The following is a 71,466-nucleotide window of genomic DNA, read 5'->3' on the forward strand; positions in this document are numbered from 1 at the left end:
ATAGCTTCCACATTACAGAAGTGTTGTCCACACAGGCAAAAAGATGAAGACCTATCAGAGCTCTGGTTTATAAAAGCCAAAAAAAAAAAACCGCCTGAAGAGGATGAACTGGTACTTCTTTCCAAAATAAATGTTTGCCAAGACAATGACCTGTTTTCTGCCTTCTCAGAGTGATTGGTTCCCCATCTGCCTGTCCTACCTCCCAGGCAAAGAGGAATCACCCAGCTCAGCAGGGAGAGGCCTGTGTTATATTGCATCCCAATTTGCTACGCATTTCCATGCCATTTGCTTCCCTTTCTCTTTCCTGGGCTGGAAGGCTATTCACTGCAGGAGGTTGGGCTGCCTATCAGGAGATCCAGCTTTTTTTCAGGGGGGGGGGGTGTTCCAGGTGTTTCTATGGTTACCCAAGAGGCTCAGGGAACAAGTGAGTCTCTGGACAGCTGACTGCTAGAGATTCCACTGTGAGACTTCCTTTCTTATTTTAGTCTAGATTCTGATATTCTGACTGGCAAAACAGATGCTTTAAAAGCTCGGACTGTTACCTGGCACTGACATGAATACAGCAGCCCTCTCTTCTTACAGAATACAATGTTGAGCAGCATGAAGTATGTAACATGCACTGGCATGTATTCTAACTTCAATGCAATATCCATAAAAACTTAAATATCCATAAAGACTTAAGGACCAGGCATTTAATTTAAAGATTCACCTTGTCCCACAAGGTCTACCTCAGCAGCCCTTCTCCATGTTTCACCACTATCAAAGATATAAAAGGATGTGTCCACTGTTAAGGCAAAAATGAGGCAGCGGCCTCAGATGGCAATGCTAGGCACAAAGAAGTTACAGCAAGATGTTGGAGGACAGAGCCGTGTGTGTTATGTTGCTTTCCCTCTGCCCTGCAAGACAGTCTCTCATCCTGTGCTGTAACACCCCAATCCACATACACAAGTCAAATTCCCTGGACTTTTAGAGTAGGGGTGAGATTCATGTGTCCTCCCAGGCATTGGGTTTTTTAAATGTACCTAAGGTTTTATATGAGGAAGAATAGACAGATGTTATTGAACTGCAGTCCACAGCAATTCTAGCCATCACAACCAACGGTAAAGAATACTGAGATTTGGAGTCCAGCAACATCTAGGCTGCAAGATAATTCCCATTAGTGCTTTTGATTATCTGACTTTATTACTGTTTCTTCCTGATTCAGTTGCCTTTTGTATCTTTATCGAATTTCTCCTTATTATACTGTGTGTGTGTGTGTGTGTGTGTGTGTGTGTGTGTGTGTGTGTGTGTGTGTGATGATAATAATGACAAATTCCCTGATAATCACCCTTAAGAGCAGGGAGATATGAGAACTATATAATAAATGAATGTCTAGTCCAGTAATTCTCAGCCTGGGGTCCTCAGATGTTTTTGGCCTACAACTCCCAGAAATCCCAGCCAGCTTACCAGCTGTTAGGATTTCTGGGAGTTGAAGGCCAAAAACATCTGGAGCCCCCAAGTTGAGAACCACTGGTCTAGTCAGTGACCAGGCTGCTGAAAGGCATGGATAATATCTTGCATAAGTTATAATCTGCAACCTTCCCAATTGTTTATGGCTACGTGCTTTCGTGAAATCCATAGAGTTTTCTTAGGCAAGGAAGACTCAGAGTTGCTTTGTCTCTTCCTTTCTCCGAAATATAGCCTGCAATGTCTGGTATTCATTGGCAATCTTCCATCCAGCTACTAACTAAGGATGAACCTGTTTATCATCCAAGATCAGGCAATTCTAAAGCTTTTAATGGAAATAAGTACAAAATGGAAGAAGCTAACTGTTTTAACAAGATCATCTCTAAGACCCCATCTAGACTGACCATTTAATGCAGTACGAACACTAGTTTCAAACCAGGGCCTGATGACAAACTGCCACAAAAGCTGTGTGGGTTGTGAAATTATCATCAGGGCCTCAAACTTATTCTTATGTAATAATCTGCACAGTGAAACCACTTTCTTCAATACCAGTTTGAAATTGTATCAAATGGTTAGTGCAAAATTATACATGTATATAGTTACAGTCTCCTTGTCAGTCTGGATGGAAATCCCATAAAGCTAAGTAAGACCTGCACTGAAATAGATGTCTGAATAAGATTGTTCTCTTAACTACCCAAAATTTAGTAAACAAAGTAAAATTGCACAAATTGTGCCAATTTAATCAACATATTAATTTCTAGGGGGGCAGGTTGATTGTCACACATGTGCTTCTTTTTTAACTACTTTGGTGGTCTTACTGTAATAACATTGCATTAGAATGGGGGAAGTGATTCATGGTGTTTCACAAAACGCACCACACAGAAAGCCACATAGCCTGTTTCCCAGTTTATCCTCTGACTATGGCCAAGCAGCTGGTTTACTCTCTGACTACAGGGCTTCAATAGGTAAAGAATAATTGAGAGAGATCAACTGAATCTTCCAGCTCAGCAAGAAGAATATATCTTTGCTCAGCAACGAGAGGCTTGCAGATTAAAAAAAAGAAATACTGGTTCAATTGGCAGAACAGGATTGTATAGTCTCATTCAGGTATGCCAGAAATCCTTGGAATGTGTTGTGCTATGTGCCACAAAAGCAACATGATGTGCATTATGTTTTTAAGTAATTAGGTTCCAGTTCTGCTTTACTGGAAGCAGAACAATTCTTGGACATTTAGCATGGAATGAATGATGCTTCTTAACAGGAGCATGTCATTCTGCCCCTTGGCTATCCAAGGCAAGCTTTCCCCTTTTCCATCTACTTAGCAGAATCCATATCCCTTTCCTTCCTGTTCCCTCTTGGGACCCAGAAAATGAGATGGGGCAGGTGCTGTAGATTGGCTTCCCCCCTTCAAAAGCCAAAGGGAATACATTTATGCATGGCCTCTCACAAAGCTTTGGATGCTGTCGGAAGCTCATCTTAGGGGGCCAAAATCAGTGGCTAGATCACTTCTTGCTTGTCCCTCTGCCGAGCTTTTGACATATCAGGGCAAGTAGAGATGCTCCTGTCATCCCAATTTGGCAAACAAATGGACTCCTGCATTCCATATTGATCTGCCTAAGAATCAAAATGTGTGTCAAAGCAACCCCACCTCCAAACGTGGTGCAGGTGATAAATGAAGGAAAGATATTTCAGTCACAGCACTTGTTTATGGAATAACTTCCCAGGCATCAGGTAAAGATTTTGTTTTTGTTTTTATTTACCAGGGCTTTTTTACTTGATCAGTGAATAGGTGGTTATTAAATTACTTTATTTTGTTGTTTTATTGCGTACTCTGTTAGAAACTACAACCTTCTTCAAGCATCCCCTAGTAATTTGTTTATCTACAGTCCTGTTGCTTACTTACTGTATGTATGTTCTGTATGCAGCTTTCTTCCTTGCTCTATGTTTTCCTGAGAAGTTGTGGAGGGGGGGGGGGGGGAGGCAGGCCATATGATCCGCTCTGAGGAGAGCACAGAGCACAGACCTCTTTAGACTTTGGGACTGCTGAGATCGCAGACTTGCCAACGCTTGTCTGCTGTTTATTGCAAAAGAGATGTTCTGGCCGGGTGGCAAAGAAAATTTCTCAAACATATCTGTAACTGACTGATAAGTTGTGTACCTGTGTCTGCTGAACACATGAAGGTCGTGAGTAAACCAAACTTTTTTTAACAAAGTCTACTTTATTTTGTTTCTTAAATGCATAATACAGTAGAGTCTCACTTACCCAAGCTAAATGGGCCAGCAGAACCTTGGATAAGCGAATATCTTGGATAATAAGGAGGGATTAAGGAAAAGCCTATTAAACATCAAATTAGGTTATGATTTTACAAATTAAGCACCAAAGCATCATGTTATACAACAAATTTGATAGAAAAAGTAGTTCAATACACAGTAATGTTACGTTGTAATTAATTCATGAATTTAGTACCAAAATATCACAATATATTGAAAACATTGACTACAAAAATGCATTGGATAATCCAGAACCTTGGATAAGCGATTCTTGGATAAGTGAGACTCTATTGCATAAAACAAGTTCTTTTATGGGAGAGTAGATATATTTTTGGGCACTGAAAAACACTTATGAAGAACTGCTATTTTGGCATATTCTCTGTTTCCTAACGGATCAGAGACAACAGGTTCTAACAACTGAAGCCAAATGCCTTGCATAATTACATTTGGTTGTATATCACTTGAGAAGATTCTACTCAAACGGGTTTTTGGCTGTTCTCTAAAAAGTTATGAATACAATTTTCTAAAAAGTTATGATTTCTAAAAGGTCATGCTTTTCTAAAACTATTTGTCTTTGTTTTGCTGTTGGCATTTTCAAAAAGATACTTTGTATTTCTTAATCTGTTATTTTTGTAAATGTGTTATTTCAAATATTTTGTTAAATTGCAGTTGACGGCTCTCTCTCTTCATGATCACCACTTGTGTCAGTATAACATAACAGCTTCCCAATTTGTATTCTCCACTAAGGAATCTCCACTGTAATTTCATACTAGAGATAACAACAAGTTTCCCCACCATTTACAACCCCTCTCATGAAGAACATGAGGTGCATAGGGAGGCAGTCCTCCTGACATGGGAGCGGGGCTCAAGGACATTTTTCAGATTCCTCAGAGGCTGGAGGTCCCTTCCCCTGAACTAGAGGGAGGAAAAAGTTATCACTTTGAACCCTCACTTGGCCTTCTGAGCAACTATCACCAGACTATTAGGTGTCTATCACCAGGTGTTGACTCAGGTAAGCCCACAGTGATTGTCAGGAGCTGTGGTGGCACAATGGGTTAAACCTTTGTGCCGACTGAACTGCTGACGTGAAGGTTGAGTTGACGACCTGAAGGTTGCCAGTTCGAATCTGTGAGATGGGCTGAGCTTCCATCTGTCAACTCTAGCTTGGAGGGACATGAGAGAAGCCTCCCAGCTAACACATCAAGGCATCCCCTGCGCAACGTCTCTGTAGTCAGCCAATTTTCTCACACCAGAAGCAACTTGCAGTATTTCTCAAGTTGCTTCTGACATTTTTAAAAATCGGTGATTGTCCTACTGCATCTTCTTTCCCAGGCAGACAAAGTTATCTGTTCTCGAAGGAAACTAGGCCAGCTTATGAGTCAACCTTTTCTCATCCTACAGCTTTAAAAAGTTAACCTAAAAAGAGAAGAGTCAGCTAAACAATCAAAACATAGGAACTCCTCTGCACATAGTGCACCAACACATTGCTCCCCATCCCCATCAGCAACTGGGTATGGGAGGGGGGGAGACAAATTAGGAGCCAAAAAACTTTTTATACTATTGTCATTATCTGGGGCTAAGTTGCCTTGGCTCAGTTCTGTTCCTGGCCAACAGTATATTTAGATAGCATGTTTTGCCTCCCCTTGTATTACTGAACATGGATCTTCCCCAATTTTGGGGTCACTTTTATTCCTCTCACTTCAAACATGGCTTCAGGCCTTAACATCTGGCTTCTGAGCTGTTTGGGATAGATATACCATTCTCCTTAATTTTTCAGCTTTTACCATATTTATTTAAATGTTTTGTTTATACTTTATTCTTTTCTTTTGAGGAAGCTGTGGCTTCCTTAGTTTCCTATCAATGAAAAACTATTGGTCTATTTGGACCCTTGATGGATCCTATAGCTGGAATCCAGAGAGAGGTTTTTGTTTTTACTTCTGTTTAGATCTATAGAAGCCTGTCATTTCAATCTTTGTATGAATTATTAGTTTTAACATTTTTATTGTTGTCTTTCTTATTTTGAGTTGAAGGTTATGCTGCAGGAAACTTTAAGGACTGTATCTTGCTAGTACAGAGCGGCAGGAATTTAATAAAAATAATGATACAAGCTGTTGTTAATTTTGTTTGAAGCATTCCTGCACACCATATATCTTCCATTTGATGTTTTAATAGTTTGTTTCATATTATATTTATTTGGTAAACTTTGACAAATGTATCAAAAGCATTAGAATTGTAGACTATTTTGCATGGGGGATTTTTTTCATGTAACAATAATTTTGCCTTGTGCGTCTTGACTTCAATTGTCTTTTTTCATGAAGTCATTACATGTTTCACATTTTATTTCTACATGAAGATTCTTTTGCATTGGTTGATATCCATTTTCTAGGATAGTTATAAAGTAGCATGTTTAGCTTTCATAATCATAAGGGCATTGGTTCATTATTTTGCTGCTTGAAATTTTAAATGTAAACAAATAGCCAGAAACAGCATTTTTGGTCTTTTCTCTTTCCACAGGAGCAAAAAAATAGGAATTTCATACTTGATTACATTTACAGGGCGGGAGTGGGAGGGAGAATGAGTTAAGGAGTTTAAGCTGCCTAATCCAACATTTTGTTCAGACCTGTGACCTATCAGAAAACCACAAAGGGACTTCAGCACAACTACACAACCCATCTCATGTTCTTAGATACTAATACACACAGAGACTGCCTCTGTCACTGGGAATATTATAGTAATGTAAGCATTGGCCTACAGCTCTGGAAACCAGAGTTTGAATTCCCATTCAGCCATGGAAATCTACTGGGTAAGTTACTCTTCGAGCAAATCTTGCCAAGAAAACCTAAGATGAGACCATAAATTGGATATGACTAGAACCATCACAGTAACAACACTGTCGCTCAAAGGAATATATAGCTCCTATGATGGTAAATGGAATAATTTTAACCATGTGCATGGAGAAATACTTTTTGTTACCTGTCCTGAATCTCCAATCATTCAGCTTAGTGGGGTAACTCTTCCCAAAGGACCTCAGTTTTCCTCACATAAGTATTTTCTATTACTAGAATCCTATATCACTATTTATTGTATTTCACTGTATTTTATATGTTGGAAGCCACTTTGGATCCCTTTGTAAGGGAGAAAGGCAGGATATAAATACAGATTATTTATTTTCTGTGCTATGTAACTTTATACTATACTTAGTTATCCTTTATACTTAGCAATGTAACAGAGATACTAAAAACATATTAAGTGAAGAGAAAAATGAGTAACAGGACACTGTCAAGGATCGATCTAATATATGATTCTGTATCCAATGGTGACTTGTCGTTGGCCTACCATAAGAAAGGCATGGAAGCAGGCCTGTAGTGAGGGGGGGGGGGTGTTAGGGGTTCAACCCCCCCCCCCCCGAAATTTTTCAGGTTATTAAAAAACCTGGTTTATTCATGAATTTTAACTGGTTAACCAAATCCCCATGCTAAGTCTATGAGACACAAAACATTAAGAGTCCCTCCAGGCACTATTTCAAGCAGATATTGACAGGCTTGTAGCGGGGAGGGGTGTGTGCTAGGGGTTAAACCAGTCAGAAGGGTAGGCCCCGCCCCCTTTAGGCCCCACCCACTCCATGTCATAGCAACCCCCGCAGCCACAATGGTACGGGGGATATGCAGGGTTCACTTAGGCCTCTTCCACTCTACCTATAAAATACAGATTATTTGATTTGAACTAGATTATATGGCTAGACTCAAGGCCCTTCCACACAGCTATATAACCCAGAATGCCAAGGCAGATAATCTACAGTATCTGCTTTGAACTGGATTATCTTGATTATCCACACTGCCATATAGTCCAATTCAATGTGGATTTTATATAGCTGTGTAGAAGGGGCCTCATATAATCCAGTTCAAAGCAGATAAGATTATAAATATAATATACTAGCTGTGCCCAGCCACGCGTTGCTGTGGCGAAGTATGGTGGTATGGGAAATAAAGTATTGAGGAATTGGTGGTAGTTAAGGTCAAGGGTAAAGGTTTTCCCCAGACATTAAGTCCAGTCGTGTCTTACTCTGGAGGTTGGTGCTCATCTCCATTTCTAAGCCGAAGAGCCAGCGTTGTCCGTAGACTCCTCCAAGGTCATGTGGGATGACTACATGGAGCGGCGTTACCTTCCCGCCGGAGCAGTACCTATTGATGCACTCACATTTGCATGTTTTCGAACTTCTGGGTTGGCAGAAGCTGGAGCTAACAGTGGGGGCTCGCTCCGCTCCCCCAATTCAAACCTGTGGCCTTTCAGTCCAGAAGTTCAGCAGCTCAGCGCTTTAACACGCTGCGCCATCAGGGGATATTATTTCCTAAAGGTTGTGAATATACAATATTTCTGATTGGTTTTTTTTGTTTGTTGGAGGCAAGTATGAATGCTGCAATTAGGAAAAATGATTAGGATGTAATGGCCTTGCAGCTTTAAAGCCTGGCTGTTTCCTCCCTGAGTGAATTTTTTGTTGGGAGGTGTTAGCTGGCCCTGATTGTTTCCTGTTTGGAATTCCCTTGTTTTCAGAGTGGTGTTGTTTGCGATATTTTATGTGCTTCTACTGTCTGTGGTCCTGAGAAAACAGAGGATTTTCCAGACTTTGATGATGGGAATACTTTGTTGGGAGGTGTTAGCTGGCCCTGTTTGTTTCCTGTCTGGAATACCCTTGTTTTCAGAGTGATGTTGTTTGCGATATTTTATGTGCTTCTACTGTCTGTGGCCCTGAGAAAACAGGATTTGCCAGACTTTGATGATGGGAATACTTTGTTGGGAGGTGTTAGCTGGCCCTGATTGTTTCCTGTGTGGAATTCCCCTGTTTATTTACTGTCCTGGTTTTAGAGATTATATTGTTCTGCATTATTCTATCCCAGTAATTATTTCATATTAAAGAAGAATCTCACTTATCCAACATTCCTTATACAATGTTCTGGATTATCCAACGCAGTCTGCCTTTTCATAATCAATGTTTTTGTAGTCAGTGTTTTAAATTCATTGTGATATTTTAGTGGTAAATTTGTAAATACAGTACAGTAGAGTCTCACTTATCCAACATAAACGGGCCGGCAGAACGTTGGATAAGCGAATATGTTGGATAATGAGGAATTAAGGATAACCCTATTAAACATCAAATTAAGTTATGGTTTTACAAATTAAGCACCAAAACATCATGTTAGACAACAAATTTGGCAGAAAAAGTAGTTCAATACACAGTAATGCTATATAGTAATTACTGTATTTATGAATTTAGCACCAAAATATCACGATATATTGAAAGCATTGACTACAAAAATGCGTTGGATAATCCAGAACGTTGGATAAGCGAGCGTTGGATAAGTGAGACTCTACTGTAAATACTACATAGCATTACTGCGCATGGAACTACTTTTTCTGTCAAATTTGTTGTATAATATGATGTTTTGGTGCTTAATTTGTATAACGATTACCTAATTTGATGTTTAATTGGCTTTTCCTGAATCCCTTCTTATTATCCAACATATTCACTTATCCTGCCGGCCTGTTTACGTTGGATAAGTGAGACTCTACTGTATATTTCTAATCTTATATTATCTGCTCAGAACTGGATTATCTGAGGCCCCTTCTTCACAGCTGTATAAAATGCACACTGAAGTGGATTATATGGTAGTGCGGAGTCAAGATAATCCAGTGCAAAGCAGATAATATAAGATTATAAATGGGTTATATAGCTGTGTGGAAGGGCCTTGAGTCTACACTGCCATATAATCCAGTGCAAATTAGATAATCTGTGGAAGAAGTCTAAGTGAGGCCTAAATCTGCCTGTCCCCTAACTGAAACCTGGCTGTCCCTTGGTTGCTAGGCAACCAAGTGGGCAGAGATTAGCCCTCTAAACTGGCAGCAATTGGATAAAAAAAATTATTGCTCTCCCTCTAATTAGGACTTTATTTTTCTTTTCTTTTTGTTGTATCAACCTTGAGGCGTGGATGATGGGTTGTGTCGTCAAATTTTGAGGTTGGGGGGCCTGTACTTTTGTTGTTTTGTGAATTGCCATGATGCCACCACTCTTTTATATATATAGATAATAATTACTGTGGTATAATAAAATAAAATAAAACAAAATAATGTAATCTCTAAAATCAGGACAGTAAATAAAGAACAACACTCTGAAAACAGAGGAATTCCAGACAGGAAACAATCAGGGCCAGCTAACACCTCCCAACAAAGGATTCCCCCAGGGAGGAAACAGCCAGGCTATGAAGCTACAAGGCCATTAAATGCTAATCAAGGTGACTGATTGCAGCATTCAATCTTGCCTCCAACAGACAAGAGTTCTTTCTCCCACGCTGGACATTATTCCACAGGTATATAAACCACATTTGCCTGGCTGCTTCCAACCTAGGGAACTCCAATGAAAATGAACAAAACCTGGCTCCCAGCATTAAAAAAAAACCTCTAAAACAAGGACAGTAAATAAAGAACACCACGCTAAAAACAGGGCAATATGCTACTGGAGAGGTTTGAGGTGACTGACTCATCATAATGGGAGTTCAAGTTTACTCTAAAACCAGAGACCACACTGAACCACAGCAGTGCTGCATCTAGACCAAACTTGCCCAACATAAGACTTTAAGTACTGATGGAGTACTGAGGGGTGCCTGGTGGCACATTGTGTTAAAGCGCTGAGCTGCTGAACTTGCAGACCAAAAGGTCACAGATTTGAATCCAGGGAGCAGAATGGGTGCCCGCTGTTAGCTCCAGCTTCTGCCAACCTAGCAGTTCGAAAACATGCCAATGTGAGTAGATCAATAGGTACCGCTCCGGCGGGAAGGTAACGGCACTCCATGCAGTCATGCCAGCCACTTGACCTTGGAGGTGTCTATGGACAACGCCAGCTCTTCGGCTTAGAAATGGAGATGAGCACCAACCCCCCAGAGTCAGACATGACTGGACTTAATGTCAGGGGAAACCTTTACCTTACTATATGTGTATGTTGATTTGCCAGTTTGACTGTACCTCTTTAGTGTGGAAGGAGTTATAGACATGTGATTGTACTGAGCATGTTCAAACTCAGGACTCCATTTTGTTATTCTGGTTTGCATGAGACTTCAGTGGAGGTGGGTGCATGTTGCTGTTAGGACTTCAATAGAGAAGTATACTTATGGACTTCAGTGAGTATAAGGTAAAGGTAAAGGTTTTCCCCTGACAAGTCCAGTTGTGTCTGACTCTGCAGGTTGGTGCTCATCTCCATTTCTAAGCCGAAGAGATGGTGTTGTCCGTAGACACCTCCAAGGTCATGTGGCTGGCATGACTGCATGGAGCGCTGTTACCTTCCTGCTGGAGAAGTACCTATTGATCTACTCACATAGGCTGACAGAACTGGGGCTAACAGTGGGAGCTCACCCCACTCCTCACATTCGAACCAGTGACCTTTCAGTCAGCGGGTTTAACCAGGGGCCCCTTTCAGTGAGTATATACTTAAAGACTATGGACTATTAATTAAGAATGATACCGAAGCTCGACTTCAAAACACAACATACCTCCTTTCTGTGTGTTCTGTCCAAAACGGCATTGAATGTTTGCCATGTATGTGTACTGTGATCCACTCTGAGTCCCCTTGGGGAGATAGGGCAGAATATAAATAAAGTGTTATTATTATTATATTACCCTGCATTCTGTCTATGATTGAACTTTTTTTTTTAAAAAAAAGAAATGTACATGTATGGTGAATTAATACAAGATGTTTGTGAGTAAACAAGATGTTATTTTTCAAAAACTTTGTTTTTTTACCTCTGAGTGCATATTTTAAACTAAGAGGTTTCAAGGGAGTGTATATATTTTGAGCAACCATAATCACAATCAAAACTACAAGTTCAACTTCAAAGAAACAACCATCCTCTGCTAACTAAATATATTTTGTAGTGGCATGACTTTATCCTTGGCAGTTTAAAGACATGGTTCTTCACTTTAACAGCTGAGTTACTTGTGACTATCACTTGTTCAAAGAGTTGGCTTCTAACAAGGTCATGCCTTTCCTGACTAGTGGTTTTCAAAAGGGGGTTTCCACATATTCATGGAGATTCACCTTTGCCAAACATATATGACATCATGTTTTCCTTTTCAATAAGGTTACGAATGCCATTTATTTCCAAAAGGTTATCGGCCCTGAGAGTGGGTGCTGAAATTCCCAATACAGTAGAGTCTCGCTTATCCAACGTTCTGGATTATCCAACACATTTTTGTAGTCAATGTTTTCAATACATTGTGATATTTTGGTGCTAAATTCATAAATACAGTAATTACTACATAGCATTACTGCTTATTGAACTACTTTTTCTGCCAAATTTGTTGTATAACCTGATGTTTTGGTGCTTACTTTGTAAAATCATAACCTAATGTTATGTTTAATAGGCTTTTCCTGAAAGCCTCCTTATTATCCAAAATATTTGCTTATCCAACGTTCTGCCGGCCCGTTTAGCTTGGATAAGTGAGACTCTACTGTAGTTAACAACTGATCTCTCTCCTGCCTTCATTTTTCTGTTTCTCTAACATTTAGGGAGCCGTTCGTTGTGATCCCAGTTTTATGAGTTTCCTTTGGGCGGCCGCACAGGACAGGCGCGACACAAAGAAGCGTTTTTTCTCCAAAGCGGAACCTGCCAGAAGGGCCCCGATCCCCGGACGCAGGAAGAGGCCGCCTCGCGCCAGACAATAGTGCTCCCTTTTCTCCGGCAGCAGCTCCCAGGCCACGCCTCCCCGGCTTCCCATTGGCTCCTTGGGAATTTGGGGAGCCCCCGAGCAGGGCGCGTGAAGGCGGGGCCCGGCTGCGCGCGGCGCATTGGGCGCGTGCGTGGGCGGGCGCGCGCGCCGGCAGTCGAGCAGAGAAGAGGAGGAGGCGAGGACACGCGCGCGCTTTCTCTCTCTCTCTCTCTCCGCCTTCGCTCGGGGGGCCTTTTCTCGCCTTGAGGAGGCACAACGCTGGCTCCGCTACGAGCAAGTCGGAGGAGGAGGAGAAGGAGGAAGGCACCGAAGGCGCCATGGAGGAGCTGAGCAGCGTGGGCGAGCAGGTCTTCGCCGCCGAGTGCATCCTCAGCAAGCGGCTCCGCAAGGTGGGCGAAGAGGGAAGGAAAGAAGAGACTTCGGGGCGGGTTGGGGGGGGGGGGGCAAGAAGAGCCAGCCGTGGCCGCCTCGCCTCAGGCTAACCCCCCGCTTCCTCCCTCCCTCTCCCTCTCTTTTCCCTTCCACAGGGCAAGCTGGAGTATTTGGTGAAGTGGAGGGGCTGGTCGTCCAAGTGAGTGCGGACAATGAAGGCAGCAGCTGAGCGCCAGCCGGCCGTTGGGCTGAAGGGCTCCGGGGCGGGGCTTCTCCTCAGAGGAAGGGGAGATGCTGCGCTTGCTGTGGCTGGCCAGGCCCAAGCGGGCGCGGAGTTTCGGGAAAACAGGGCGAGGGAGGGGCGGGGAGGCGGCTGGCAGAGCCCTGGGACTGAGGGGGGAAACTCCCCCCGCCCCCCAGATGTTGTTTGCACTTCGGAGGCGCTTGGAACTTAATTTGGTTCCCGCTTGGCTGTGCGCGCGCGTTTGTTTTGTGTTGCCAAAACCCACCGGGACCGGGCTGAAGAGCCTCGGTTCCTCCCGCTGGAGTTTCTTTTGTTTACCAGGAATTGGTGGCTTCCTTCCCCTTCGCGCCGCCCCTCGCCCGCCCGCCCTTGTTTGCGGTTGCTTCTCCTGGTTCCTCGGCGCCTCCTCACCTCGGCTATTTTGCAGTTGGGGAGTCGCCAAAGGAGGCCCTCATGGCCAGAGCTCTCCTCGGTGTCTCTTGAGTTGTCTTCTGAAACCTGAGCTGCCAATTGATGCATGTTGCAGGAAAAAAGGAGGGAGGGAGGGCCTCAAAGGAGGGGCACCTCTTCTCCATTTTCCCACCACCAGCAGCTGCTCCTGCGAAGCAGACTTCTCTCTGCTTTTCTCCTTTCCCTGCTGGACGTCTCCTCTTACTCCCTGAGCCCCTTGCCACTCACACATGTGTTCTCAAGTTTATTCCTAATCCATCTGAGGTTTTCTTTCTAAGCAAGCCCTCTTCTCCCTCCCCCCAGTCTCCCCTGTCTTTTTCCATTAAGCAAATTGATTTTCCACTGTCATAGGCCACTGAATTCACATCCTGTTTTATGATCCCAGGTTCTAAAATTCCACTTCGCTAATCAATGTTTTAAATTTCCTCTGAGTAAGAAGGTGACATTCAGTTTTAAACTGCCAATGCTGCTGTCCTGTAGTCCCTTACAGCTGTTTATAGTGAAAGGATAGTTCTTTCCAGCAGTAATTTTCTGAACAGGAGCATAGGCAGCAAAACAAATACCATGGGGTGTTAACCCATCCCTATGCGACCCAAAGCGCACACATACACACACACACACACACACACACACACACACACACACACATATATATATATATATATATATATGGATGGAGTTACACCTAAAAATGTACATGTTCCAGCTTACGTACAAATTTAACTTAAGAACAAAACTACAGAAACTATCTTGGGTTGCTGTGAGTTTTCTGGACTATATGGGCATGTTCCAGAAGCATTATCTTCTGACATTTTGCCCACATCTATGGCAGGCATCCTCAGAGGTTGTGAGGTTGTTGGAAACTAGGCAAGGGAAGCCAGCTAACAGCTCCCAACAGAGGATTTCCCCATCAGGAATCAGCCAGGCCTTGAAGCTTCAAGGCTATTCAGTGCTAATCAAGGTGATGAATTGCAGCATTTGCACTTGACTCCAGCAGACAAAAGTTCTTTCTCCCAGCCTGGACCTTCCACGGATATATAAACCTCTCTTACCCAGTTTCCAATATACCTCACAACTTCTGAGGATGCCTACCATAGATGTGAGCAAGATGCCAGGATAGAAACTTCTGGAACATGGCCATACAGCCCGTAAAACTCAAAGCAGTGTTTCCGGCCATGAAAACCTTCAACAACACAGTGTGTTGTATTTTTCTGAGAATGGACCTGTTTTGCTTTAAAGTAAAGGCTTATAATAGAGTGTGGTGAACATTTAACTTCTTACTTTAAGGAAACGGGCTGTGCTTGCAGTAACCTGTTACTCTCTTATAGGCACAACAGCTGGGAACCAGAAGAGAACATTCTTGATCCCAGGCTGCTCCTGGCCTTTCAGAAAAAGTGAGTAGTTCGCAATTATTGCCAAGTGGAGGCGTGGCTGGCTGGATTATGGATGCAGGATATAGAGTAGAGTAAAGTATATTCATTGTCACCTTTTAGCCAACCTTTCTGTTGTACCTGAACATGAAGGAAATGTGCAAACCTGATAGGTGTAGCAGATACAGATATAAGACTGTATAGGATATTCTTAAATTTTCCATCTTGCTGTTCCTAGGCCTGTGTCACTTGTATTCACTGCACCATAGATGCATAGCTTAAAGTATGTTGCGCACATGACATTCACACTAATTGTGAGTGGAAAGAGCCATGTGGAAAAAACATCTGTTGAAGTGGATTATGAATAATTTGTATTTCTCAGTTGCAACATTGTTTTGTGGAATCAGTATTTTGAAAAGCGAAATTGCTGTATTGTGTTAAGTTGTTGGCTATTTCTTCCTAAATCCTTCAAAATAGCTTCTTGTAACCTGGTAAGAGTACAACATTAAGTCTTAAGAGTCAGTCATACATTTCAGTGAAATTAAATCTTCTTGGAAGGCTGCTGTGTCTGAGGACTTAAAATTATAAGATTTCTGGCTAAGTACCATCAATAATTTCTACTGACTTGAATAAAACAGTGAAAACCATTTATATTAATTTCAAAAATATCTAGTAATGCTTGTCCAAGTTGCTCAAAATATGTCTTGGTCAGACAAATAGATGTTTTTGATATTTTTGTTATGATCTGTCTTTTTATTCATGTTAGATTGACACTACTAGACTAGTTCAAAAGTCTGTCTCATACAACATCTTGTTTTCCGTAGTGGTTAGCTAGTTGCTTGTGTGTATCTCACAAGCAATAGCTATATCCATAGCTGAAAGCCTAAAATCACAGAATAAACTAAAGTATACTGCAGGCAGCTTTGTGTGACTGATTGGGTAACGGGCATGGTGAATATAAATCTAAATTAGTGTACATAGACAATTTGTCCTAACCAGCAGTAATGACCAATTAGAGTATTTGTTGAAAAAACTATAACAGACTCTTCTGTGATGTTCATTTGCATCCAAGTACTGTTGGGAACATTGTTGGCCATTGTTGGTTGTGGAAGTGGGGTGTGCCTGACTGTTTGACTCCATGGCTCCTGTGCTGTAAAAGGGTGGGTGTCTTGCTATTTGGTTCTAGGGAGTGATGAACTATAGTCTGCATTGTCCCTGATGATAAATCGAAGAGTTTCTGCTTCTTCTGTGTCATTGTGCAGTAGCTTCTGGCAATTTTGCACAACTAATAACTCAACCAGGACACTAAACAGCATTAAGATGGCCATAGCTACCCAGGAAAGATTATGGAAATGTTACCTATGAGTTCAGGATATGCACTGTGCTAGGAAATATTAGGACAGTAGCTGAAAGCTAAAGGAAGCCTGGCAAAAGTTAACCAGTCTATTTTAAGGTCTGGCATTTTTGGTGTCTTGCTGTACTATGCCAAACGTGAACAAATGGAAGTGCTTCCCCTAGATTTCTGTATAACTATTTTCACAAGCATGGGATTAAAGATCTAAGGGGAAAGTATACCTTCGTGAACATTACTACTTTTGCAATTACACTAGTGGACTCTGCTAGCTGTAGGTTATTTCTCACCACTACTTTCCTGCACATTATTTAAGAAAAGCCCTTCCATGGAGGCATGCTATCCTTTTAGCAGGGGTGCAGAAAGTATCACATAACATCACATTGTTGCTCTTAAAGCAAAGCAATGGTTTGAACCACTGCAAAACTCAATGGTATATTATCCACGAAGCCCACCACAAACCATGGAAAATGTTAGCCAAAAAATTGCTGACCAAATTCACATCCTCTTACATTAGGCATGCCAGTGTGAGAAATGACTCCCACCATTAACACAATGGCCGACACCTTTATAGTATCTATAATTGTATTGAATTGTTGCCTACTTGTAAGCCACTCTTGAGTCCCCTTCGGGGTGAGAAGGGCAGGTATAAATACAGTAAATAATAAATAAATATAAATGGCAAACCTCACATAACTATAGAGCATGTTGCCATGTGATAATGTGTGATAGTATTTGCGATTTATGTGACATTCAAAATATTTGATAAGTTCAGAGTTTGGAACCCTGTTGGTAGATATTAGCCAAAGTAACTAGATAATGAATTTGTTCTTAAGGACAGTGTATCTTTAACATGTTTTTATTAATCTTATAATAATACTTGGGTGTCCAAGTCTGTTTGGCTATGGTGGGAAAGAAGACTTAAGGTAGTCTGGTTCTCTCCACTCCAGGCAGCTATGATTTGCTGCTAGGTGGGGTACAGTATTTGAACAGTACACTTAAAGAACACATTCTACTTGAAGAATACTCCAGCAGAAAGCAGGGTTATTCAGGTCATGTTGCTGAGGGATTTCAGGATTTCGTGGAAGTTTTGATTTATGTGCATCAAAATAGTAGATTGTAGAAGATAGCATTCTGTCATGCAACACTGTCATCAGTTTATAAACCCTGTACAGGGAAACAATATTTTAATGTGTTGTATAACAGTGGACTGGATGTTCCTGGCCTTGCGCTGTGTGCATTTAGATTACGAAAATGCAACAAGAGGAGAAATGTAGGAAAGAGTCCTTTGAGAGCAAACTCTTAGCACAGAACAACCTGTCCTCACAAAATATATTTGAATGTGAGTACATTGCTCATACATTTTTATCTAACACATTTGTGTTGTCAGATTCTGGATATAAACCCTAAACTCTTGGTTCTAGACAACCAGAGGTAATAGGACATAGCATTCCCCAATAGGTGAGCTAGGGGATGATGAAATGCTGTCTTGCATTTGTAGGATCTGTTTCAGCCCATGCTGTTAAATAAAGGTATTAGAATTTCCATATGTACTGGTTTGTTTGGTTTTTGTTGTTTTGGTGATAGTATGTGGAGATTCCTTTTCCATCTTGTTGTGATCCGGCTTCAGCCAGCCTTGGGGTGGGAGAAGAAGTTTGCTTGGGCTGTGTGATGATAGTGCTTTCCTCTTTTCACGCACTGTACTTCCAAGGCAGAAGTCTTTGTGAGTGCTGCCCAGCAGGGCTGGCCTTTCAGGCAGCAGAGTGGAGGCGTGGAAGGCTTGATTGGTCCTTCTAGGGCACTAGGGTTTTTTATTCAGACTGCCTAATTGGCTCAAATGTTTCATGGCAGCTTTCCATCCCCCAGTTGCAGCCTGAATTTTTCATGATAAGTTGTGGCCTAGATTTGAATTAAATTTACTGGTTTGTAAATCTACGCCTAGGCATTAACTGGTATATCCAGCTAGAACTCCTCCTACTCCATCTAGGCTTCCTATTCATGTGGAATGGGGAGAAGCACATGCCCTCTGATTCATTGGTTTGGTGTGTGCCTTTACTTTTCCCTAAATAGCAAGGTTTTTATTATTTGTGTCTATAGTTTTGTACAGGTTGAACTAAAAAAGAATGCTTGGACTTTGTAGATCTTTTGGCAAGTTATTGTTTGTTGTCTGCTTGCCTTCCTGCTCAGTTTTGGAGCTTATTGCAGCTCTGTGTCCCACATGAGAGAAACAGAATGGTTGATATTTCAGTACCACCCAACATTTAGGTAGCTATCAACAACAGTGATCTATCACTGATTGAGTGAAGAAAATTACTAGTCTTAATATGTTATTTTAAAGGAATTTGTCTTTTGTGCCTTTTTTCTGTGTTTTAAGCTATTTATATACTTTGAAAGAGATAAATATTTGCATTTTAAGGTGTGTTAAATGTTATTGCAGCTTCCATTATATGCCACACTTTTGTAGTCAGATAATCCAGTTTTTGAAATTACATGATTGTGTACATTTTTGAGGGTATTTATCTGATTTAGCATCACTTATATGTTTACAATATACAGTATACCTATTTTTAGTTCTTATATTTTAGAAGATGTTTATCCTTCACAGACTCTGTTCAGGATTTGACTTGAGACAGTTACAATTTAAAATTCTCGTCCTTTACTTGTAAAGACTAATGCAGACATTTAAAAAAACAGATTTTTGTCATGGAAACAACTCCAGAGTTGGCACTGAGCTTATAAAATGGTAAAATATATGTTTTAAAAGGCAAAAATAGAGGGAAGCATCTGCTTCTGTACACATGGACTAGGTAATAGTAGGAAAATGTGGCAAAATGCACCAAGGAGTAAATCGAAGTAGCATATCCACTGCATAGCAACAGAGCAAGCCAGAAGACTAGGGTGGAGAGAGAGAGGTCAGGGAATACTACAGAATGAGAGATGACTCTGTAGTTCAGTGTAATCCCATTCACTAAAGAAATAAGCAAGCTTCCTACATTTATTTTGGTAAATTGATTTATCTCAATTTACATACTACTAGCATATGTACCCAGAATTGCCTGGATTTACATTTTGTTTGTGACTCTTTATTTTCTTCCTCCCTTTCCCTCAATAATAATAATAATAAAGTTTATTTATATCCCGTCCCCTTTCCCCAGGGGACTTGGGGCAGCTTACAACATAAATAATATAATGAGTGCAATATAATAAATACAGAAAATGGAATTCATTCACCCTGTCCCTCTTTTCTTCCTTCCTTTCCCTCATAGAGCTTTCCTCTTTTTCTTTTGTCTTCCTTTTGCCTTCCTTCTTTTTCTCCCATCCCCAGTCACTTTTTTGCTTCCTTTCTCTCCCCCCCCCCTTCTTTCTTTCTTTCCACCCCTTCCCTCATTCCTTTCCCCTTTCCTTTGTTTTCCTTCATCCAGCCTTTTCTTGGAAGTCTCAATCTCTCAGCCACAGAGCAAGTGCAGACACACACACACACACCTCTTCCAAAATAAAAATAATTAAATTGTTTACTTCCTTATGGGGTAGATGTCCCAACTGTGGCTTTCAGGGCTTTGTTGTGGGCCTCATGGTGCAGGCATTATTCTGATTGCCAATAGCTAATGCTGTCTACTGTATATACTGCTGTCTCGTGATGGCATCTGAATGCTGTATACATATACCTATAGGCCAATAGCTAATTCCTTCTAGCTATATACTACCAGTTTTACTTTTTCAGGGCCCCTTCCCCAAACAGGGCTTGTATTCCAATTGAAGCACATCAATTATTTTCAGGTGGGTAATGAAGGTTATGCGTGCCAAGTTTGGTTCAGATCCTGCAAGTCACGCAGGAGCCTTTGTGGTACAAACATACATACATATTTTGACTTTTGTATAGCGAGATGGTCACAGGCAACCAGAAAAAGACGTGAAAGAGCAAAGTGTGAAATTGTGTGACAATGGAAAACAAGACATCTGATGAAGGAGAAAATGTGATATATGAAATTGATGGTTGGTTTGTTTTCAGAGAACATGAGAAAGAAGTACAGAATCGGAAGAAAGGCAAACGACCCAGAGGCAGACCTAGAAAAAATGTGGTAAGTAATTATGTTTTTGGGGCAGTTGATGGAAATACATACAGTCCTCCAGTGCTCTTTCTGTGTCTTCCAGTATCCCCATGGCACTTCCAAATCATCTTTTGGGAAGTGAAAAAGGGGGTTGCTTTTGAAAGCCCACATGACCTGGTGATTGCTTTTTAATTATGTTTTGGGACCACCACCAAAATATATGCTGTTTAATAGGTTTTTAAATAGATTATACTTAAAAATCCAGAAGCAGACTGTTGGCTATTTATGATTTGCTTTTGTTCTTCTATTTTTGTCATATTGCACAGAGGGTTCCAAAGACAGAAAACTGGCTCATAGACCTAGTGAAATTATCCATCCCTACTTAAGTTAATGTCATCCATAAAATGTAGCGGTTAATTTGCCATGGAAGAGCAGCTGAAGCTGTCTATAATAGCAGAAGTTAGCAGTGAACTATATATAATGAGTTTTCTGTTATAGTTGTAAGTCATTGTAATGTAATAGATTTAATAACTCATCACTCAACAGTGTTGCTGAGAAAGCAGCTCATTACACTCACTTTTTGTTTATTTGTGATGTTACACTCACTTTTTGTTTATTTACATGTTTTCTTGCTTCTTTTAAGGAACCAGAGGTACCTTCAAAGAGCAAATCCAGCAGCTCTTCCTCCTCAACCTCCTCTTCATCTTCTTCTTCTGAGGAAGAAGATGAAAGTGATCTGGAGACAAAAAGAGCTCAACGGAGCAGAGAGAGTCACCCAGTGCCTCAGAAGAAAGCTCAGATTCTGGTGGCCAAACCTGAGAACAAGGACCCTGTGAGAAAGAAGCGTGGGCGGAAACCGCTGCCTCCAGAGCAGAAGGCAGCCAAGCGGACTGTCAACCTAACAAAGGTACTTAAAACAAATCAGAAAGACATGGGAAGGGGAGGAGGACCCAAACTGATGAGCAAGATACCACCACAACATAGCGCTCAGACTTCCGGCATTGCCATGCTTAAATCCCACATGAAGGAAGCTCAAGGGGCATTTGGTGGGTTTTGTTCAGGACCATCTTCTGCTGACAATCTCTCTAGCATTGTGAAGAATGCCTCCCCTGGAAGTCCAAGCTGTGGTATCAGCTGGCAAAGCTCCATTGTGCATTACATGAGCAGAATGTCACAGAACCAGAGTTCGGCGGATGCCTCTGCAGTAGGGAGGCTGGCCCTTAAGTCAGCCATGTCCTGCAAAAGTGGCCTGGGACTTGACTTAAAACTAAAAAACCAGAAAGGAGCTGGGGATCTGGAGTTGACCATGCAAGGATCCAAAGTGACTAAGAGGCCCAATGGCAGCAGTACATTGGGGGAACAGAAAACAGGGTATGGAGGTAGTGCTCAGAATTTGCACAATGGCAACAAGGTTCTTGCTGGGAGTCAGTCAGCTTCCTCCAAACAGGAACTCAACCTCCAAGCTTTAAATCTACAGAGTGTGAAAAATGGGCCAAATTCCACTGGCAGTAGCAATCTTCCTCGCCATGGTTGTGGAACTGTTACCAAAAGTGCAGGTGGCACTCTAGCAACAAACATAGGTGTGGTCAAGGGCAGCGGGGCTGGTGGCTGTGGCCCAAATATTGCCAGTGCAGGGGCACCATCAATGGACACTGCGTCTCGCAAAAGTGAGAAGGCTTCACAGAGTACAGCCACTGATGAAAAGGATTTGACAACCAAAAGCCGCCCTCCTTGTGTGAAAGAGGGATGTCCCACAGCAGAGAACCATAAGACTTCAGCCCTGTCAGAAATAAGCACCGGAGAAGAGGAGACCAGCTCTGATTCAGACAGAGATTCGTCTTCTTTCCCTGGAGCAGGCCAGAACATGTCTGTCTCCATCCAGACTAGCCAAGACTGGAAGCCCACTCGCAGCCTCATTGAACATGTCTTTGTCACAGATGTGACAGCTAACCTGATCACAGTGACTGTCAAGGAATCTCCAACCAGTGTTGGCTTTTTCAATCTTAGACATTACTGAGTTCTAAGGCATGCAGGAGATATCAATCTTCTATCTTTCTCTCTCTCTTTCTCTCATTGACTCTACCTGATGGTTGCCTTGGATGTCAGAAAAGAAAAGAAAACCCAGGTGCTACTGCTTTGTATAAGCTAGGTGCTATTAGGTAGTAACTTTACTGGGAGGTTATGTAATTACTGGCCACATTTGTTTTGAGTTTCTGCTTGTTTTCTCTCTGGAAACTCCCTGAAACTTACAGAGCAATTCTTGGGAACCAATTTATTATGCTGCTGAGAAGCATATACATCTGTATGTAGGGATGGGATTGAAGACTTTTTCATGAGGTATTGCTTTAGATGCTTATATCAACTAAAAACAGAGGGTGTTGGATAAAGACTTATAGCCCAAGTTTTGCTATAGCTGGACCTCTTAGCTTTATTATTTGAAATGGAAAAAGAATGCGATACCTGGGTGCCTGGTAACCTGGAGCAGGGAAAAAACAAAGCAACTCTGTAGTATGGTAACACTTGTGTTCACCAAAATAAATGGTCCTCATTTTTCCATCAAACTATCCAAATATGACCTTTGTAAATTCCAGGGACAATGAACCAACCTCATCTTCAATTTAGGAGACTTAGAAAGAGGTGGGTGGAGTGAGAACTTTTACTTGTCATTTGGTATGACTTGTTTGCAAAAGCAAGTGGGGTGATATTAAAGAGAATGCTGCCTCAGGGTCTGAGGGAGTGGGCCTAAAGATCATGGGCACTATGGTCTGTGTGCTGCTTCAGTGTCTCAAAGGAAATGTTAGCATCTTGAATAAGAAATCTAGTTCTGATAGACTTTTACAGTACTTCTAACTTAGCAGTGGCCATTTACACTATATAAATATAGTACCAATATTCCACTTTAGCTGACACAAAGCCTCCTGTGGAACTGGAGCTTGTAATTTGGTCAGAGACAACAGAGGACCTCTTTGCTGGAAATGCTTAAAGCCTCCATCAAAAACTGCATATCCCAAGATAGAACTAGCAGTATAATGGCCTTGTTTAAAAGGGCCCCTGGATGTCATTGCACTCCTAAGCGGGGCCTAAATCTCATAGCATGTAGGAGAAGAAAGTAAACTGGATTAATCCTATGGAAATGCTTTGAAACCTTCGGTTGTCTTTAGGTGCAAGGGACATGTTTCTGTATAGCTCACACAGCCATAAGGGATATTGGCATTTGAACTGGAACTATGCAAATGATTCATCTGAATCCTAAATCAGGTCATATTTGATAAAGAGGTGATGACCAAGATCCTATATCAGAGCATAACGCCATCCACATAGTTTCATACATGTTCCTCCTCACTAACTGCCCAGTCACTGTCAAGTCCTGGCAGAGGCTGCTGTTCCTCCTTCCTATTGTGGAGGAGGCAAATCAATTCAGACCATGAAGTGACAGCCAGATTCAGTTCAGTGGCCAATGCAGAGAAACAAAGGTGTAATGCATTATCCATTCTCTTTCCCCTGGAACCCAGGACAGCCATATATACATACATGATCTGAATTGTCTCCCCAGTCACTTTCCCAATGGGAAGAAGTTACAGCACCCTACCAGGCGTTTGACTGCTATCTGAAGGATAAGTTTTGGGTGAAAACAAGAGCATTTCTATCACTAAGGATGCTGGCCAAAGTCTGATAAAGCTATTTATGCATTAGGGCTTTTTTTTCTCCCAAGGTGGAAACAAAGGACTTTCATGTTGATAGAATATTTTACAGAATGGATCTCCTAAACTAAGTTCATCAGTGGACCTCAATATATATATTTCATAGTAATAACAAAGTACCACCAAGGTATCTTACCTAGAACAAAGTAAGACTGCTTTTCACTAATATATGCAATGTTGTCACTAATTCTAATATAGTACATTAAGTAGGCCTGTTAAGTCTACTTCAAAATGAAAGCATCCAGCTCCAGAAATATAATAATAATGCATTTATTGTGAATGTTGGTATATTGGATCACTGGGGGATTTATATTTGTATTGTATTCACTGTTCTTCAATCTGGTTTCCTCGTTTTCTGTTTGCTCTGCACTCTCACTGCTAAATGCTTGCTCTGTAGAATAGTGTCTGCTGTAGTATATGTGAATTCTCATTTCTTCAGTGGTAGTATTTTTTCTAATAGAGCCTCTAAGACTAACATAATCTTCACCTACACAACCATTCTCTCATTTTGAGGCTGCCAAATAGTAATTCAGTTTGTTTCATTTATGCTTAGCCAGGGAATTCTCCACTTGGAAAACTGGAGTACTTCCACTGGCTAGCAATTTAAAAGCTGCTGGCAAAGCCTGTCAAGTTCAGGCTTGCATAGCCTAGATGCTGTTCCAGTTGTATTTTTTGATGTGGAATTGGCTGGTCTGACTTTTGTAGTAAGGGAGGGTTGTTTTTTTATGTTCTGCATCAGGTATTATTTGGCCTTTGTAAATGGTGATTCCTTCTTCTACAGCAGTAATTCCCAACATTTGGTCCTCCAGTTGTTTTGGACTTCAACTCCCAGAAATCCCAGCCAGCTTATTAGGAATTGTAGGAGCTGAAGTTCAAAACACCTGGAGGACCAGCGGTTGGGAACCACTGTTCTACAGTGTGCCTTCTGCACATCCCATGTGTGTTGCAAAACATGTTGCAATGACAACATCTGACTTGCTTTTCTAGTTTGGCAAGCACTGATTTGCGATTGTTTGATCTTTTTGCTGTCAGTAGCTAGCTCTCAAAGCTCTAATGGAAAAGGGCCAAGATTCTGAAGCAGAATAAGAAGATGAAACTCCACACTATCTGATCATACTTGTAGTATATGAGTTGCAGAGATCTGATAGATTGGCCAACCTTCTGATTTGTTGTTGAAGTTATCAGCTTTCATGGTGGAGCCTCCTTCCAGTTTGGTCACAAGTGGGTTAATAGGATCCCCTTCAATGGGGGTCCATTGCTACAGCTGAGATATCGGGAATAGAAACTAATTCTACTTCTACCCAGCAGTGTTGTTATTACAAATGTAAAACACCTTAGTTTTCTGTATATTGTTGCTCTTACAGTGTTGCAAGGTTTGACAAGTACATTCCATTTGACCCTGGAGCTTTCTGTTCTTCTTTTCATCTTTCCAGGTGCCTAACCAGTTCATATGTCAGTTTTGTAGATTTTCTTTCTGCAACTATAATTTAAATATACAGTGGTTCACATTTGTTGAGGGACTTTTCTTCCTTTTTTCAAACCTTTGTATAGCTTCCTTGGGATTCTTGCTTCTGCCCTTCAGTCAGTGCCATTTGGTGACAGGCATCTTTATATTGCCTGAACAAATGAAAGGCCTGTTGCTCTTTCCCCCTTATATAGAAGCCCTAATGTGGTGCCTTTCTGTTAATCAGTTCTTTCAATTCCAAAGTTTGTTATCCTGGAACTGCCTTACCTATATATAACCAGTAAGATAGCCCACTCCTCTGACAACTTGGATAAACTTTATTAGTTGTTTGATGCACAATTGGATCAAAAGTTTAAAAATACTGAAAATATGGCAATTTAAATTGAATCTGTTGTTTTTCAAAGTGATGCTATGTTCTTCATTTGTTACAGTTAGTATTCAAAGCTTACCGTTTCACTTTGTTATTAACTTTGGTGCTGATTGCATTTCTGGCATGGCAAAATTTTATTTAAAGTGTTGGTGTTACTTTTCCCAACCTTTGAAAATTGCCAAATAGTGCTACAATATTTATGTATCAAATTGATTTTTCCTTGAAGAAACTTATTTGCTCCTATACATTGGTTGCTAGAAGAGCCCAAGTATGTTCCACTTGCTAAAAGTTGCACCTACAGTACCAAATACATACATAAGAGTTACTTTATGTTGCAGTGTTTTGATACACCATTAATACACAAATGTGTACTCAATTGTGAGTTCAGAAGAAATGGCTTTCACAAGAAGGAAACTTGTGAATATTGGTTCAGTGCTTCTTGTAATGTGTGTCAATCACTGTGTGTTTAATTTTAAGAAAGCCAAATAGTTCTTGTATGACATTTTCTAATTGCTTTAACTAGAGCTGTTTCTTTGCTTTTGTCCTAAGCGAACAAAAGTTGGAGATGTTATTACCCTGGGAAAGCTTAGGTTCTTTGTTCAAGTGGGACAGACTTTCCAGCCAGAATATTAAACAAGGTTGAAAGCAACGTCTGCCCCATTGATTTTTCTTGGGGCACTTACTGCTGCATTTTGGGGTTTGCTTGTTTTCCCTGACTGGACTAGCTTGCTTGCTTCTCATGTGTGATGTCTTATCTTACAGTATTCCTGACCATTAATACTAGTTTAGGCTTGAGATTTCTAGTCTGTTTGTTTTTTAATTTATTTTGCAGGTTAAAGAAATCCTCCTAGAAGATGTTATGCTGGAGAATTTTGTATAACTTCCAATTCATTGTTTTAGTATCAATAAATATTTTTTTAACTTTTCAGCCAACTGGCCAATGGTACTTTTTTCACACAGTTAAACGGTCTCTTCCTCCACCCAACAAAGTACACTGAGTCATTGGTGCATTCATGCTTTATTTATTTAAAAATATCACTATTTTATACATATTTATGCAAAAGTAATTCCCACTAAATTCAGTGAGGATTTGTTCATAGTTAAGTGTCTGGTTCATGTAGGAAACTTCTCTCCCCCAAAAAAGATATTGATACATTACTATTCCCGTTATCCCAAGGGGTTATGTATGTTGAGAGAGGCAAAGAGAGGACAATGGTAGGACAGAACAGTAAATTTGCTGTCAGCTGCCTCCAAACTAGAAGCAATTGATTTGTGTATTAAACTAGTTATATCCAGCCATCTATCAAAAAATCTTAGTGCTTCATAGAAGAAGATCAACCTGACCAACCCCCCAGATACACAAACTAAAAGCACATTAAACAATTTAACAAGGTAGAACACTTTTAGCGTGGCTGTCCAGAAGATGCTAGATTCTAGTCCCCCATGAGCCCCCGACAGTCTGCCCAATGTTGTGGGATTATCAAGGGATCAAGCTAGTCTTCAGGTTTCTGGTGCAATGGAGAATGAAGTCCCATCAGCAAAAAAATTACTTTATTTCAACACAGGTTTTGTACATGGAATAGAGGTGGATGTGCCACATTGTCCTTCACCTTGGGTTTACTTCAATTATCTCTTATCCTTAACAGTACTACAAAACAAAAACCCACAAAAGTGATAAATTTATTGGCCAGCAAAAATTTTGATTGGCCAATAAATGTATCACTCTTTTGTAAAGTTTATATTGTATTTCATTGTGCTATCCCGAATATGTTCCCATTAATCAGAATGGCAGGGGCTGACGGGGAATTGGACCATAAATTCCCCATCTTTGGTATGGAGAAGTGCAGTGTCAATGAAATACTGTTTTATCTCGGTAACCATTCTGAAATGGAACGTTGCTTTGGCATTTTACGATACAACGGGTCATGGGCCTTCTGGTCATCACAGGATTTGGGAATATCAACATAAGGCTTCCCAACAAGTGCATTTTCCATTTCAGTTTACCATCTGAGACAGCAGACTGATGAAACTGCCCTGGGTTTTTCAAATGAACTTGGAAGGAACTATCCAAAGTGCTGAATGCGGTCTCTAAAATGGGTTCATGGATAGCTCCTGTGTAAAGTACAAATTAAAACCTGAACCAGATCCAGCGCCAATACCAGTGTTTATGTATAAATTCTTCAATCTTCTTTGGGTGGGAGCAATCAATGAAGACTGAGGTGCTTTCTATATCACCTGCCTAAATATACTGCTACAGACCACTGAGCCAGGATGAAGAACTTGACAAAGCCTTCTGTCAACAGTTGACCAAACAGGCACAGAGAAGAGATATAGTAGTCATGGGCAATTTCAACTATCCTGATATTTGCTGGCAAACAAACAACCAAAAGTAAAAAGTCTAACAAATTCCTCACTTGCCTTAAAGACAAATTTATGGTCCAGAAGGTAGAAGAGGTAACAAGGAGATCTGCTACTATTTATCTCATCCTAACAAACACAGAGGACCTGATCAATGCAGTTGAAGTGGTCAGATCCTTAGGGGCAAATGAACATGTGGTTCTGCAGTATGCGTTACAAAGGAAAGTCAAAACTAAGACAAGTCAAACCCGCATTCTGGACTTTAGGAGAAATAAATACTGAGCGGCATTCCATGAACACCGATACTAAAAGACAAGATGGATGGGAGTTTTTCAAGAGTGAAATACTCAAGGCGCAATTGCAAACAGTGCCAACAAAGAGAAAAAATAAGACAAGTGCAAAGAAGCCAGAATGGATGTTCAAAGAACTTCTAACTGGGCTAAGACTCAAAAGAGACATGCATAAGAAGTGGAAAATGGGTGGAATCATCAAAGAAGAATTCAAACGAATAACCAACACCTGTAGGGAAAAGGTTTGTAAGGCTAAAGCGGAAAATGAGCTCAGGCTTACCAGGGACATTAATAACAATAAAAAGAGTTTCTTTGTTTATGTCAGTAGGAAAAGGGAGAACAAGGAGGCAATAGGGCCTTTGCGAAGAGAAGATGGGGTAATGCTGACGGGATAGGGAAAAGGCAGAACTCCTTAATGCCTTCTTTGCCTCGGTCTTCTCACAAAAAGAAAGCCATCCTCAGCAACATGGAGTGAATGAAAGATTAGGGGAACTCCAACCCCAAATAGGGAAACAAGTTATCCAGGAATACCGGGCCATTCTAAACAAATTCAAGTCTTCAGGGCCAGATCAACTACAGTACCTCCAAGAGTATTGAAGGAACTAGCGGAAGACATTTCGGAACCACTGGCAATCTTCTTTGAGAGTTCATGGAGAACTGGAGAAGTCCCAGCAGATTGAAGGAGGGCAAATGTGGTCCCTATCTTCAAGAAGGGAAAAAAGGATGACCCAATTACTGTCAGTTCAGCCTCATATTGATACCAAGCAAAGTTCTGGGAATGATCATTAAGGAAATGGTCTGCAAACACTTAGAAACTATTGTCATTGCTAATAGTCAAGATGGATTTATCAAAAACAAGTCATGCCAGACTAATCTGATCTCTTTTTTGGATAGAGTTACAAGCTGGGTGGATGCAGGGAACACCGTGGATGTAGCATATCTGGATTTCAGTAAGGCCTTTGACAAGGTCCCCCATGACCTTCTGGCAAACAAATTAGTCAAATGTGGGCTAGACAAAACTACAGTTAGGTGGATCTGTAATTGGTTAAGTGAACAAACACAAAGGGTGCTCACCAATGTGTCTTCTTCATCCTGGAAAGAAGTGACAAGTAGAATGTTGCAGGGCTCCGTCCTGGGCCCGGTTCTGTTCAACGTCTTTATGAACGACTTAGACAAAGGGTTAGAAGGCATGTTCATCAAGTTTGCAGACGACACCAAACTGGGAGGGATAGCTAACACTCCAGAAGACAGGAGCAACATTCAAAATGATCTTAACAGATTAGCAAGATGAGCCGAAACTAACAAAATGAAGTTCAACAGGGACAAATGCAAGATAGTCCACTTAGGCAGGAAAAATGGAATGCAAAGATACAGAATGGGGGATGCCTGGCTCAGCAGCAGTACGTGTGAAAAAGATCTTGGAGTCCTCGTGGACAAGAAGTTAAACATGAGTTAACAATGTGATGCAGCTGCTAAAAAAAACAAACGGGATTTTGGCCTGCATCAATAGGAGTATAGTGTCTAGATCCAGGGAAGTCATGCTACCCCTCTATTCTGCCTTGGTCAGACCACACATGGAATACTATGTCCAATTCTGGGCATTGCAATTTAAGGGAGATTTTGGCAACCTGGAATGTGTCCAGAGGAGGGTGACTAAAATTATTATTATTTTTTTCGTGTCAGGAGCGACTTGAGAAATTTGAACGGATTTTAAGCATATGTTTTATGTTTTATGTTTTATACTGTATTTAATTTGTTGTAATACATTTTTGTATGTTGCTGTTTTTAATGATGTGTCGGCAACGAATTGTTGCCAATTGTACGCTGCCCTGAGTCCCTTCGGGTGAGAAGGGTGGGATAGAAATATTGGAAATAAATAAATAAATAAATTGCAAGTTGCTTCTGGTGTGAGAGAATTGGCCGTCTGCGAGGAGGTTGCCCAGGGGACGCCCGAATGTTTTGATGTTTTTACCATCCTTGTTGGAGTCTTCTCTCATGTCCCCGCATGGAGCTGGAGCTGATAGAAGGAGCTCATCTGCGCTCTCTCCTGGTTGGATTCGAACCTGGCAGTCTGGAAGATCAGCAACCCAACCTTCAAGTCACAAGGCTTTTAACCCACTACACCACTGGGAGCTTTGACTAATAGGATCAAGTGTCTGGAGAACAAGCCCTATGAGGAATGGCTTAAAGAACTGAACATGTTTAACCTGCAGAAGAGAAGGCTGAGAGGAGACATGATAGCCATGTATAAATATGTTAGGAGAAGTCATAGGGTGGAGGGAGCAACCTTCTTTTCTGCTGCCCTGGAGACTAGGACACAGAACAGTGGCTTCAAACTACAAGAAAGGAGATTCCACCTATACATTAGGAAGAACTTCTTAACTTTGAGAGCCATTAAGCAGTGGAACTTTCTGCCCCGGAGTGTGATGGAGGCTCCTTCTTTGGAGGCTTTTAAACAGGCTGGATGGCCATCTGTCAGGGGTACTTTGAATGCGACCTTCCTGCTTCTTGGCAGGGGGCTGGGCTGGATGGCCCATGAGGTCTCTTCCAACTCTATGATTCTATTACTCTGTGTGTGTGTGTGTTTGAGAGAGGGGGGAGTCCCCTGATGGGTGAGAAGGGCGGGGTAGAAGTGATGTAATAAATAAATGAGGGAAGCATTCTCCAAATACATGTGTGGAGTTTAAATATTTAACTAACTAATTTTGCATAAAGTTGTGTTTTTATCTCATGTTGTTGACCGCAGACCGCAGTCCATGGTGAGCTAGGAGCTACAGTTGAAGCCTGTCTGAAGAATCAAACAATCCCAGCTCCACAAGTGAGAGTGTCAGATGAGCATTCATGGCTGGAAACATATCCAAGAAATATTTTTCAGTGATCTAATCAAAGATGAGTGTGTCATTACTGGCAAGAGAGCTAAGAGTTGTCTTGCATGTTCGGAGAAGTCAAAGGCACCTCTTGGCCTGCTTGTCATCAATAACAAACAAAAACAACAAGCATTGAATGCAGTCACCCTGCCTTTGTGACAAAAATCATCTTTTTGTTATTTAATGGGGAATGTATATGGGTTCTGTGCAGCAAATCACAACTCTATGGTCATGATAAACACTCAAAGTGAGAAAAGGCACAGTAATGTGACCATAGCCCTCAATGTGATTATGTGCAATCTAGGAATCATGGACAATCAACAGGGCCCAGAGGTAGTCAGGAGGTTTAGATTGGTCTACTATGCTATTGAAATTCCTCAGTGTGACATGGATAATAACTAATTATTTTGGCTTTGCATCAGCTTTTGTGCTTTTGCTGTCATTTTCCCCTCTAGATTACGGTTTCTAGATTCACTAAAATGTCCATAATTTACCCTGTTACCTGTTCCAATGCAGTACTATGATGCACCCATTTTATATACTGCATCAAAAAAGAAATATGGATAATATACAGCCATGGGAAAAACAGTAATTAATTACAGAAGATTTGGAATAAGGAAAAGTTATGTTTCCAGGGGTAGATTTTTATTTTGCTACTAGGGTCTATCACAGCTCTATGGAGCAATGCAAGGCATTGAAGATCAGATGTAATACTACTCATAAACTATAACTAGAAAAATATGTCATCTATTTAATCCTTATTCTTGAGCAAATTTTCTGCTCTGCTTGAACTAATGTTTGCCTAAAGTGTTCAGGAGAGGGGCAGACAACTGTGGTGCTTTTGGCCTGTGGCTCCCATCAACGATAGCCTGCATAACCAATTATGGATGAGAGGAAATAATCGTCCAAAACAATCTGGAGGCTTGCAGTTGTCCACCTTCTTCAGAAGTTGAAAATTGATAGTATTTTCATTCTAAAAGTATTCATGCATTTTTATTTCATATCAAAAGCATTGCATAAATTAGGATAAAAAAGGACTACAAGTGGCTAATTATCTTTTGACCAAAAACGTGCAACAACGACCTCATTATCTGTAGCCTCAGACTTCCTCTGTACATGAGGCAGGACATTGCAGACAAGCATAGAGATGCGGAGTTGTCTGTTCTGCTCCACAGTCGCACAAGGTGGATGATTCTTCTAGGTAGTGCCATTTTGCCAGGTTGTCTTTTGATCTGCCCACTCCACTTCTGAGTCTGTTCAGGGACTTCCAAGTTGCCCATTGGTTTGCCCCAGGAGGCAATTATCCATGCTAAATAAAGACTTAGCAAAGTAAAGCTTTTCTGTATATATTTCAGATTTCAATATTAATGTAAAAAATACATAGTATGGTTTTACATAGAATTTATGCTGCATTCGAACAGTAAAGATGAATATCACTTAAGTAAAATATTTTAATTTTTTTGTTCTTTAATTGTGTTAAAGCACTGAGCTGGAGACCGAAAGGTCCCAGATTCAAACCCCGGGAGCAGCGTGAGTGGCCGCTGTTAGCTCCAGCTCCTGTCAGCCTAGCAGTTGGAAAACATGCCAATGTGAGTAGATCAATAGGTACCGCTCCGGCGGGAAAGTAACGGTGCTCCATTCAGTCATGCCGGCCACATGACCTTGGAGGTGTCTACGGACAACGCCGGCTCTTCGGCTTAGAAATGGAGATGAGCACCAACCCCCAGAGTCAGACATGACTGGACTTAACGTCAGGGGAAACCTTTACTTTTAGCTTAATATTTAATAAGGTGTAAACACTAAACTAACATGGGAATCTGCTATTGCAACACATCCAATGAAGTGGTTTAAAACCTGTAATTTAGTACCCGGTGGAGGCCAAAAGGGGGCGCTAGACAGAGAAGGATAGTCCATTTTATGGGGAGGGGAGAGATGAAGGAGGAAAACCATCTCCATTCCCCTTTTTCGCTGGTTATTCCTCCTTCCCACTTTCCATTTCATAAACCAGGGTTTGGCACATGGCTGGGGGGGAATAACAACAAACCGTATTGTTAAAGACACCTGAAAATAAAGCAGTCTGGCATGATAAAACAGGTGCTAAAAACAACTTCTATTGACCCAAGCTGAACCTTTAGACTCTGATGCAAATGGGATGCTCTAGCCTAGCATAACTTCCATACAATACTTGAGAATTTAGAAGGCTGCTGCTTCAGTGATTCTTACAAACAAGCAGCTTGCCTTCTCTGGCTTTACTGCTAGCATTTGTAAAGCAGTTTCTCAGACTCGTGCCCTAATTCAGAGACATGGGGCTAGTACTGCTGCTAGGGCCGCCAAGGTTTTAGTACCGTGTTTCCCCGAAAATAAGACAGTGTCTTATATTAATTTTTGCTCCCAGAGATGCTCTAGGTCTTATTTTCAGGGGATGTCTTATTCTTCCATGAAGAAGAATTCACATTTATTGTTGAACAAAAAAAATGAACATTTATTATATACTGTACAGTAGTTGTCATCATAAACCAGCATAATCAGACAAACTGTGAATCTTATAAATAATTTCTTGTTACTACCAATATTTCCATGTACAACACTTTATGGTACGTACATTTACCGATCCTGCATGCTCTGGTGTTCTATTCGGCGGGCATGCTTCCAAACAAAAACTTTGCTAGGTCTTACTTTTGGGGGAGGCCTTATATTTAGCAATTCAGCAAAACCTCTACTAGGTCTTATTTCTGGGGATGTCTTATTTTAGGGGAAACAGGGTAACTGCCCTGGGTAACAGTGGAGGCGGCCCAGTGTCCAGGCGCCCCTAGAGGCCACTTCCGGAAGGAAATGCCTTTGAGCCTTCACAAGCTGGTAACTATGGCGAACAACCCTAAGCCTCGCCGCTTCGCCTCTCCTGGGCTCAGATGGGGGTCTGTGACCTTTATAGACGGCTCTGAGTCCATCGATCGACCCTGAAAGTCTAGGCTCTCGTCTGTGTGAGATCTGGGGTGGAGAGGGAGCCACGAACAAGCATAGCGTTTTGTTTTATTTCATTCCTCCGCTTGAAGCATATTGGGAGGCTCCCCGTTGTACAACTTGTGGGGGGAATTAAGGAGCCTTGCGGCTTCGAAATCTACTGGAAATGGATGAGAGGGGAAGCAACAAGAACCACAGGAAAAAATCCCTGTTGCTTCAGTAGCCGGATCCAGCCTGGATGGGGCCGGAGGGGTCCCACTTTGGAGGGGGGGGGTCTTTCCCTGCGCATCTCCCTCGACCGCTAGAGGGCGCCTCTTCGCAGCCTGCCTCAGACTCGGAGGCGCATTCCCAAGAGCCCCCGCCTGGAAACGCGGACGGGTCTAGAGGGAACGGACAGGGATCTGCAGTTCCTCCAAGGCATGGGGCGGGAAGGAGCGACCGGGATTCTTGAGCCCTCGACTCGACATTTTCTTCCCAAACGGTGTTTGAAACGCGACTTCATACTTGACGGTTCTATCCCCGGGCAGCTCAAATGCAGGACAACCCTGTGCCTTAGAAGTGATCTAAGCCATAAAGGCTAACGCTTCCCTGCGTTGAAAGCATGGGTTTGGGACCCTGGCCCTCCTGGGCTCGGGCTGTGGCGCAGGCTGGAGAGCAACTGCAAGGAATCACTGCAATGAATCACTCTGACCAGGATGTCATGAGTTCGAGGCCCGCTCGGAGCCATGTTTGTCTTGTCTTTGTTCTATGTTAAAAGGCATTGAATGTTTGCCTATATGTGTAATGTGATCCGCCCTGAGTCCCCTTCGGGGTGAGAAGGGCGGAATATAAATGCTGTAAATAAATAAATAAATAAATAAATAAAAGCCCTTTCGAGCAGGAATGCCATGCTGCAGCTCTTAAGGTAAATGTTTTCCCCTGACATTAAGTCCAGTCATGTCTGACTCTGGGGGTTGGTGCTCATCTCCATTTCTAAGCCGAAGAGCCGGCGTTGTCTGTAGACACCTCCAAGGTCATGTGGCCGGCATGACTGCATGGAGCGCTGTTACCTTCCTGCCGGAGCAGTACCTATTGATCTACTCACATTGGCATGTTTTCGAACTGCTAGGTTGGCAGGAGCTGGAGCTAATAGCGGCCGCTCCCGGGGATTGAACCTGGGACCTTTCGGTCTCCAGCTCAGTGCTTTAACGCACTTCGCCACCAGGGTTACAGCTCTTATGGTGAAAGAAATCTAGAAGCGCGCCAGCCCTTTCAACTTCCAACTTCAGACGAGCACCTCCCTGGGTGCATCTACACCAGTATGGGCTAACTTCGGCCCTCCATGTATTTTGGACTTCAACTCCCACCATTCCAGACAGCCTCGACCCCCTTCCTTTTTGCTTAAGCGGCTGAAAGGAGAAAAGAAAAGGGCCTGAGGCTGTTAGGATTGTGGGAGCTGAAGTCCAAAACACCCGGAGGACCGAAGTGTGCCCATACCTGATCGACGCTGTCGATATAATGCAGTTTGGCCTCACGTTAACTGTCGTGGTCAGTGCTACGGATTCATGGGAACTGCAGTTTGATGAGGCACCGGCTCTACTTGGTAGAGAAGGCTGAGGACCGCGTGAAACTGAAGCTCCTACGGTCCCGAAGCAATGAGCCACGGCTTTTCAAGTGGGGCCAAACTGCATTCATTCTACAATGCAGATGTGCCCCTTGTGAAACCAATCCTCAGGGGCTGTCGTTGCCCAACCCGGGTGGCTCCCTCTGGTGGGGCTGGAGGGAGGGTCACTTCAGGCTCAACCCGCTCTCTCCCCAGTAGTGCGGTTAAAGGGAAATGCCCCCCCCGGCGAAGATTTGCTCCTAGGAGGCGGCACACAATGCCTTCTCTCGCCTCCTGGACCTTGATGCCATCGCTGCCTTTGAAGAGGAATGCCCTGGCGGAGGGGGTCCACGTCTACATTGAAGATTTACGGCACTTTGACACCACTTTAACTCCCATGACTCAATGCTATGGAATCGCCATAGCTGTAGTTTCACAAGGTCTTGAACTTCTCTGCCACACCAAATGGCATCTCCCAGGATTGCTCTGCATTGAACCGTGGCAGTTTAGGTAAGGTCAAACTGCGTTCATAGAATCATAGAATAGTAGAGTTGGAAGAGACCTCATGGGCCATCCAGTCCAACTCCCTGCCAAGAAGCAGGAAATCGCATTCAAAGCACCCCGACAGATGGCCATCCAGCTTCTGCTTAAAAGCCTCCAAAGAAGCCTCCACCACAGTCCGGGGGAGAGAGTTCCACTGCCGAACAGCCCAGTTCACTGTGCAGTGTAGATGCGCCTTAGGCAAGGGATCGGAAGAGGGGGTTTGGCCAGTTCCTTCCTCTGAAGTAATGTAAGTTTGAGGTTGGTGATGCATTTATTTTGAGTCCAGCGTCCAGAGAGAAGGTCAAATCTGAACGAGCTCCGAAATATTCTTGGGCAGCCCTTAGGAGGGTTGCTGTGAGTTTTCCGGGCTGTATGGTCATGTTCCAGAAGCATTTTTTCCTGACGTTTCGCCTGCATCTATGGCAGGCATCCTCAGAGGTAATAAAATATGTTGGAAACTAGTCAAATATGGTTTATATATCTGTGGAAGATCCAGGATGGGAGAAAGAAATCTTGTCTGCTTGAGGCAAGTGTGACTGTTTCAATTGGCCACCTTGATTAGCACTGAATAATCTTTTAGCTTTAAGGTCTGGATGCTTACTGCCTGGGAGAATCTTGGGAGGTGTTGGGAGGTGGTGGGAAAGTTTGGAAACGTGGGAAGGAAGCGAGGGAAAGCTGACTCTTCTGGGTGCCTTTTCTCACCCAGCGACAAGAGTCCTGTTCCGGGGCTCGGAGGGTAAGCTGCCCACTGCATAAAATAGGAAAGGAAGAACATCGACGTTTTAGGTCGGGGACGGGGAGGGGAGAGATGGCCAGATAGAGGAAACACAAGCCATTGCCAGCCTTCAACAAGAAAAGCGTTGGCACATTAGGATTTTGATTAAGTTTTAAAACTTTTGTGCCAAAGATGGTTGTTTGAGAACCTGGGTCCTGTAGGGCGCCTCTCCACTAGTTGGTGGATCACACTTCTCAGCATCCTTCACCCCATGCTTTGAGGCTGATGGGAACTTGAGCTAGCTCTGGGGGGCTGCGGGATCTTCCCAGTCCTCGGGTGCATCTGCACTGTCCAATGAAGGCAGCTGAACACAGCTTTCATCGCCAAGGTTCAGTACTATGGAACCCTGGAAGTTGTAGTTCGGTGAGGCACCAGCACTCCTGGGCAGAGAAGGCTTAAGACCAAACGGAGCATTGCCCAAACACGAATCAAGGAACATGAAAGGCACTGCAGACTAATCCAACCAGAGAAGTCAGACATAGCAGAGCACCTGAGGAACCAACCTGGACACAGCATATTATTTGAGAACACAGAAATGCTGGACCACTCTGACAACCACCATGTCACACTACACAGAGAAGCCATTGAAACCCACAAGCATGTGGACAATTTCAACAGAAAGGAGGAAACCATGAAAATTAACAACATCTGGCTACCAGGATTTTAAAAAACTCTAAAATCAGGACAGTAAATAAATAACACTAAAAAACAGGGGAATTCCAGACAAGAAACAATCAGGTCCAGCTAATCTCCTCTCAACAAAGAATTCCCTCAGGCAGGAAACACCCGGGCTTTGAAGCTGAAAAGCCATTCAATGCTAATCAAGGTGGCCAATTGCAACATTCACACTTGCCTCAAACAGACAAGAGTTCTTTCTCCCGCCCGGACTTTCCACAGATATATAAACCCCACTGGACTAGTTTCCAAAAGACCTCACAACCTCTGAGGATGCCTGCCATAGATGTGGGCGAAACATCAGGAGAGAATGCTTCTGGAACATGGCAATACATCCCGAAAAACTCACAGCAACCCGGCTTAAGACCTTGTGAAGCTATAACTCCCAGGATTCCATAGCATAGCCTCCCCCTTCCCCTTCCCCCTCCCTTTTTCCCTTTGCAAGGAGAATCCGACAGAAATCAGGCGAGCTGCGACGTTTGCCGGGCGTAAGGCGTCGGGGTGTTTTCCTCCAAGATCAGGCGGCCCAGCCCGTGTTTCTTCTGGGCTTCCCAACTGCCTGCTTGATGATGACACACAACCGAAGGAAAACACGCCGCCGCGACAACAGTAATTAAACGTCTGGAGATGGGAGAAGCGCCCGGCCAACACACGCCTTTCCTCGCAGACGCAACCAGTCTTTCCTTCCTCGCTGCCTCTCTCGGTTTGGATGTTGAGGAGAAAGCGAGGTTCCCCCCCCCCCCCCAAATGGCCTCGTGTTACCGAGTGCTCAAATGGAGAATGTTCTAGAAAAATCCTGGAGAGCAAGGGATTGCTCCGTTGCGCCGTTGACACCCGCTGCCTCTGGAATTGAGCTTCCTATCCGATATTTGGTTTTGTTTCTGATTTTTCAAAATCATCACGTGATTGACAGAGAGTGGCAGCTCCTTAAGGCCAGACAATCTCCCTTTTGGGTCTAGGAACGAAGCCTCGTCCCTTCCATTTGATCATGCGAGGGTTACTATACATTCGGGTCTGGGGCCGAAATTATTCCATCCATTCGTTCGCTACAGTGACACCTAGTAAGCTACGTGTAGCTCAGTCTACTTTATCCTAGAGCAAGATGCATTTGCTTGCAGAGTGTGGTTTAATTACTTTAAAAGGAGTCCCCGTGGCGTAGTGGGTTAAAGCCTTGTGACCTGAAGGCTGGGTTGCTGACCTGAAGGTTGCCAGGTTCGAATCCCACCCGGATGAGCTCCCTCTATCAGCTCCATCTCCATGAGGGGACATGAGAGAAGCCTCCCACAAGGATGGTAAAACATCAAAACATCCGGGTGTCCCCTGGGTAACGTCCTTGCAGACTGCCAATTCTCTCACACCAGAAGCAACTCAGGTTGTTCCTGACACGAGGAAAAAAAATTGAAAGGTATCCTAGTTTGCCTTCCTTTCCTGACCTCAGGGAGATGGTGGTGGGGGTGATCCTTATCTTTTCCTAAAGGAAGTGTTGGAAATAGCAACATCCCAAGCTTTTCACAATTTCTTTGCAAATGTATATATTTGCTAACCTGTATTCTATGTGTATGTTGAATTGCCAGTTTGACTGTACCTCTTTGGTGTAGGAGGGGTTATAGACAGGTGATTGTACTGAGCATGTTCAGACTCAGGATTCCATTTTGTATTCAGTCTGTTTTGCCACCTTAGTGGAGGTGGATGCACCTTGCTGTTAAGACTTCAGTAGAGAAGTGTGATTTATGGACTTCAGTGAATACAATTATACCTAAAGACTATGGACTATTGATTAAGAATGATACCTTGTGTATTCAACACATAGAAAGAACTACATCCTATCTATAACTGCACTTTAATAAGAAATGTGCCTGTATGGTAAATTAATACAAAATGTTTGTGAATAAACAAGATATGTTATTTTATCTCTGATTGCATATTTTAAACTAAGATGTTTCAAGGGAGAGTATATCTTTTGGGCAACTGCAACTGCAATTTCAACTTCAAATAAACAACCACCCTCTGCTAACCAAATATATTTTTGCATTGGCCTATCTTTGTCCTTGGCAGTTCAAAGACATGGTTCTTCAGTTTAACAGCTGAGTTACCTGTGTGCCATTACATGAATGCTTATGAATATCTCTTGTTCAAAGAGTTGACTTCTAACAAGGTCATGCTTTTCAAAAGGTGGTCTCCACATGCTTATGGAGATTCACATTTGCCAAACGAATGTATTTTCCTGTTTAATAACTGTTCAATGACTGCCATTTTTTTCCAAAGGGATATCTGCCCAGAGACTGGATGCAGTTATTTCCAATAGATTATGTCCAATAGGAGGGAATGAAGCAGTGCTATATGGTCCCTATGGACAAATGCAGGATGTTGTTTTATAAGGTCTTTAGCCTTCTCTGCCAAAGAGCACTCCCTCCCTGCTGCCTCCTCAAACCACAACCCACAGGATCCCATAACACTGAATGGTGTCCAGCTGCGTTCATTCTCCAGTGCAGATGCAGCCGCAATTTGCTGGGGCACCAGTGTTCTTTGGCAGAGAAGGCGAAAGACCTTGTACAACTCCAACGCAACATGGAGTCAGGGCAGTTAACCTGGTGTCAAACTGCAGTGTTTCCACAGTGTAGACGCCCCGCCCAATCCCCAGATTAAAACCCTTAGCCTGGCCGGTCACCCCGGATCGTTGAGAACATGGAGGAGAAGAACAGGTATGGGAGGCCACCGTAGTGGAGGGAGGTGGTCTTGGCCTTTCTGGTGTGGTTTTGTGCTTGGCCCGGCCTTTAGTCACTCATGATGGGATTTTGTATGCATGTATGAATGTATACACGCACAAACTCTGATCCGTTCACAGCGGATGCTCCCCAAACATGGGGTGCATCTACACCAGGCATGGGCAAACTCCATCCCTCCGGGTGTTTTGGACTTCAGCTCCCACAGTTCTTGACAGCATACAGAATTAATGCATTTGAACACCACTTGAGCCGCCATGCTTCAATGTTATGGAATCCTGAGAGTCGTAGTCTGACGAGGTCTTTCGCCTTCTCTACCCACGAGCGCGGCTACCTCACCAAGCTACAACTCCAGGCGTCTATAGCAGCCCTGGGCAAACCTCGGCCGTCTAGGTGTTTTGGACTTCAACACCCAGAAATCCCATCCAGTTTACCGGCTGTTAGGGATTGTAGGAGGGCCGAAGTTTGCCCAGGCCTGATCTATAGCTTGGAGCCAAGCACTGTCAGACTACCTGCATTCCCCAATATAGCTACACCCCTCGTCTCGGGCGCGCTGCGCCACCGGTCCATCTTCTGCTCCGCCCGACGCCCAGAAGTCAGTCCCATCGCACTCATTGGGTGTATCTTCTCAATCCAGTTGTCAAGTGGCGGGAAGGACACTTCTACTCCCCTGGGAGTCAATCATGTGAGCACCACCCCGTCCCCTCCCGCCCCGCTTTTGCGGAGCCAGGCCCTCCCCCGCCTGGGTGTTTGGCTCCTCCGCCGAAGGAAAAACCGCAGAGAAGGAAGCCGGGAAAGCCCCGCTGGTGCCCTTGGATCCGCCCAACTTGTGATCTCCTCGGGTTGCAAGGAGGAGCCCGAGCTCATCCCAGGATCAAGGCTGGAGATAAACTTTGCGGGGTTTCTGTACTCCGATCCTGGGAACCAAAATCCAGTTTCTTCTGCTGTGCTTTTCACAACTGTCCTTCTATTGTAGTGACCTTTCTGTTACGAAACGAAAACGCAGTCGAGCAGGCAGAGCCCAATGGGATCTAGTTTAAGGCCTATTTCGGCCTGCTCCCCAAACATGGAGACTAGGACTCGGAACAACAACTTCAAATTACAGGAAAGGAGATTCCACCTGAACATTAGGAAGAACTTCCTCACTGTGAGAGCTGTTCAGCAGTGGAACTCTCTGCCCCGGAGTGTGGTGGAGGCTCCTTCTTTGGAGGCTTTTAAGCAGAGGCTGGGTGGTCATCTGTCGGGGTGCTTTGATGCGATTTCCTGCTTCTTGGCAGGGGTTGGATTTGATGGCCCAGGAGGTCTCTTCCAACTCTATGATTCTATGGTCCTCCCTGCCCTGCCTCTTTAACATGGTTCCACGAATAACCCCAGGGAAGGATTGCTGACCAGGGGTGCATCTACACAGTAGGATCTCACACCACTTGAACTGCCATGGCGCAATGCTATGGAATCAAGGGAGAATAATTTCATGGGCCTTTTTGCCTGCCCTGGCAAATACTGCTGGCGTCTCACCAAGCTATGGACCCCAAGATTCCAGAGCAGTGAGCCATGGCATGCCAAGTGGTGCCAAAGTGCAGTCATTCTACAATGTAGATGCACCCCATGACCCACAGATGGCAAAACTCATCACAGCACCAGGGGGAAATGTTCTGCACAGTCCTGCAGCCAGAAGTCAGTCCAATTGAGCTCATCAAGATTTGTTTCCAGCGACATCAGGAAATGGCATGAATGAGACACCCCCCTTGCCACCCCCATTTCCCTCCCTGGTTGAGGGTAGAACTATTAGCAACCTGGAAATCAGAATTCTCAGATTGGCTCATAGATATTAATGTGCATCAGATGAAGTTGCCCATCTTGGCCAACAGAGGTGGGGCAAACCCTAGGCTTACACTTGCATTTGAGGCCTCTTTTCATCTCCAACCCTTACAAAGTGGAAGGCAGTTCTGGAGTGAAGGTGGCCACATAAAACTAGATCACTGGGAGCAGTAAGTACAGCAAAAAAAGAAATGATTCAGGCACACAGTCTTGGAAGACTCCTGTTTCCCCTTGGTTTCCAGCCTGGTCTCTGATGAGGTAGAAACAGGTTGTTGGCCGGCTGCAGAGTCTTATCTGTCTGGAGTCAAGAGACATATTTTCCACCAATCTACTCCCAAAGGAGACTTTTCACCATGCTAGCTCTCACATTCCTGCCCTTTCCCCCCCTGAATTTAGCATCTCTGTTGGGGAATCTGAGCTGTTAAGCTCAAAATAACCCTCAGTTGGAGCAATTTCACTAAAATGCAGCAGAATACTGGGAATAAACAGCTTAGCCCTGTCTCTAAACTAGCTACTCATTGAGGACTGGAAACCTGATGAGACAAGAAACTTGTGCAGCCCAGAGATGAAACCCAACAATCTCATACAAGAAAGGGAACCCAGGAAAACAGCTCCTCATAAAAGGAGCTGGACTTCTGCTCTCTGCCACAAGCCTCTCCAGCAGAAGACTTTGAGAGGTATCCTGCTAAGGAATGGTTGTCCTCCTGTTTTGAAGATGGGAGAAATCTTCACACTCACCCAGCAACACAAAAAACCAAACCCAAAGCCAAGTCTCTATTTACAAAGTATTATATATATTTCAATTCACATAGAAAGCAGGTACTGTATTAAACATTCAACATTGGCAGAAGACACCTACTTAAGCTTCTGAGACTGTTAGGTCAGATCAATGAGAGATTATAAGTTTTCTTTTCTTTTCCTTTGTACAGATCTTCAAGAGAATTAAATAGCTCACACTCACATACATTCAATATATGTAACTATGTACACACACATATACACATCCACATGTTTATGTCTGTCTAGCTTTTATATACCCATGGATGTGTGCCCAGAAACGCACAGCAGAGTTGGTACATGCCACTGTGACACCTGAGGAGGTTGGGTGGGATGTGAACTCTAGTTGGACTAAAGAGGAAGCCCTCCTGGCCACTAGCCATCCTGACCCTCCTGCTGCCAACAGATGCCAGCTGACAAGCCTTTCTTGACTCACCACCCCACTTCATGAGGGAGAACTCAACATTTCTGTGATTTATAACATGAACTGAAAGGAATTTAAATAACTGGTGTGGTTTTTGTTTGCTTAAAGAGGGAGAAGGAGAAGGGAGAGGGAACAACCTGACATGTCCTCAGTACAAACCAAACAGAAAGGCAATTTGTTATTTGGTTGAAGAGAATGTCCCAAAAGGAAGAAGCTAGGTCAGTTAAAGAAGCAAATGTTTCCACCTCAGAAGGGGAAGGGAAAGGTACTGACACTTCTTCCCACACCCACTTGTAGCTGTGACACATGTCTTGTTGTCCCTTGTTTAGTCACCACTTAGAAAATTTTAACAAGGGGACTATTCAGTAGAAAATTGTTGTGTGTGGGAGGGGGGCTTGAGGAGTGTTATGCCAGATTTGGGCTTTTTGTACAAGACAAAAGGCTTAAATCAATATCTATTGAGATACCACAGCATCTGCTGAAAGTAAATGAAAACTTCCCCAGGCCATTCATACTTTTCAACACATTCCCTTCTAATGCAAAAAAAAAAAACTGACAGGGGGTGGGGGCAAACCTGCATTACCATGAAGTAGAAAGAAAAGCTGAATCACATAAAGTCAACTAGATTTCATGTATTGCTTTCTTCAAGGGACCAGGTTAGTGGGTTTATATGCTTCATACAAATTGGTGGGTGAAAACTACTCCATTTTTAATTGAAAACATATAAATTTAGTGGAAAGAGGGAGAGAAAGTAAATGCAAGAAAAATAATGATATACAGAACAGCACCCTGCTGTGAAACTGGTCTTGCTCAACTGTTTTAACTGGCTTTAAAAAGGGAACAGTCTTCCCTGCATCTATCTCTCTTCTCAGATTTACACTGATCCAGAAGAGACAGCTTTTCTACATCACCTTCAAAACAGTCACCCAATGACTAGGGTAGGAACTGCAATGGTTCCTGGGGAGGGAATCCACTCAGTATAAGATTAGGAGCACCTACAGTATGAGCTATGACATGCTTTCCTCCCCAACTTTTCTGGCATGTGAGGAATGTAAACAGATTTTCTTTTTGGAGTGAGCAGGGAAGAACAAAAAAACCCCCTAAAGCCCAGACTATGTGAACTAAACTATCTTCTCAGTTCCCTCCTCCCCCACCTTCCTTCTCCCTTTGACAATCATATTAAAGTGCATGACAGCAGCTACACTTTCTCAGAATCTTAAAACAGACACATCCCCCTTTCCCGTGTAAGAAAAGGCTGTTCAAGTTAATACTTCATTGCTAAAACATCTCCCAACTGGTTTTAATGTACACTTTTTTAAACCAACATTTTTTTAACTGGATCAAAACAAAGGCAAGACAATACTGGAAAGTCAAGTGCTTCCTTCAGCTGTCCAGCTAGAACAGTTGTGTATACAGCACACTTGATTGTACAAAGCAACACATTATAATATAACAATCAAAAATTGGAGCCCCCTTTTTGGCCCCAGATGAATATAAGAACCCCTACTTGCCCTCAACATCAGCTTGGGGGAGAGAGGGAGCAACTGAAACAAAACTGTAACAAAGATGCTATAATTACTTAATAAGGTCCCTGCTCTTGCAACCATGGCAAGAGAAATATCAGTTCTCTGCTTACTGTCCACCTCCAAGAGCTTTAAATAAAAACAAAAACTTAGAGCTGAAATATATATATGCATATAGATATATATATATATGTATTTCTCTTTAAATAACATATTTACACCTAATAGAAAATATAACTCTAGAGATAATCTTTCAACGGAAACTGAAACTGGTGGCAGGGAAGGGAAGGGAATAAAATAATGAATTAAGGACAGATTTTGTAATCATGTCCAAGAAAAAAAATATCCAAAGCCAGAGGACTTCTACCCAAACCCATTCCATGCCGCCTCCTGCTCCCTCCCTAAGGGAATTAATTCATCGCTTTTCCTTAAAGAACCCTTGGTCTGTGCTACTCTCCTTAATGGTAACTGTCAAGAAATTTGAGGTCACATCAGTCACTACCACCTTCTCCAAGTTGTTAAGAGATGGGCTCCAAGCCTCTTCTTCTGGATCACCAAGAATCCTGGAGACCGGGATGCGGGCAATGAGGGAAGGCCTGCCAGCCTGCGTCCCTATGCCATCTCCATATAAGCTGCTTTGATTGGCAGAGCTGTGCAAAATCTTAGGGGCACCCAAGTCTAAACCACTCTGCCCTTTTGGATCCAGGAAATCTGCCCTGTGCTTGGTCAGCCTGGGAGGATAACTCTCAGGGGCACCCAGTTTCATGCCAGCTTCTGCCCTGGTGCTGGATCCAGCACTGGGCAATTCGGGCTCCCGCCTCCGGGCCAACTGGATCACACTGTGTCCCGAGAACTTGGCTGCAGAAGGGTGAGCTGCCTCTTCCAACTTTCTGGCTTTCAGGTAATCCACCACCACCTTGTCTCCTGGTTCCAATGACTTCCTTTTGGAAGTGGGATCAACAGTTTCAGGGAGGTCTTTGTAGAACTCTTTCCTGGGCTTTGGGCCCCGCTTTTTGAAGGCGCTGTCAGATCTGTCTTCTTCTGATCCCACCCGGTTCTCTTGGATGGTCTCCACTCGGGTGGTGGGACTAGTGGGGGCACTGGCGGAGCTGCTCTGGTGGAGCAGTGGGATTTGCCTCAGCCCTTCTCGAGCCCTGGAGGTGGAGGCCAGGTCTTGGGGAGAGCGGCCACCAGAGTAAGGCATCCTGATCCCCCGGGAAGAGTCACTGCGGAATTCATAGGTTTTGGCTTTGGCTTTGGCCTGGGCCTGCAAAACAGGAAGGAACTACTGGATTGTTGGGAATCACTGCAAGTCAAGGCAATTGTAAAATGTAGTCATCATACACACACACATCCAGGCTGGATCTACACTGTCATATAATACAGCATAGACTCATATAATGCACTTTCAACTTCATTGAAAGATATTAAATGGGTGTACACCAGGTATGGGCAAACTTAGGCCCTCTAGGTGTTTTGGACTTCAACTCCCACAATTCCTAACATCCTCGGGTCCTTTCCTTTCCCCCCTCAACTGCTTGTGGGAATTGAAGTCCAAAATACCAGGAGGGCCCAAGTTTGCCCATACCTGGTCTACACTGACCACATAATGCATTTCCAACACTATTATTTGGCAGTGTAGATCCAGCCTCAGAGACCCAGACACAAGAATTCATCTTTATAATACTTAACAAAAATACCAAAAAGGATCTGGTCTTTGCTGCATAGAATATTATACCAGCAACACAGAAAACACAGCTATTGCTTTCCTCTTCCCTTACCTTTAACAGGAAGGTTTTGGGTTTGGGACCTCTTTTCTTCGGACCATACAGTTCCATTTCTCTTTCCCTAAATGGGGTTTAAAAACATACAACCCATATTAAAATAACCAGGGGGTATTGGTTCAGCATTGCTCCAAAAAATACTAAGCTAGGGCTGTATGTTAAAGCAAGGGAGGTGCTCCCACTCCTACCAAACAGAGTACCTTTCCTCAAAAGCCGCCAGCAAGCGAGCATCTAGGATGTTTTCTTCTGGCTCCCAAGTGCTGTATCTAGCAAAGGAAGGCAAAGCAGAAAAGCATGCAAATGAGAAGACTTTCACGGCTGGAATCACTGGGTTGCTGTGAGCTTTCCAGACTGTATGGTCATCTTCCAGAAGCCTTCTCTCCTTTCGTTTGCAGGCGAAACGTCAGGAGAGAATGCTTCTGGAACATGGCCATACAGCCCTAAAAACTCACAGCCACACAACCCTCTCTGTTTTTCCAAAACTGCAAGGTAATCGAAAGACTACACTCCTCTCCCTGTTTAATGCAAAACGGATCCCACCCCTGTTCGGTATTTCTATTGCACTGACAGATTGACTTACTTCTGAGACCAGCCTTTCCATTTCACAAGATATTCCATCCGGCCCTGCAGAGGTCGAAAATAGGAGTCAAATGAGCACACATTTCAGGAGGAAAACGGGGGCGGGGGGCGAGGAGGAAAACGACCCAAAGTAACGAGGAAAAAAACTCTGTGTTTGCTGGCGAAAGGCTCCCCAGAAACCAAACTTCCACCTAGAAGCATGCGTCAAAAATATCTGTATATCATAATCTGTATATACCAGAGCGGCCACAAATATGCACGGCGCAAAAAAAAAAAAAGAGAAAATCCAAGAAAAAGGGGGCGTGTTGCAGAAAGGCGACCAAATCTGCATGCATGCAATGCGCGCAGCGAAAACATCCCTGCAGCTCGGAGGTGCATGCATTGCAAGGCGAGGCAGGCGACGGTGGCAGCGCTGCAGAAAAAGGGGGGAGCGGCAGGGAGGGGAGGCCGGGCTGCTGCGGCTGCAGAAAGGAAGGAGCCAAGCAAGCAAGAAGGAGAGAGAGAGAGGGGGGGAGGGAGGCAGAGGGAGGGAGAGGCAAAGAAAAGCTCGCCTCCCTGCCTGCCTGGCTGCGGCCTGCTTTGCAGAGCGCACAAAGCCCCGGCTGCAAGGGGGTCGCGAGGCGAAGGCACCTACTTTGCGGATGCGCCTCTTGAGCAAGGCCTCGGCCGCGAAGACCCGCTCGCCCACGGCGGAGAGCTCCATGTTTACTCGGCCGCGGGCAGCAGGGAAGCAACGGCGGCGGCTTCGGCGGCGGCTTCGGCGGCAGGAGCCAGCCCAGCCCAGACCATAATACTCCTCTCGCTGACGTCAGTCCGCGGCTCGCCTGCCTCCGCACTTGTTGCTGCCCGAGCGAGCGAGCGAGCCTTGCCTGCCTGCCTGGCTCCAGAGAGCAGAGAGAGAGAGGGGGAGGCCCACGCTGCGCTCGCGATTGCTGCCGCCTCCCCTTCTCCTCTGGCTGCCGGCGCTGGGCCTGGCCCTTCCCCAGCCCCGCCACCAGCAGCACGGCTCCCCCGCCTCCCTGCGACGTGATCGGCGTGTCAATCACGGGCGGGGGCGGGGCGAAGGAGACAGCGGCGGGAGGGGGCGGGGAGGCGGACTCCCGAGGAGGGGGGAAGGGAAAGGGGAAAAGGAGGGGGCCTTTGCCTGGCCCTGGAGACAGGGAGGGAGGGAGGGGGCGAGCTGGGAAGCCCTCCCCTCTGGCCTTCCCCCTCCCCCTCCATCTTGCTTCCTTTTCTTCCCTCCCTCTCTTCCTCCTCGTCTTCTCCCCCTCCTCCTCCCTCTTCCTCTTCCCCTCCCCCTCCCCTTTCCTTCTTCCTCCTTCCCCTCCCTCTTATTTCTCCCCTTCCCTCCCTCCGCCTTCTCTCCCCCTCCCTCTCCCCTCCTTCCCCTTTCCTCTTCCTCCCCTCCCTGCTCTTCCTTCCCCCCTTTCCCCGTCCTTCCTCCCCCCCCTCCTTCCTTTTCCTTCCCTTCCTCTCCCTCCTCCTCCAGCCTCCCCTCTTCTCTCCCCCCTCGCTCTCAAACCCCCCTCCGCTCCCCCCGACCACAAAAATCGATGGCGTTTGTTCAGTCTGGATGGCTTTCTTTATTTTTTCCGCTTGTTTATTTAATCGACCTCCTCGCTTCCGCAAAATAAACAACCCTCCCTCCCCACCCTCCTTCTTCCCCCGCCTAGGTTTGCATAGACATTCCCTTCTGGTGGGGGCAATAAACGATTTGGTGATAAGAAGGGAGATGAATGGGGTGAGCCGGGTTTTATTGGGGGTGCCGGAAGGAGGGCTGGGCCGCTTTGGGGGCCGAGCTGGCCCTTCGGGAGGAGGAGGAGAAGCCACCCAGAGGCCCTTCCCCAGAAGGAGCGCTGCCCCTCCTCCCTCCGAGCCCCCCACCCTCACCCTCGGAAACGTATTTTAATATCGGCGAGGGGCGGGGAAGGGAGGGGAATTAGCCCACCATCGCCTCACGTAGCTCATCAGGGGGCGGGTGGGTTCAAAGACCCCCGCGAGGGGCGACCAGGGTCCTGCTTGATGGGCCCCAAGGCTCCTCGCGCGAGATTCCTCCTTCCTCCTCAAACCCACGCCATAAAAGACCCCGAGGGGATGGACTTTGGGCTCCTGCGTGGGAAGGTTCACGCGTGCCCGCCTTTCGGTTTCATGGCCACCTACTGAGCCCAACTGGACTGCGTCTACACACGAACCATTTCATGCAGTTGGAACCTAGCGTCTGTGGCGGCCAAGCAACTACTAAGGCTGTTCACACTGCATTATACTCTCAGTGTAGAACCAAATAATGCAATAAAATGCAATTTAAACTGCTTTATATAGTCAGTGTACAACCATATAATGCAACTCAATGCAGTTCATACTGTATTATAGTGTCAATGTAGGACCATATAATGTAGTGCAATGCAGTTCAAACTCCATTACAGAGTCTTCTTTTTAAAAAAATACATTATATAGTCAGTGTAGAACCACATAATGCAACTCAATGCAGTTCATACTGCATTATAGTGTCAATGTAGGACCATATAATGTAGCCCAATGCAGTTCAAACTCCATTATAGTCTTCTTTAAAAAAAAAAAAAAACATTAGTCAGCGTAGAACCACATAATGCAACTCAGTGCAGTTCAAACTGCTTTATATAGTCAGTCTGGAACAATCTGATACAGCTCAGACTCTGGTTTATGTAATCACCGCCCAGGCCTGGTTCCACGATGCAGTGGAGCACAGGGAAATCACTTTCTTCAATACCGGTTGGAAACTGCATTAAATGGTCAGTGTAGATGGGGTCTGCATGCACTTTGCCTTCTGCTGAATTTTTCTTGAGGAAAAGGGGAAGAGAGGCAGGCGGCGTGAGAAACCAGGGAAAGTGGGAGAGGGGGTTGAGACATTGGGGGGGGGAGGGGGCGTGTAAAACAGGAACAGTGGATTTGGAGAAAAGAGTAATTCGACTACGGCTGGCACTATACAGTTCAAACCTTGGAAGGCGCTGTATGCACCCAAATGAGAGCTTTCGCTTTCTCTGAATGAATGCAGTTTGACACTGGAACTATGAGGGTTCGGTGCTATGGAATCCTGGGAGCTGCTGTTTTCCAAAGATCCGGTGAGTGCTGCTGCCTCGTCAAACTACAACTCCCAGGATTCCATAGCGTTGGGCCAGGGCAGTTCACGTAGTGTGAAACTGCAATCATTCTACAGTGTTGTACAGCCTAGAACTAGTGAGTCTCCTGAACCAACGCAAGGCGCTATTTCTGCGCCAATCGGAACACCAAGCACGGCTGCATCTACACTGCGGTTTGACACGTGAACTGCCGTGGCTCAACCTTGGGGAGCAAAAACTACAAACCTTGTCAAACTACAACTGCCACAATCCCATAGCACTGGCCCATGGCCGTTACAGTAGTGTCAAGCTGCATTCATTCTACAGTATAGATGCATCTCTTGGCTCACCAGAATGAGGAAATCTTATCCAGCTTTATCTGGAGGAGATAGTTCGCTTTTCACGCCGTTCTCTCCTGTTCCTCGCGTTTTAGGAACCAAATCAAATTACTCCGATGTACTGTTCAAAGGAAAGCAATGGCAAACCCCTTCTGGGTCTTCCTTGGCCAAGAAAACTTCATGACATTCATGGGGACGATAGGCGACTTTGGCTGCCTATAGAGATCTGGGTTCGAATCTCCGTTTGGCCATGAAAACCTACTGGATGATGCTGTGAGTTTTCCAGGCTGTATAGCCATGTTCCAGAAGCCTTCTTTCCTGACGTTTCACCTGCATCTATGGCAGGCATCCTCAGAGGTTGTGAGTGGTTTATATATCTGTATAATGTTCAGGGTGGGAGAAAGAACTCTTGTCTGTTCTGAGGCAGGTTTAAACCCCATATGACTAGTTTCCAACAGACCTCACAACGTCTGAGCATGCCTGCCATAGATGCAGGAAAAACGTCACGAAAAAAGTCTTCTGGAACATGGCCACACAGTCCGGAAAACTCAAAGCAACCCAGTGATTCCGGCCATGAAAGCCTTCAACAATACTACTGGATGATCTTGGACAAATCACACATTTTCAGCCAAGGAAAACCCCAGAATAGGTTCGCCATAAGCCTGAAACGACTTGAAGGCACACAACAACAAACAGGGAGTCCTGAATCAGCGGGAGAAAACTTCCTATGCAACTATTTCACAACCCGGTCTTAGGCTGGACCTACGCTGTCATATGCTAGAGTTTGAGCTGCATTGTATGTTCGTGTGGACCCATAGAATGCAATTCGAACCACATTATTGGACAGTGTAGATCCAACCATAGCCTTTCTTCCCTTTGCGAGGAGCCAGCCCTGGGCTAGGAAGTCTTTCCTCGCAGCCACAAAGCGCCGTGCCAGCGGTACAGCTGGTTCTGCTTAAATTTAAATACTTTCCAACAGTTTGGGGAGTGAAAAGAAAGCCGACCTCAAGAGCCGAGAAGAAGAGGCTCTGGTTTCCTCGCCACAAGTACCTCTGGCTTCGTAAGCGCCCCCAGAAAAATGAAAAGAGGGGGCCAGGGGAAGAGAAGGAAGAGACAGGCGAGCCACCAATGCCCCCCGGGGTCTGTCGCCCAAGTGGCCAGGCCAAGCCACACAGCCTTGTAGGCAGGGATTCCCTTCGGGGGTGCCCCCGCCCCGGGCTCATCCAGCAATATCTGCCTTAACCCTTCCCCAGCCCGAATTGAATCACAAATGACCCTTAAAGAGCCCCGTTATTTGCTTTCAGGGAACATGGTCATGTTCCAGAAGCATTCTCTCCTGATGTTTCGCCCACATCTATGGCAGACATCCTCAGAGGTTGTGAGGTATACTGGAACCTAGGCAAGTGGGGTTTATATATCTGTGGAAGGTCCAGGTTGGGAGAAAGAACTCTTTGTCTGTTTCAGGCTGGTGTGAATGTTGCAATTGGCCACCTTGATTAGCATTGAATGGCCTTTCAGCTTCAAAGCCTGGGTGTTTCCTTCCTGAGGGAATTCTTTTTTGAGAGGTGATTAGCTGGACCTGATTGTTTCTTGTCTGGAATTCCCCTGTTTTTGAGTGTTATTCTCTATTTACAGTCCTGATTTTAGGATTTTTTAATACTAGTAGCCAGATTTTGTTCATTTTCATGGTTTCCTCCTTTCTGTTGGAGTTGTCTACATGTTTGTGGATTTCCATGGCTTCTCTACATAGTCTGACATGGCGGTTGTTAGAGTGGTCCACATTTCTAGGAAATCTGGCTATTAGTATTTTAAAAACCTCTAAAATCAGGACAGTAAATACAAACAACACTCAAAAACAGGGGAATTCCAGACAAGAAACAATCAGGGCTAGTTAGTCACCTCCCAACAAAGGATTCTCCTATGTAAGAAGAAGCCAGACTTTGAAGCTGAAAGGCCACTCAATGCTAAGTAAGGTGGGTCAATTGCAACATTCACATTTTCCTCAGACAAGAGTTCTTTCTCCCACCTCGACATTCCACAGATATATAAACCCCTCTTGCTAGTTTCTAACAGACTTCACAACCTCTGAAGATGCCTGCCATAGATGCAGGCGAAACGTCAGAATGCTTCTTGAACATGGCCATTCAGCCCGGAAAACTCACAGCAACCCAATGATTCCGGCCATGAAAGCCTTCGACGACAGAATTGATGTCCTTTGACACCATTTTAACTGCCAGGGCTCAATGTTACGACTCCTAGGAGCTGTAGTTTTGATGAGGCAGTAGCACTCATCGGCAGAGGCTAAAGAATGGATGTAGTTCGGCACCACTGCCATGGCCCAAAGCAAGGAAATCCCGGGAACTGTAGTTTTACAAAGTCTTTAGCCTTCTCTGCCAAGGGGCCCCGGGGCTCCATGAAACTACAACTTCCAGGATTCCCTAACATTAAGCCCTGGCAGTGAAAATGGTGTCAAACCACATCCATTCTCCAATGTAGATGTGCCCCTAGCCGAATTAGTCTGGATTTATCAGTATGCAGAGGCGGAGAGAAAACTTCTGCAGACTTCAGCCTATTTCATCGGACGTATCTGGTAACGCTTACATAGCTTCAACTTCTTTCTCTCATCAGTTTCTACAAGATTGCTTTGCATACCGAGGAGGGAGGTTTCTGTGTTTAAAAAGGAGGATTTTATGCAGCTTTTAGTACAGTGGGTTGCTGTGAGTTTTCCGTGCTGTATAGCCATGTTCCAGAAGCATTTTCTCCTGACGTTTCGCCCACATCTATGGCAGACACCCTCAGAGGTTGTGAGGTCTGTTGGAAAACTATGGAAGTGGGGTGTATATATCAGTGGAAGGTCCAGGGTGGGAGAAAGAACTTTTGTCTGTTGGAGGCAAGTGTGAATGGTGTAATTGGCAACAGTGCTTGAGGGAAAGAAAAGCCTAAGAGTGAATGGCAAGTGGGACTGGAGTGATGACTATGGTAGGGACTTCGTTAATAAAAGGCGGGAGAAGAGAGTCGTTTTACCAAATAATATCTCAGGTTCCAAAGGGATTTAACTATCTCTCGCCAAGATCCTCAATTTCGACTCTAAAGACGCTGCAAAGAGATTTTAGTTCATTAGATCCTTTTGGGTGTGAAGAGTACAATGCAGCAACTCGAGAGTCATATAAGATTCAACCCCACTCTCACAGCTCCGTACTAATAGGAGTAGGGAGGTATTTCACTGGATTCCAAAGGAAGGGGATGAGAACGGTAAATGTCAAAATTGAACCTCCAGTTTGAGTCAGGACTTTATCCTGGGCGCGGACAGACCTTGTCTATTTTATTGTCTATTTTCTATTTAAAGTGGGCTGACCTTCAGGATTGGTGGTCCCTGAAGGCGAGTCTTCTTGGTCTCTCCTTGGGAAAGGTTGGGAGGTGCGTCTACACTATAGAACGAATGCAATTTGACATCACTTGAGCTGCCATGACTCAGGCCCCTTCTACACTGCCCTATAATCCAGATTATCAAATCAGATAATCCACATTATCTGCTTTGAAGTGGATTATCTGATGCCCTTTCTACACTGTCCTTATGTCCCAGAATCTGATGCCAGGTGATCTGCTTTGAACTGAATTATATGAGTCTCCACTGCCAGATAATCTGGGCTAAACAGATAATCTGGGATCAGATCCTGGGATCTGTTATAGGGCAGTGTAGAAGGAGCCTGAGGTCCCTTCCACATAACTCAATAAAATCCCACATTTTCTGCTTTGAACTGGAATATATGTCAATGTGGACTCATAACCCAGTTCACAACAGATATTGTGGGGTTTTCCTGCCTTGATGTTCTGGGTTTTATGGCTGTGTGGAAGGGTTCTCAATCTATACTGCCACATAATCTAGTTTAAAAAACAATCTGGATTTTATATGGTAGTGTAGAAGCGGCCTCTCTGCTTTGAGATACTGGGGGTTGTAGCTTGGTAAGACACCGGTCCTCTTTGGCAGAGAAGACTAAAGACCTTGAGAAATCACAACTCCCATGATTCCATGGCATTTGTTCAAATGATGTCAAGCTGCATTCATTGTATAAGGTAGATGCACGCAGGATCCAGAGCGCCAATGTCGCGGCGCCTCCACTTGGAGAAATAAGGTAAAACTCTCCCTCCGCCACCTCGGTGCTCTCCATCTGGCTGCAATTTGGACTGTCTCGGAGCAAGACGGAGAGCGCCTGGGAGAAAGTGGAAATAAAACGGTCTAACATTGCGATTTTATGAGAAGGAGGAGGGAGACAAATACCGGCGGTTTCTTTCAGGAGCGTTAGCAGGGTGATAAAGGAGGTTTCTCCCTGTCCGGTTCCCCCGCCTGCTTCTCTCTTTGTGCGCGCGTGTCTATTTCAGGAAATACGGGCCGCGAGGCACCTGTTTCCGAGCGGGAGGCGCGGGGCTTTTGTCTGGACTGGGACCAGGAGGGAGCTAGGACCGCGCGGAAGGGACGGAGAGCCGGCGGCTGGATCTATCCTACCATGTGATGCAGTTCCAACTGCATTATAGGGTCAGTGTAGAACTATGTCCTGCGTTATAGAAGTCTAGACTGACCGTAGTTGGAAGGGCATTATATGTCAGGGTAAGATTCAGCACCCGTTCTCCTTTCCTTCAGCGCGGGAGTGCATCTGCCCTGTACAATGAATGCAGTTTGGCACCACCTTGACTGTCAGAGCTCAACGCGATCCTTCAGCCTTCTCTGCCAAGGAGTGCTTCTCGCCTCACTCAACTACAGCTGCTATTATTCCATAACACTGAGCCCTAGCAGTTAAGAACTTCAATCCTTCTACAATCTACGGTCTATAGATGCAACCCAGGGCAGGCTGGGAGAGAAATCCTCTCGGGCTGGGCTTGAAGGTATTTTATATGTTGGGGAATCGGAGCTGCTAGGCTCAAAATAACCCTCAGTTGGGGTGATTCCACCATAAATATAGCACAGTACCAGAAATAAACTTCATAACCAGCAGAAACTTACATGTTATAGGCTGGAATAAGCTTCCATTCCTCAGGCTGGTTTAGGATGGATTGCACAGTCAGAACTTTAGGTTCAAAAATATTTACTGAAGTAAAAGAAATACATTCTTGATAGAAAAGGTCCTGGAACTAACTAGTTTACTAAGTCTCATCTTCTAAAGAGGTAAGCAGTGGCTAACAGGAGGAGGAAAAACAAAGCCCTTTTTGGGAAACATGCATAGAAATGCGGGGGAAGGAATCCCTCAGTTTAGTCCTGTTTGTAGTCTAGCTACTCGTTGAGGACTGGAAACTTAGAATCATGGAATCATAGAGTTGGAAGAGACCTCATGGGCCATCCAATCCAACCCCCTGCCAAGAAGCAGGAAATGGCATTCACTTGGTGACACAAGAGGCTTGTGAGGTTCAGAGACGAAACCCAACATTATATTTGCACCATATGTGGATATTTGAGCACTACCTCGATGCAACACCCTGATTTTATCCCAGATCCTTCCTTCTCATTGTCCTTGTGTCTTGAACCCCGCCTCAGTCTCAAAAGCAGCCAAGTCGCTGGGAATTGCTTTACTGTTGGAAGTAAGTGACAAGTGATTCTCCTGTCGTGGAACAGACCCCGAGGATTTGGCCTGGAGGCTTGGAAATGACCATCTACGAAGCCAGCGAGTGAAGGGAGCTTGGGTTTAAAGAGGCGCACAAGTTTAAAAATATGTTTGGAGGAATAAATGAGCTCGTCTCTGCAGGGCTCCATACCACTTTGTGATTTTATGAACTAAACAAAATCTAAGTCTGTTGTCGAAGGCTTTAATGGCCGGAATCACTGGGTTGCTGTGAGTTTTCCGGGCTGCACGAAGCATTATCTCCTGACGTTTCACCCACATCTATGGCAGACATCCTCAGAGGTTGTTGAGGTCTGTTGGAAAACCATGCAAGTGGGGTTTATATATCTGTGGAGGGTCCAGGGTGGGAGAAAGAACTCTTGTTCAGTGTAGTCTGTGTTCAGACTACACAGATAATCCATTGAAATCCACAAACGTGGACAATTTCAACAGAAAGGAGAAAACCATGAAAATGAACAAAATTCTGGCTATCAATATTAAAATAAACTCTTATATCAGGACAGTAAATAAAGAGGCACACTCAAAAACAGGGGAATTCCAGACAGGAAACAATCAGCTAACACCTCCCAACAAAGGATTCCCCCAGGCAGGAATCAGCCAGACTTTGAAGCTGCAAGGCCATTTAATGCTAATTAAGGTGGCCAATTGCAACATTCACATTTTTCTCAAGCAGACATGAGTTCTTTCTCTCACCCTAGACCTTCCACGGATATATAAACCCCACTTGCATAGTTTTCCAACAGACCTCACACCCTCTGAGGATGCCTTCCATAGATGTGGGCGAAACGTCAGGAGAGAATGCTTCTAGAACATGACCATACAGCCCCGAAAATCCACAGCAATCCAAAACCTAAGTAGATTGGCAGCCCGATTTTCAGCCACGGATTCGAACACAAGCCTTGGCCAGTTAAGCCCGTAGGTGCATCGGGAGACTGCAGCATGAATGCACTTTCGCACCACTTTAACTGCCAGGGCTCAATGATATGGATTGCTGGGAGTTGTAGTTTGACATAGTCTTTAGCCTTCTCTGCCAAAGAGCGCTGGTGTTGGTTATAGAGGCGGCAAAATAAGAGCCTCCTTCCCCTATTGGAAAGAGTTTCCTTTCACTCCCTAAATCTCTAGCATTGGAACAAATGGAAAGTTTGGTTGGCTGTGTAGAAATGCAGGCATCCAATGAAAAGGGGGAGGCATTGGCAACGCGACCGAGAGAACATGAAAACAACCAGTGTGTGAGTTAGACAGACATGGGCAATTATGATCCATGTTGAATTAGAAGGAATCTTAATAGGAGTGAGGGCAGTGTCATCATTTTGCCCACAGCCTTGAGCGGAACCTTCTCGCGAATGCAGTGCAAGGCGCCTGGAATACAAGGAAATGCGGCGCGTGCGCATCCCGGACCCAGGCGAGAGCGCCGAGCGGCACGTGGGCGCTGCAGGCTCGGCTTCGGCTCTCGGCGACGGGACTCCGCCTTGGTTTCGCCTTTAGCAAAGTCCTCCTACGCCGTTTGACACGATTTGAACTGCCAAGGCGCAATGCTATGGATCCAAGGAAGTTCTAGCTTGACTAGGTCTTCAGCCTTCTCTGCCAGACAGAGCTGATGCCTAGCCAAATTACACCTCCCACAATTACGTAGCAATTGAGCCCTGGCAGTTCAATATTTCAGGATGGATCCACTGTTTTTCACAATCGCCCAAATATATCTATTCTCTATACTTTAAATATAAGCGTTATGCATCGAGAAAAGATTCTAAACGTTGTCGAAAGCTTTCATGGCCGGAATCATTGGGTTGCTGTGAGTTTTCCGGGCTGTTTGGCCATGTTCCAGAATCATTCTCTCTTGACGTTTCGCCCACATCTATGGCAGGCATCCTCAGAGGTTGTGAGGTATATTGAAAGCTAGGTCAGTGAGGTTTATATATCTGTGGAAGGTCCGGAATGGAAGAAAGAACTCTTGTCTGTTGGAGACAAGTGTGAGTGATGCAATGAATCACCTAGATTAGCATTGAAATGCCTTGCAGCTTCAAAGCCTAGCTGCTTCCTGCCTGGAGAATCCTTTGTTGGGAGGTGTTAACTGGCCTTGATTGTTTCCTGTCTGGATTTCCGCTGTTTTCAGAGTGTTGTTCTATATTTACTGTCTTGATTTTAGAGGGTTTTTTTAATACTGGTAGACAATATTTGTTCATGTTCATGGTTTCCTCCTTTTTCCACCTGCTTGTGCATTTCAGTGACTTCTCTGTGTAGCCTGACATGGTGGTTGTGAGAGTGGTCCAGCATTTCTGTGTTCTCAGACAATATACTGTGTCCAGGTTGGTTTATCAAGTGCTCTCCTATGGCTGAAAATTAGGACAGTAAATAAATAACAACACTCTGAACATTCCAGAACATGGCCATAGAGCCCGAAAACGCACAACAACCCAACTTTCTTAAAGACTGACTCCGCCGATCCCAAGGCTGCAGCTACACACTGTATAATTAATGCAGTTTGCCATGGCTCAGTGCTACAGAAAAACAGGATTTGCCATTTGCACTGTTGGGGAGAGAAAGCGGAAGACCTTGTAAGACAACTCCCAGGATTCCATAGCACTGAGCAGTAAAAGTGGTGTTAAACTGCATTAATGCTACACCAGGCATGGGCAAACTTTAACTCGCCGGGTGTTTTGGACTTCAACTCCCAGAAATCCCAGCTAATTTACCCTCTGTTAGGAATTGTGGGAGCTTAAGTCCAAAACACCTTTAGGGCCGAAGTTTGCCCATGCCGGCTGTAGATGCAGCCTTAGCAAAGAGCTCTTCGGGAAGGATACAGTGGAACCCTTAGCATTTGACAGGGTTTCGTTCCAAGTCCCCCATGGATATCTAAATCCGTAGGGGCTCAAGTTCTTTCTAAATGAATTAAACATATTTCCAAGCTGTGGCTGGTGGAATCCGCGGATGCAGAATCCGCGGGTACGGAGGGCTGGCTCGGTTGGCATCCCTTCTACTTAGCCCCCCCCCCCCCAACCCCCCGTTGCTTTGGCGAGCAGGTGGCCTTCCTGGCTAGGCGGCCGAAGCAGCGGGAAGCCCTTCAATCCCATCAGCGCGCTTGGCTGCCTCGAAGGGGCCGAGAATAGGACGGAAAAGAGGGAGGAAAGGTGACTGGGGTCAAGGAGGGCGGGTGACCCCGAGGGGAAGGCCAACCGGGGTCTCTCCACACCCTTGGGGCAAGGGGTCCCCCAAGTTCACCCCACAGGCGACAGAGGGCGACCCAAGCAGGGAAAGAGAGGGAGAGGCCTTTTCAAACCAGTGGAGCTGGGGATTCGGGCAAGCAGGCAGGGAGACCACACAGACAGCCCCCAGAGTTACCATTCCATCTGGGTTGCACTGGAGTCCACGTTAAGTGCCATGAGTCAATGCTAAGGGGGCTGGAATTGCGAAATTAGAAGAGACTATGGGGCCGTCCAGCCCAACCGCATTCTGTCATGGAGAAATACACAATCTAAGCACTTTCGGGATGGCCAGTCAGCCTCTGCTTCAAACTCCCCAAAGTAGGAGCCTCCACCACACTCCACTGCCGAACACTTCATACTGTCAGAAGGTTCCTCCTAACGTTTAGATGGAATCTCTGTTGGAAATAGCAACCTTCCAAGCTTTCACTCTTTGTTAATACTGTATAAATATTTGCTAACCTGTATTCTATGTGTATGTTGATTTGCCAGTTTGACTGTATCTCTTTGGTGTGGGAGGGACTAAAGACATGTGATTGTACTGAGCATGTTCAGACTCAGGACTCCATTTTGTATTCAGTATGTGTTTTACTTCAACAGAGAAATATGATTTAAAGACTTCATTGAATCAGTATGCATTAGACCTCAGTGGAGGTGAATGCATGTATCCTTTAAAGAAGTGGTTCTCAACCTGTGGGTCCCCAGATGTTTTGGCCTTCAACTCCCAGAATTCCTAACAGCTGGTAAACTGGCTGGGATTTCTGGGAGTTGTGGGCCAAAACACCTGGGAACCCACTGCTTTGGAGACTTCAATGGATATAGTCTTGGACTTCAGTGAGTACTATTTATCTAAAGACTATGAACGACTGTATTGATTAAGAATGACACTCTGTGTACTCAACACAGAAAGGAACTACACCTTATCTATAACTGAACTTAAATAAGAAATGTGCCTGTATATTGAATGAATACAATATGTTTGTGAGTAAACAAGATATGTTATTTTTCAAAGAATACTTTGGGTTTCTTTAAATCTCTAAGTGCATATTTTAACTAAGAGGTTTCAAGGGAGTGTATATTTTTTGGGCAACTGCCATTTCAACTTCAAGAAACTACCATCCTCTGCTAACCCAACATATTTTTGTAGTGACATGTCTTTGTCCTTGGCAGTTCAAAGATATGGTTCTTCAGTTTAACAGCTGAGTTACCTGTGTGCCATTACATGAATGCTTACGAATATCACTTATTCAAAGGGTTGACTTCTAACAAGGTCATGCTTTTCTTGACTAGTGGTTTTCAAAAAGTGGTCTCCACATGTTCATGGAGATTCTCAATTGCCAAACGGATATGACATCATTTCCCCCTTTTAATATGGTTATGATTGTCATTTATTTCCAAAGGGATATGTGCCCAGAGACTGAGTGCAGTTATTTCCAATACTCTTTGCCTGTAATCTGAATCCATTGCTCCATTGTGTCTCCAGCTCTTATAGCAGCAGAAAACAAGCTTCCCTGCTCTCTGCGCCTGTGATCCTGGCGCAGTTGGATCCGGGGTTTCGGCCAAAGGGATCCGCACTGAGCCTGGTTCTGGCTATGCATCGACTCCGAGCCATCAAATGGGGCTGCCGGTCCAATCCCTGCTTCTGTACCTTATCTATAAAATGGGGAAAGCTCGCTGGTAGCGCCCGAAGGAGGAGGCGAGGATTGCCGAGCGGGCTGCATCCTTCGCCGTCAGAACTAGGGTGAACTGTGGATAGCAGAGCCAATCGCTGCGGTGGGGGCTACACCTGAGAAAGGGAGGGGGGAGAGGGCAGTGACGTCACGCGCAGCCTTCCGTGGTTTTGCCGCAAGACCCCCGGCCGTGCAAATGCTTTAACTGCTAGGGGATCCAGCGACCAACCGATTCTTCATTACCTGAGCTTTGAATGGGCACGTGGGGGGGGGGGGCACCACCCCACTTTATCAATCTAAGGGACATCCAGACTCTAAGAGAACGGAATTGACAAATGGAACTTGGAATTCGCTGGGGTTTGGTTCCAGGACGCCCATGGATCTCCAAGTCAGCCCCGTTGTTTACAAAGGCGTATATACACTTGTGACAAAAACAGGTTTGCTTTTTAGAATATTTTCAAGGCAGTGGATGGTGGAATCCGTGGATGCTGAATCCGTGGATATGGAGGGCCGGCTGTATACCCACTCAAGCTCCCAATCACTTTATGATGCTTTACACTGCAAATAGATAGTGAGAGAAGTAGTTTGCCTGTTTTAAGATTGAGGTGTCAATATTGGAGTAAGAAGAGCAGACACTGACATTTAGGTTTCCAAATTTAGTGTAGTTTTAAATACTACTCCCAAAATATCCAAGGACTGGTATGCGCCCTCCTCCTTATCCGCAGCTGGAAGGATCCTGGGAGTATTTTTAAGGTGGGGAAGGGGGCATCCTCCACTGACAGGCAGGTTGTTATTAATTTTGCCCATTTGCTGAGAGGGAGGACACTTTCTTTCCTCATCCATTATCATTCAAGCGTGTAACATCTTAGGAACACAAATGGGACTTAAGAGCACATGAAACCAAAGGAACTTCCTTCACTGGTTCAAATTTAGTTGACTCCCAAGTAAGTGTGCACAGAAAGGAATACAGACAGTTTTTGTTATTCCTAGGAGGACCCAAACACAATCACGAGAATAAACAACAACACTCTGAAAACAGGGTAATTACAGATATGAAACAATCAGGGCCAACTAACGTCCCAACCAAGGATTCACTCAGGCAGGAAGCAGCCAGGCTTGAATCTGCAAGGTCATTAAATGCTAATCAAAGTGATCAACTGCAACATTAACACTTGCCTCAAACAGACAAGAGTTCTTTCTCCCAACCTAGACTTTCCACAGATATATAAACCCCACCTGCCTAGTTTCCAACAGACTGAGGATGCCTGCCATAAATGTGAGTGAAACGTCAGGAGAAAATGTTTCTGGAACATGGCCATACAGCCCGGAAAACTCACAGCAACCTAATCACGACATTAATATTCCTTGATGAACTTGGTACACCTCATATCCCATACTAAGTCAAAAGCTGTGGGAGTAGACTGCTGTGCCAGGATCGCAGAGCAACGATCTATGACTAGAGCCACCCTAAATGCAAAATTCTCTTGCCATAGTGCTTTGGCTTGCTCTAGACTCTAGACAGGCGTGAATGCTTCAATTGCCACCTTGATTAGTATTGAATAGCCTTTGAGCTTCAAGGTCTGGTTGCTTACTGCCTGGGGCAATCCTTTGTTAGGGGGTGTTGGCTGGCCCTGATTGATTCATGTCTGGAATTCCTCTGTTTTCTGAGTAGTGTTCTTTCAACGTTGTGTGAGAGAGGAAAGGAAAGACAAGTTCCCTGAAGGGTGAGAGATTCCACGAAGAAGAAATAGCTTTAATGCCCTCTCTTTCGATTTCGGGGCAGTTCTGGGAGTCGCAAAAAAGAGCAAAGAGACGGGTCTCTCTCTTTCTCCGGCATAGTCCTCAATCCACGCAAGAAGCGGTTGAAGGCGGTGGCAATGTTTGTTGTGAGCCTTTAAGTGGTTTCCGACCTCTGGCGGCTCTATCATAGGGGTTTCTTGACAGGATTTGTTCCGAAGAGTTTCGGTATCGCCGTCCTTTGGGGCTGAGAGAGTGTTACTGACTCAAGGACACCCAGTTCATTTCATGGCTTGAGGGGGATTCGATCCCTGGCCGTCACTACAGCACACTGGCTCCAGTGATCACACTATGTAACACGATTTTTGTTCTTGGGTTATAAATGTCATTTCGTAATTGGTTATATCATAAAAACATTGAAAAGGTTTATTAAACTGTAAAAACTTTGTGTCGTCGAAGGACTCCCCCAGGCAGGAATCAGCCAGGCTTTGAAACTGTAAGGCTTTTCAATACTAATCGAGGTGATTAATTGCAACATTCCCACTTGCCTCCAACAGACAATAGTTCTTTTTTCCACCCTGGACATTCCACAGATATATAAACCTCCCTTGCCTAGTCTTCAATAGACCTCAACGACCTCTGAGGATGCCTGTCATAGATGTGGGCGAAACGTCAGGAGATAATGCTTCTGGAACATGGCCATACAGCCCGGAAAACTCACAGCAGCCCTGTAAAAACTTTGTTTTTTGGGGACATCCTGCAGCACATTTTGCTACAGTTTTTCAATGAACATCTGGTAAAGTCTCCACCAATTCAACATAGTTTGTGGCAGCCACAAAAACCAAGTTTGTGGAGTAGAACAACAACTTTCAAAGTAAGTACCGCACAATTAAACAGGAAAGAACACTTTCAAACCAGGAACAGAAAATGTTTCCAATTTTGTTATATAGTGCCAAAGAGGTTGAGGGGACTGCAAGGGCATCTAGTCCAACCGCCTGGTATGCAGGCTCACACGGTTAAAACACTCCTGAAAAATGCCCCGAAGACTACGAGGCAGTCAATCCAGCCCTGAACATTTTTATAGCAAACAAATATTTCAGACGAATCTCCTTTTCGTAATTAATCCATCGCTGCCTGTTCTGGTCTCTCGAGCAGCAGAACAACCTCCGACTCCTACTGGACGCGCGGGTAGAATTCATGCACTTTGATACCACATTCACTGCCCTAGCTCAAACCTTTAGAATCATGGGATTTGTAGCATGGTGACGCAAAAGCATTTTTTGGCAGAGAAGGCTAAATAGCATTCCAGAATTCCATAATGGTGTCGAACTACATTTAGTCTACGGTGTAGATACACTTCCGTTATTCGAAGGGATAGAAAAGCCCATTAAACAAAAGCTAAAGGAAAAGCTCGGGGTGAGTACTGCTTCTGCGCCAAGAAGGAGGCGGGCCAATGGTCCCAGAACGAGGCGGTCATTGGCTGGCTGGGGACAGCCGACGGGAACTCGCTCTTCCTGCTACTTGGGCACATCCCGCCTTCTCCATGGGTTTCATAAACAAATGATTTTTATCCCATTCTGCGTTAAATATCTCCTTGTAACCATCCCTCCTTCTATTGTAATGGAGAGCCAGTGTGGTGCAGTGATTTGAGAGTTCTCTCCGACTCTGGAGGCCAAGCTCTGACTCCCCACTCGGCCACGTAAACCTTGGGTAACCTTGGGCAAGGCTGACTTCCTCAACCTCGCAAGAAGGTAAAGGCCAAGCTCTTCTGCACACATCTTGCCAAGAAAACGCTGATCAGGTTGCCAGACACGCAACAAAGTTGACTGTTAAAATGTATTTGTACTTTCTAGAGCTGGAAATGTCTTCTTCAGTTGACTTACATCAGTGGTTCCCAACCTGTGGTCCATGAACCACCAGTGGTCCGCAAGTACTCGGACTCACCGTTACTACTATGGATAATAACAATCCAACCAAAAATAACATTCTTGGTGTCTTCATTTTTAGGTCTGTTCCTGGGGAGATTTGGCGTGCTGATTCAGAAAATTGCATTCGATAGACCACATCAGCTCTAGATTATTATATAGGGTTTTCTGTGGGTGAGCAGATGGTGATTAATGGATGGTTTATGTTCTGTATCAGAAACTAGAGCTGATGTGGTCTATTCAATGCAATTTTCTGAATCAGCACCCTAAATAACCAAACTGAATCTAACGTTGACAAGGTACTAATGTTGAAGAGTGGTCCCTGGTCGAAATGGTCCTGGTCAAAATTGTCCCTGGTCAAAAAAAAAGTTGGGAACCACTGGCTTACCTCCATGACAACTGCATCATGAAAACACCAAAGAACCAGTGTGGTTTGAGCTTGGGACTAGGACTCTAGGAAATCAGGGTTCAAGGCCCTTCTGGGCCATGAAGACTCCTTGAGCGACCTTGGGCAAGCCCCACTCTCCCAGCCAAAGAGGAAAGCAATGGCAAACTGAGTAAAGGTTGCAGAAAACACCTTGGAGATAGTGTTAGTCAGCTTAAGTCACAGTTGACTTGAAGGCATATAACAACAAAATGAGACCATGGGCTCTGGTTAACCTGTCATTTTGTTCTGAATTAATTAGTTTGTAGTGGTTGAAGGTAGCAATGTGAATGGGAGTCTCTTCTTTAACCAAGAGTATGGTAGGGGGGAGATTGGTTGAACCACCCCAAAGACCTGCTTGTATTGTGGTTGTGTGTTAAAGCAGCAATGGTTTTTCATGCCACAGCCCATGAGTCCAAGTCCCAGCTGCATATGATCATGTCCAGGGAAAAATGGAAAACACTCCTACCAGATCATGAACCCAAGTGCCCAAAGCCTTCCTCCGACTGAGCATTTCCTGAATCCTCAAGACCAATAATAACTCATGGGGGAAAGTACACTATCCAGATCTGATTGAGATGGTATATGACATCCCAACACTGGAAACTTTGAAACTGAGTGAAGGAATACATGTGTTAGAAAACCTCCTCACCCACATTCCTAGCACTGAAAAGTGAAAGAGCCGGGCTTTAGCACAGCAGGTTAATCACCAAGCTGCAATAAATCTTGCCAACCAGAAGGTTGAGAGTTCGAAGCCTGGGGCAGGGTGATCTCCTGATCTTTAGCCCATCTTCTGCCTACTTAGCAGTTCAAAAACAAATATACTGTAAGTAGATAATTAGGCATGACATTAAAGGGTATTTAGGCTCTGCGTTTGGTCAGAAAAAAGGAGGAACAAAGAAAGCTCTTTGGCAGGGAGATGGAGGGACAGCACCCCCCGGTGGCCAGAACCGAGCTCAGCTTCCAAAGATGCCGAAACATGGGAAAGCCTATATATACCTCTATCTGTTGTCTGTCTTGTCATTTTATATTTGACATTGAATGTGTGCCATATATGTGTTCTGTGATCCACCCTGAGTCTCCTTCAGGGTGAGAAGGGCAGAATATAAATACTGGAAATAAATAAATAAATAAATAAATAAATGAGGAAGGTTTATTCAGCTGAAGCTGGGTAGACAATGTTTTCCCTTCTCTCTGAATATAATTATTGTCACTATGAAGGAAAGACGTTCCAAGGACAAATTTTCAGTGTGCCCCTATCATCCTACCACAAGTGACCTTGTCTGAAGCAAAGGATATTTTAGAAATAGAGAGGTGTAGCCTTCCAGATGGTGTTGGACTGTATGCGAAAAAGGTGTGTTAGAATATGTTAGCCTATTTTTTTTCTGGCTACGGCCCTGATCCCACTATATTACCTTTCCTTTAATCGAAAGGGAGAAAGAAAGGTAGCTTTCTCTCCTTCCCTTCTTCATCTTCTTTTCAGCCTGATCAGAGTTCACCAGCAATGTGTAGTAGCCATTTCTGGGTGCTTGAAGTGGAGCAGAGCGGAAACAGCCATTTAAAATAAGGGATTTCTGCAAAAGCTTCACTGCAGAGATGCTCTTGTCAATCATTTTCAACAGCGTCTCGCTGTGTTAAAAATGGCTGCCCTTGTGCTGAGTCCCTAATATCAGCTTAATACTTGTTTTTCTCCTCCTCACTCTTCTTCAGGTTGGATTCTCATTCTTTACCCTCATTTCCCTATCTGTATTTATATTCGTGTAGGCATTTAAAGATCAGTAATGCAATTTATATCTCCCCCACTGTAACTTCTCACAAAAACTGATCCTTGGCTAATGTAGTTAAGACTGTCTCACAGGAAGACAGTCTTAACATCCAGGTATTAAACATGCATTTTGTTGGATGCTGCTATAGCTAGGAGAACTCTAATGGTTGTGTGACTACTGGAGTGAAAGTCCCATTGTAGTCTTCATCATATTTTGATCATCATAATATTTCATAATATTTCACACCATTTGAATCTCTGGCATCACAGTGGGGGGCATCATACTGTCAAACATATTGAGAAATTGTCCAATCAAAAACTTGATTGGACAATTTCTTAACATATTCTTCAGTATGATGCCACAGATTCAAATAGTGTTTATGATTGTACCAAGTCACTCTCTTTGCAAACAAATGGACTATTTCCATATCAGCATTCATTCCTTAGGAGTCCTTTAAATATCAAATCTTTATCTGAAAGACAAAGCAGGACTCCTTCCTAAATAGCACACATGGTTACTTCCCACTGTTGTGGTATATATAGAGAGGGGCTCTTAAAACAGGTACCTAAAAATTCATAAAGTTTCTATTCTGTGAAGGTCAAGCCTTATTTGCAAAAAGATTATGTCTTGTCCTTTTGCATTAAATTCTTTGCCAGTTGCAAGATAAACAAGAAGTTTTATATTAATATCAAAGTCTATTAAAATATTCTTGTGATTGAAGTTCTAGCTAGTGACTGCACTGTCAATAATAATTGCACTGGGATTTTGAATCTGAGCAATTTGGAGTAGTTTTTCTTTAATCAGACCAACATTAATTTGAAAATTCTCTTTCAGGTTGTTTTCTTAGAGTTGCCTTTGCTGTCTAGCTTAGGATGTGGCCTTTGTGACTGAATCCTGGCCTTTGAGTTATTAAACTTCCTCCCCCTTGTTCCGGAGGATGAAAAGTCTTTAATATGTAAATCCCTATCAACTAGATGGGCAAATTCCTGCCTTCTAGTTCTTACTTGATGGTTACACTCTATGAAGTTTTGTCTATTTTGATAGTCCACAATTTCAAAGGTTTTGATGCTCCACAATTGCAAAGCCAAACCTTCTTTAATTGGCAATGCATTAATTATTTGAGTATAATATTTTGGAAGGACAGTCAATAGCAGTCTACCTTTAATGAATTCTAGCATAAATGCTCTCTTTCTATACACACACACACACACATATATATATATATATACAGTAGAGTCTCACTTATCCAACATTAGGTTATCCAACATTCTGGATTATCCAACGCAGTTTGCCTCCCGCCCAGATGCACAGCTGTTTCTCTAGGCAGAAAGGATTGAACTTTTTATGGATTTAATTTCCAACAATGTTGCTACTGTAAATTCATTTTATGCAATTCTGTCTTTATTTGTAGTCAATTTGTTAGTAGCCAATGTTTTTGTAGTCAATGTTTTCAATACATTACAATATTTTTGTGCTAATTTCATAAATACAGTAATTACTACATAATGTTACCATGTATTGAATGGTGTTTTCTGTCAATTTGTTGTAAAACATGATGTTTTTGGTGTTTAATTTGTAAAATCATAACTTAATTTGATTTCTAATAGACTTTTCCTTAATCCTTCCTTATTATCCAACATTTTTGCTTATCCAAAGTTCTGCCAGCTCGTTTATGTTGGATAAGTGAGACTCTACTGTATATATACACGCACACACTAGATGTTCCTATATCCTAACTAATAAAAACATAAGGCAAAAGGAAGAGCTCTTGTGAGCTTTCAACTCACCATCTTGTCAGGTGGATAACAAAGAGGGGGGAAAGGATACTGATAGAAGAGAGAGAGTTTATATATGAACATCCAGACCCTAGAAGCTTCTCAAGTCACATGGTTTGGTTGCTTAGATACACAAAATATTTATGACCTGTATTGGAATAGATAGAAGAGCAAATACAGAAATTTCAGCCAAGGAACTCAGAATGGATATAGGCCTGCACGAAGCCCTGTGCTGTCTAAAATTCCCAATTGCTCTAATAGGGCAATTAATTCCCAATTACTCTAAGTGGGTGTGTGTGTGTGCTTGATTTCCCTACATATTGTAACTCCCATGATTCCTCACAATTGTCTATGTTGGCAAGAGATGCTGAGAACTGCAGTCCAGCAACATCTGCAGAGAAATGTGCATTCCCAGCCAACTTTAAACTCGACAATTACTCTCTGTTCTTCTTCTCCAGTTTCCTATTAGCATTCTGGCAGAGAAAGTAAAGGTCCTTGCACAAGGAACTGAACTTAATGGTTAATCAAGAATCCTTATATGTGAGTATTTTTTTTGTGGGGGGATGTGCAAAGTAGAGGGAGTAAGGGAGCCAGTGTCATTTCCAGTCAGAAGACAATCTTCACACAATTCATCATCCAGTAGTTGCCCTTGGACTTGCAATACTATTTTAATTAATTTGAAAAATCTTAATGTAAATACATATAACTATGATAAATTTTGTGTCTTAAAGTTATTTCCAATTCATGGCAATCCTATCCTAGGGTTTTATTGTCAAAATTTAGTCAGAGGAACTTTGCAGGTGCCTTCCTCTGAGGCTGAGAGTGTGGCTTGCCCAAGATTACCCAGGGGAGAGGAATTCGAACCCTGGTGTCTCAAAATTCTAGTGAAATATTCTAACCAGTACAACATGCTGATTTTAATACTCATGTTGTCCTTTAAAAGCTAGCGGTATCTATGGTATTTATTTGGAGGCCAAGCAAATATACCTATATTGAAGAATAAATGTATAATCAGAGTTATGAATTTCATCTTAAATTATAATTTTATGGAAGGTTTTCTAATTGTCGTTCTTGTGCATCCATGCATTACTCAATCCTATATTTTCAAAGCACAGAGTTGCAAATCTCACTTGTAAAGTTCTGGCACTTCTATATTATTGGAATCTTTAATCTTTATATATATTTGAGGGGAGGAGGCAGATTGCAAATATTTCCCCCAGTGTGTTGTTGAAGGCTTTCATGGCCGGGATCACAGGGTTGTTGTATATTTTCCGTGCTGTATGGCCATGTTCTAGAAGTATTCTCTCCTGACATTTCGCCCACATTATGGCAGGCATCCTCAGAGGTTGTGAGGTATGGAGAAACTAAGCAAGGAAGGTTTATATATATATCTGTGGGAAGTCCAGGGTGAGGGAAGAACTCTTGTCAGTTGGAAGCCAGAATAAATGTTGCAGTTAATCACCCTAATTTGCATTGAATGGCTACATCTACTAGCTACTTTCTGCCTGGGGGCATTCTTTGTTAACTGCCCCTAGTTCCCAGTCTCAGAGTGTTGCTTCTTATTTACTGTTCTGATTTTTGAGTTTTTTAATACTGGGAGCCAGATTTTGTTCATTTTCATGGTTTCCTCGTTTCTGTTGAAGTTGTCCACATGTTTGTGAATTTCAATGGCTTCTCTGTGTAGTCTGACATGATAGTTGTTAGAGTGGTCAAGCATTTCTGTGTTCTCAAATAATATACTGTGTCCAGGTTGGTTCATCAGGTGATCTGCTATGGCTGATTTCTCTGGTTGAGTTAGTCTGCAGTGCCTTTCATGTTCTTTGACTCGTGTTTGGGCGCTGCGTTTGGTGGTCCCTATGTAGACTTGTCCACAGCTGCATGGTATACAGTAGACTCCTGCAGAGGTGAGAGGATCCCTCTTGTCCTTCGCTGACCGTAGCATTTGTTGGATTTGATTTGTGGGTCTGTAGATGGTTTGTAGGTTGTGCTTCTTTATCAGTTTGCCTATGCGGTCAGTGGTTCCCTTGATGTATGGTAAGAACACCTTTCCTCTGGGTGGATCTTTGTCTTGACTCTCATGGCTTGTTCTTGACCTTGCAGCTCTTCTGATGTCCATGGTGGAGAATCCATTGGCCTGTAGAGCCCAGTTAAGGTGGTTTAGTTCACCTTGGAGGAGGTGAGATTCGCAGATTCTTTGTGCACGATCTGTCAGGGCTTTGATTGTGCTTCTTTTTTTTACTTGGGTGATGGTTGGAGTTTTTATGAAGGTATCTATCTGTGTGTATAGGTTTTCTGTAAACTGTGTGGCCCAATTGTTGATTGGGTTTGCGGATGACCAGAACATCTAGAAATGGCAGTTTTCCTTCCTTTTCCTTTTCCATGGTGAATTGGATGTTTGGGTGGATGCTGTTAAGGTGGTCCAGGAACTTGCTGAGCTCTTC

The 71,466-nt window shown here is 44.0% G+C and overlaps 2 protein-coding genes across 4 annotated transcripts; one reads left to right on the forward strand and one right to left on the reverse strand.

The window, feature by feature from the left end:
• The first annotated feature begins 12,557 nt into the window (after nt 1-12,557).
• cbx2 (chromobox 2) lies at nt 12,558-26,732 on the forward strand. Its single transcript, XM_003217118.4, has 5 exons — nt 12,558-12,821; nt 12,960-13,003; nt 14,827-14,892; nt 20,229-20,298; nt 20,912-26,732. The coding sequence occupies exons 1-5, from the start codon at nt 12,750-12,752 to the stop codon at nt 22,283-22,285; spliced, it is 1,626 nt and encodes a 541-aa protein (XP_003217166.1). The 5' UTR covers nt 12,558-12,749; the 3' UTR covers nt 22,286-26,732.
• A 16,437-nt stretch (nt 26,733-43,169) lies between these two features.
• On the reverse strand, nt 43,170-48,536 carry cbx8 (chromobox 8). 3 transcript variants are annotated; one of them, XM_008104169.3, is made up of 5 exons: nt 48,118-48,536; nt 47,485-47,528; nt 47,093-47,170; nt 46,902-46,968; nt 43,170-46,387 (listed from the first exon to the last, which is right to left on the reverse strand). In XM_008104169.3, the coding sequence occupies exons 1-5, from the start codon at nt 48,184-48,186 to the stop codon at nt 45,536-45,538; spliced, it is 1,110 nt and encodes a 369-aa protein (XP_008102376.2). In that variant the 5' UTR covers nt 48,187-48,536; the 3' UTR covers nt 43,170-45,535. The 3 variants fall into 3 exon arrangements, with proteins under 3 accessions (XP_008102376.2, XP_003217098.2, XP_008102378.1); XM_003217050.4 differs by having other exon boundaries at nt 47,105-47,170; nt 48,118-48,534; XM_008104171.2 differs by lacking the exons at nt 47,093-47,170; nt 47,485-47,528 and having other exon boundaries at nt 48,118-48,532.
• Between the last annotated feature and the right edge of the window lie 22,930 nt (nt 48,537-71,466).

This window comes from Anolis carolinensis, chromosome 2 (assembly GCF_035594765.1).
Source record: "Anolis carolinensis isolate JA03-04 chromosome 2, rAnoCar3.1.pri, whole genome shotgun sequence".
NCBI classification, from domain to species: Eukaryota; Metazoa; Chordata; class Lepidosauria; order Squamata; family Dactyloidae; genus Anolis; species Anolis carolinensis.

What these genes read in the sequence shown, in the direction of transcription:
- cbx2 (XM_003217118.4), top strand. Translation starts at nt 12,750, where the DNA reads ATGGAGGAGCTGAGCAGCGTGGGCGAGCAGGTCTTCGCCGCCGAGTGC. An exon ending in TGGAGGGGCTGGTCGTCCAA is followed by an intron (nt 13,004 to 14,826) that starts GTGAGTGCGGAC and finishes ACTCTCTTATAG; the next exon opens with GCACAACAGCTGGGAACCAG. An exon ending in GCAGACCTAGAAAAAATGTG is followed by an intron (nt 20,299 to 20,911) that starts GTAAGTAATTAT and finishes GCTTCTTTTAAG; the next exon opens with GAACCAGAGGTACCTTCAAA.
- cbx8 (XM_008104169.3), bottom strand. Translation starts at nt 48,186, where the DNA reads ATGGAGCTCTCCGCCGTGGGCGAGCGGGTCTTCGCGGCCGAGGCCTTG. An exon ending in TCAAGAGGCGCATCCGCAAA is followed by an intron (nt 47,529 to 48,117) that starts GTAGGTGCCTTC and finishes CGACCTCTGCAG; the next exon opens with GGCCGGATGGAATATCTTGT. An exon ending in GAGGAAAGGTACTCTGTTTG is followed by an intron (nt 46,969 to 47,092) that starts GTAGGAGTGGGA and finishes AACCCCATTTAG; the next exon opens with GGAAAGAGAAATGGAACTGT.